Here is a 70,213-nt window from a genome sequence, read left to right as displayed (position 1 = left end):
AGAGAATCTTCACTTGTGAAAATGGAAAAATCCCTTTTAAATATCTAGGTTTACATATGTCCAATGTAAGATTGGGAAATAAATCTTAGAAAGGGGTCACAAAAAAATTGAAAAGAGGTGTGCATGTTAGCAGGGAAGATTACTGAACATGGCAGGGAGAGGGTGACCTTGGTGCAGGCTTGCCTGACAAACATCCCTCTCTTCATGATGTCTTTTTATCCTCTTCCAGTGGGAATTAGAAAAAAGCTGATTTTTATAGGGCTAGACTAGTTTGGCAAGAGAATGAAGACAAGAAAAAAATATCATCTGGTGAACTGGAAAACTTGTTGCTTACCAAAAGAGCAGGGGGGGCCTTGGGATTCTGAATCTTGAGATGATGAATAAACCTTTGTTAGCCAAATGGTTCTGGAAATTAGAAACTGAGAATGGGTGGGTTGACATTCTTCTTAATAAATATGTCAAGAACAAATGCCTATCTGGAATAGAGAAGAAACCTGGAGACTCTCAATTCTGGGGGAGTTTATTGGGTGTGAAGAAAATTTATTTACAACATATTAAGAAAAGATTGGGGGATGGCAAAAATACTAAGATTGGGGAAAATTGGTGGGTTGGATCTAAGCCTCTAAAAGAAGCATACACAAGGCTATATAACATTAGTTTTGATCATAACATTTCTATGGATGAGGCCATCAATAAAGGATGGAGAGGATTTAAATTCAAAAGAACCCTGCTAGGGGAACTGGGAGATCTGTGGGCCAGCCTAAAAGCTAGATGTGAAGAGCTTAGAATGTTTGGGGGTAAAGACCAACCTATGTGGATGCTTACTAAAGATAGAAAATTCTCTGTTAAATCTTTATATAATTTTCTAATTAAAACTGATATAGGGTTCCCACACAATTTTTTGTGGAAAATCAAAATTCCAGCTAAGATCAAGATGTTATTTTGGCTTCTTGCTAAAAAAGCATCTCGACAAAAGATAATCTGTTACGAAGAGGATGGAAAGGGGACAAGCTTTGTGTTTTTTGTGGAAATGAGGAAAATATTAATCATTTATTTTTCACTTGCTCAGCTGCTAGATTGATATGGAGCCTAGTTAAATGTTCTTTTGATCTCAAAAGTACTCCATAGAATCTGAATGATTGTTTAAATGTGTGGATCAAAACATTCCAGAAATCACAAAAACAACTTGTGTTGATTAGGATTTCTGCTCTGTTTTGGTCTGTTTGGAAATGCAGATATGATGCTGTGTTTAGATCAAAAACTCTCTATGATCCCGTGATGATTGTTAGGCTAGTCATAGTGGGAGTAACTTAGCTAGTAACATAGCGCACTTCGAGAAAATTCTGCTTATGTGGCAAGTAATTAATGAAAGGTGGTAACATAATATGTTACTGTAACATAACGCTTTTCAAGACAAGATGAGTCTACGAGCTAATAAATGAAGTCATCTACAATACTACTATTATGTTACTTTGCATTATGAAGGTAGTAACTTAGACTAGTGTCATATGCATGATACTAGTCTAAGTTACTCCCCACTATGACCAGCCTTAGGAGAATATGCAACTGGATTATTGACTGGGCTGTTTTGCAGAAAAAAAACCCAGAACAAAAAATGCTGATGGTGGGAGCAAAAATAATAGAGGGGATGGCAAGTGAAGTCTACAGGGCATCGCTGGGATAGTGACCAGGGATGAGAAGATTGGACGCTGCTACGACTTAGCCTGCTATGTTGTTTCCTTTGCTACTGTTTTAGCCTGATGTCGAATGCAGTAGATGATGTAGGCTTTATCGCTCTCTGTTTTAGCTTCCTTGGTTTCCTTTTCTGAACATTATTAGCATGGGAGATGATGCATGACTTGTTATTTTGCTTCAGGCTTGGTTTCTTTAATTAAATCGGAGGAAAACCCCCTCTTTTAATCAAAAGAAAAAGAAACACCATGCAAAGAACCTCACCAGACGAACCGGCCATAGAAAATCTGTCAGCACCGGATCCGGCTTGCCTGCTCCCTCCCCATGCTCCGATCCATGACTTGTTATTTTAAGGGGGTGAGACCGGACTTTATTTTGTTCCAATCAAATCATGCCACGTATGCGGGAGCACGGATGGGCGCACCCTGGGCGAGCAGCCAAGTCTCGTCCGTCAGCACCCAACCAGCTCAGCGACGCACTCACACACACGCAGCTAGCTGATGCCCCACCAACCATCCAGTAGTTCCACACTACATTAACGGCAGCAGCCCCACCTACCAAAGCGAAGCTGCAGGTAGCGTGAGCGTCGCCCGAAACAGCCACGCATAAACTTGGAAGAGATACCCGAGCCGTGTGCTTATGATAAAGAGGTAAAAGCACTAGGAGTCCTACAACTTGCTCTCAATGTGATAGTTTAGTCCTACAACTTGAAAAATGACCCTACCCAGTCCCTGAACTTGCTCAAGATGTGCAAAACTAGTCCTGGCGAATCAGAGAGCGCCATGTGGACTTGTGGGTGCGCACCCGGTCAGCCCATGTTGTTTTGCAAATAACCCCATGGAGTTGCTCTCAATCAACCCGCACTACCAGCACCAGAGCACCTGAATTTATTAACCGCATTTAATCTATCGAGGAGGGAACTCCTGTGGCCTATTGCAACTCATTCTTCTCCATCCTTGTCTCTGTCGGCGCTGGAGCGGCCGTTGCTGACGTCAGCAACAATGGCTGCCTCGCCGGAGCAGTTCTGCGGAGATGTGCCGCCTCCATCGGCTCATCTGGTCCGGCCGCCTGCAGTCATTCCTCCAGACTATGGTGAGCTCCTCCGAATTGCATCTTCTCTCTTTGTTCCGTTTCGTGATTGTGCCGGCGATAGTACGGCCTCGTACGGCGGATCCGTGCGCTTGGGGAAGCTGATTCAAGCTTGTTAGTTGCTTCGATCTAGCCAAGTGGCAATCCTATCAAGTGCGCTTGGGGTTATGAGCGATGCATTTAGTCTAGGGTTTACTCTTCGTCGTTATGGGTTTGGTGAAGAAGGTGTGGTTTTTGCATGAAGCTAGGGTTATCAGCTATGTTCTACTTCTTGTGTGAGATTGACATGTTGTGTTCTGTACTGTACATTGGGTTACCATGCTATGGTTTTGGTGAAGTAGATATAATAAATCTGAATGTGTAATTTATCTGAATTTGTTTTGCATGCAATACATGTTCAGTTAAGTATTACTGAATTTTTAACTGACTTTGTGCAGTTTATTTAAAGTTAACTGAATTTTGCACTGAATGTATCTACTTTTTGTATGCAGTACATGTTCAGTTAAGTTAACTATATTTTTAACTGAACTTGGGCAGTTCATGTTCAGTTAACCAAATTTTAACTGAATATCTCTCTTTTTGGTATGCAGTGTGTGACTCAGCAATGGGAAAGAGTGTTCACACTCCTTTCTTTACACTTGAGCTGGAACATGGTGGTCTTTTCTGTGGATCTATCACTGCCCCAGAGTATTATAACTCTTCTTTGGAGGTCCTTGACTATGTTGATGCTTGCACATTTTCATATGCAGTCTTAGAAGAACACCTAAAATGGTTGGGATATCCTGCCAATGAGCACATTATTTACTGGTGTTTACCTGAGAAAACACTTTCAGATGGCTTGGTGAGAATTAAGGGTGATGAGGATTTGCAGCATCTTATCACAGCTAGTGCTCAGCACAAAGTTCTTGCAATTATGGTTGACCATGCAGACTTCATCTGCAATTTCAGAGAAGATTTGATAATAAAGCTGCCATCTATTGTAAACCATGTCAGAATGGGCAACTCAATTGTTGGTGCAAGCAGTGCATCATGTGGTCAGAGCATTATTTCAGTGAATGTTGAAGATCCAATTTCAGAGGTTGCAGTTGATGGGACAGCAGAAGATGATGTTCTGACAGATTTGCTTAATTCTGTTGCTGACCCAAATTTGCTGACATACTGTGCAGAGCCTGACCTGTTTATAAGTGCAGAGCAAGACCTCCTTAATTGTGCACAGCCATACCAGGTTAATGTTGCAGAGACAAATGTGATCGTTGCTGCTGCAGATCCAATTTGCAACCTGAAAATGATGTGCTGTCAGATTCAGATTTCAGTGACAGTGATTATGAAATAGATGATGGAGATGATGATCTTTATGAAGAAAACATTGACTTTGATGTTGATGAAGAGGCTGAGCAAGAGGAGGTAGAGGTTGAGCCTAACTATGTCCTTGAAGATGAAGATCTCAACCTCTCCACACAAGCACAAGATCAATTGAAGTACAAATTCAGAGCTTTCAATTCCAAGGTGGACATGAAATCCCCTGTTTTTAAACTAGGTATGGTATTTGCTGATGTGGTTGAGTTGAGTAAAGCTCTCAAGGCCTATTCAATAAGGAACAGAGTGCAGATCAAGAAGCTTAAAAATGACAAGATCAGATTGGAGGCAGTTTGTCAGGGTGGTGGTTGCCCATGGGTGCTTAGGGCTGGAAATGACAACAGGACTGGAGGTTTTGTCATCAAGGCATATAATGGATTGCATAAGTGCCAGAAGAAGTGGAAGTTAAAGGATATGACAGCAAAATTCCTATGCAACTTTTTCATTGATGAGTTCAGAGATGACCAAAAGATGTCCATTGGAACATTTTCAAGGAAAATAACAAAGGAATTCAATGTTACTCCTAATAGATGGAAGCTTGCTAGGTGTCGGTGTCAAAACCGGCGGATCTCGGGTAGGGGGTCCCAAACTGTGCGTCAAGGCCGGATGGTAACAGGAGACAAGGGACAAGATGTTTTTTACCCAGGTTCGGGCCCTCTCGATGGAGGTAATACCCTACTCCTGCTTGATTAGTATTGATGATATGGGTAGTACAAGAGTAGATCTACCACAAGATCAAGGAGGCTAAACCCTAGAAGCTGGCCTATGGTATGATTGTTGTGTATGGAGTTGATTGCCTACGGACTACAACCCTCCGGTTTATATAGACACCGGATAGGGTTAGGGTTACATAGAGTCGGTTACAATGGTAGGAGATCTTGAATATCCGCATCGCCAAGCTTGCCTTCCACGCCAAGGAAAGTCCCATCCGAACACGGGATGAAGTCTTCAATCTTGTATCTTCATAGTCCAGGAGTCCGGCTGAAGGTATATTCTGGCTACCTGAACACCCCCTAATCCAGGACTCCCTCAGTAGCCCCCGAACCAGGCTTCAATGACGATGATGTTGGGGAACGTAGCAGAAATTCAAAATTTTCCTACGTGTCACCAAGATCTATCTATGGAGAGACCAGCAATGAGGGAAGGAGAGTGCATCTACATACCCTTGTAGATCGCTAAGCGGAAGCGTTCAAGAGAACGGGGTTGATGGAGTCGTACTCGTCGTGATCCAAATCACCGATGACCAAGTGCCGAACGGACGGCACCTCCGCGTTCAACACACGTACAGCCCGGTGACGTCTCCCATGCCTTGATCCAGCAAGGAGAGAGGGAGAGGTTGAGGAAGACTCCATCCAGCAGCAGCACAACGGCATGGTGGTGGTGGAGGAGCATGGCTATCCTGCAGGGCTTCGCCAAGCACCATAGAAGAGGAGGAAGAAGAGATGCAGGGCTGCACCAACGAGAGATTGAATCGCGTGTTATGGGCCGCCCTAGTCCTCACTATATATAGGGGAGAGGGAGGAGGGTGCGCCCCCTCTAGGGTTCCCACCCCTAGGGGGGCAGCAGCCCTAGATGGGAAACAAGGGGCGGCCAAGAGGGGAGAGAGGGAGGCGCCCCCTAGGGTGGGCCTTAGGCCCATCTAAGCCTAGGGTTTCCTCCTTTTTTCCTCCTAGCTGCCCCTTGGGCCTTGTGGGAGGCGCACCAGCCCACTCAGGGGCTGGTCCCTCACCACTCTTGGCCCATGCAAGCCTCCGGGGTGTTGGGGAACGTAGCAGAAATTCAAAATTTTCCTACGTATCACCAAGATCTATCTATGGAGAGACTAGCAACGAGGGGAAGGAGATGCATCTACATACCCTTGTAGATCGCTAAGCGGAAGCGTTCAAGTGAACGGGGTTGATGGAGTCGTACTCGTCGTGATTCAAATCACCGATGACCAAGTGCAGAACGGACGGCACCTCGGCGTTCAACACACATACAGCCCGAAGACGTCTCCCACGCCTTGATCCAGCAAGGAGAGAGGGAGAGGTTGAGGAAGACTCCATCCAACAGCAGCACAACGGCATGGTGGTGGTGGAGGAGCGTGGCAATCCTGCAGGGCTTCGCCAAGCACCACGGGAGAGGAGAAGGACTTGGGAGAGAGGGAGGGCTGCACCAAAGGCAAAAGTGTGTCCAAGAGGCCCTCCTAACCCCACTATATATAGGGAGCCCAAGGGGGGGGTGCGCCATCCCTAGGAGATCCAATCTCCTAGGGGGCGGCGGCCAGGGGAGGTTTCCCTCCCCCCCAAGGCACCTAGGAGGTGCCTTGCCTCCTTGGGACTCTTCCTTAGGGTTCCCCCTTCACCCTAGGCGCATGGGCCCTAGGGGAAGTGGCGCCCCAGCCCACTTTGGGCTGGATCCCTTCTCACTTCAGCCCATGGGACCCTCCGGGATAGGTGGCCCCACCCGGTGGGCCCCCGGGACCCTTCCGGTGGTCCCGGTACAATACCGATGACCCCGAAACTTGTCCCGATGGCCGAAATAGGACTTCCTATATATTAATCTTTACCTCCGGACCATTCCGGAACTCCTCGTGACGTCTGGGATCTCATCCGGGACTCCGAACAACATTCAGTAACCACATACAAACTTCCTTTATAACCCTAGCGTCATCGAACCTTAAGTGTGTAGACCCTACGGGTTCGGGAGACATGCAGACATGACCGAGACGTTCTCCGGTCAATAACCAACAGCGGGATCTGGATACCCATGTTGGCTCCCACATGTTCCATGATGATCTCATCGGATGAACAACGATGTCAAGGACTTAATCAATCCCGTATACAATTCCCTTTGTCTAGCGGTATTGTACTTGCCCGAGATTCGATCGTCGGTATCCCTATACCTTGTTCAATCTCGTTACCAGCAAGTCTCTTTACTCGTTCCGTAACACATCATCCCGTGATCAACTCCTTGGTCACATTGCGCATATGATGATGTCCTACCGAGTGGGCCCAGAGATACCTCTCCGCTTACACGGAGTGACAAATCCCAGTCTTGATTCGTGCCAACCCAACAGACACTTTCGGAGATACCTGTAATGCACCTTTATAGTCACCCAGTTACGTTGTGACGTTTGATACACCCAAAGCACTCCTACGGTATCCGGGAGTTGCACAATCTCATGGTCTAAGGAAATGATACTTGACATTAGAAAAGCTTTAGCATACGAACTACACGATCTAGTGCTATGCTTAGGATTGGGTCTTGTCCATCACATCATTCTCCTAATGATGTGATCCCGTTATCAACGACATCCAATGTCCATGGTCAGGAAACGTAACCATCTATTGATCAACGAGCTAGTCAACTAGAGGCTCACTAGGGACATGGTATTGTCTATGTATCCACACATGTATGTGAGTTTCCTATCAATACAATTATAGCATGGATAATAAACGATTATCATGAACAAGGAAATATATAATAATAACCAATTTATTATTGCCTCTAGGGCATATTTCCAACAGTCTCCCACTTGCACTAGAGTCAATAATCTAGTTCACATCGCCGTGTGATTAACATTCACAGGTCACATCACCATGTGACTAACACCCAAGAGTTTACTAGAGTCAGTAGTCTAGCTCACATCACTATGTGATTAACACTCAATGAGTTCTAGGTTTTATCATGTTGCTTGTGAGAGAGGTTTTAATCAACGGGTCTGAACCTTTCAGATCCGTGTGTGCTTTACAAATCTCTATGTCATCTCCTAGATGCAGCTACCATGCTCTATTTGGAGCTATTCCAAATAACTGTTCTACTATACGAATCCAGTTTACTACTCAGAATAATCTGGATTAGTGTCAAAGTTTGCATCGGCGTAACCCTTTACGACGAACTCTTTTACCACCTCCATAATCGAGAAAATCCCTTAGTCCACTAGTTACTAAGGATAACTTTGACCGCTGTCCTGTGATCCATTCATGGATCACTCTGGTACCCCTTGACTGACTCATGGCAAGGCACACTTCAGGTGCGGTACACAGCATAGCATACTGTAGAGCCTATGTCTTAAGCATAGGGGACGACCTTCGTCCTTTCTCTCTATTCTGCCGCGGTCGAGCTTTAAGTCTTAACTTCATACCTTACAACTCAGGCAAGAACTCCTTCTTTGACTGATCCATCTTGAACACCTTCAAGATCATGTCAAGGTATGTGCTCATTTGAAAGTACCATTAAGCGTTTTGATCTATCCTTATAGATCTTGATGCTCAATGCTCAAGTAGCTTAATCCAGGCTTTTCCATTGAAAAACACTTTTCAAATAACCCTATATGCTTTCCAGAAATTCTACGTCATTTCTGATCCATAATATGTCAACAACATATACTCATCAGAAATTCTATAGTGCTCCCACTCACTTCTTTGGAAATACAAGTTTCTCATAAACTTTGTATAAACCCAAAATCTTTGATCATCATCAAAGCATACATTCCAATTCCGATATGCTTACTCCAGTCCTTAGAAGGATTGCTGCAGCTTTGCATACTTATTAGCATCTTTCAGGATTGACAAAACCTTCCGGTTGTATCACATACAACCTTTCCTAAATAAAATCGTCAAGGAAACAATGTTTTGACATCCTATCTGCAAGATTTCATAAATAATGCAGTATTCGCTAATATAATTCCAACAGACTCTTAGCATCGCTACGAGTGAGAAAGTCTCATCGTAGTCAACTCCTTGAACTTGTCGGAAAACATCTTAACGACAAGTCGAGCTTTCTTAATGGTGACATTTACCATCATTGTCCGTCTTCCTTTTAAAATCCATCTGTACTCAACAGCCTTACGACCATCGAGCCATTCTGCCAAAGTCTACACTTTGTTTTCATACATGGATCCTCTCTCGGATTTTATGGCCTCGAGCCATTTATCGGAATCCAGGCCCACCATCGCTTCTCCATAGCTCGTAGGTTCATTGTTTTCTAGCAACATGACTTCCAAGATAGGACTACGTACCACTCTGAAGTAGTACGCATCCTTGTCATCCTACGAGGTTTGGTAGTGACTTGATCTGAAGTTTCATGATCACTACCATTAGCTTCCACTTCAATTGGTGTAGGTGCCACAGGAACAACTCTTTGTGCCCTGCTATACACTAGTTGAAGTAACGGTTCAATAACCTCATCAAGTCTCCACCATCCTCCCACTCAATTCTTTCGAGAGAAACTTTTCCTCGAGAAAGGACCTGATTCTAGAAACAATCCCTTATTGCTTTCGAATCTGAGACGGGAGGTATACCCAACTGTTTTTGGGTGTCCTATGAAGATGCATTTATCCGCTTTGGGTTCGAGCTTATCGGCCTGAAACTTTTTCACATAAGCGTCACAGCCCCAAACTTTTAAGAAATGACAGCTTAGGTTTCTCTCAACCATAGTTCATACGGTGTCGTCTCAACGGAATTACGTGGTGCCCTATTTAAAGTGAATGTGGTTGTCTCTAATGCCTAACCCATAAACTACTGTGGTAATTTGATAAGAGACATCATGGTATGCATCATATCCAATAGGGTGCAGTTATGATGTTCGGACACACCATCACACTATGGTGTTCCAGGCTGTATCAGTTGTGAAACAATTTCCACAATTTTTTGCCAAACTCGTAATTCAGATATTCATCTCTATGATCATATCATAGATCTTTTATCCTCTTGTCACGATGATCTTTTAACTTCACCCTGAAATTACTTGAACCTTTCAATAATTCAGACTCGTGATTCATCAAGTAAATATACTCAACATCTACTCAAATCATCTGTGAAGTAAGAACATAACGATATCCACTACATGCCTCAGCATTCATTGGACTGCACACATCAAAATGTATTACTTCCAACAAGTTGCTTTACAGTTCCATTTTACTGAAACCGGGGCTTTCAGTCATCTTGCCCATGTGGTATGATTTGCATGTCTCAAGTGATTCAAAATCAAGTGAGTGCAAACGGTCCATTTGCATGGAGTTTATTCATGCATATACACCAATAGACATGGTTCGCATGTCTCAAACTTTTCAAAAACGAGTGAGCCCAAAGATCCATCAACATGGAGCTTCTTCATGCGTTTTTTCCCGATATGACTTACATGGCAATGCCACAAGTAGGTGGTACTATCATTACTATCTTTTGGCATGAACATGTGTATCACTACGATCGAGATTCAATAAACCATTCATTTTAGGCGTAAGACCATTGAAGGTATTATTCAAATAAACAGAGTAACCATTATTCTCCTTAAATGAATAACCGTATTGCGATAGACATAATCCAATCATGTCTATGCTCAACGCAAACACCAATCTCGATGGTAGAGGGAGCATGCGATGCTTGATCATATCAACATTGGAAACACTTCCAACACATATCGTCAGCTCACCTTTAGCTAGTCTCCGTTTGTTCCGTAGCTTTTATTTCGAGTTACTAACACTTAGCAACCGAACCGGTATCTAATACCCTGGTGCTACTAGGAGTACTAGTAAAGTACACATCAACACAATGTATATCCAATATACTTCTATCGACCTTGCTAGCCTTCTCATCTACCAAGTATCTAGGGTGATTCTACTCCAGTGGCTGTTCCCCTTATTACAGAAGCACTTAGTCTCGGGTTTGGGTTCAACCTTGGGTTTCTTCACTAGAGCAGCAGCTGAATTGCCGTTTCATGAAGTATCCCTTTGTTCCCTTGCCCTTCTTGAAACTAGTGGTTTCACCAACCATCAACAATTGATGCTCCTTCTTGATTTCTACTTTCGCGGTGTCAAACATCGCGAATATCTCAAGGATCATCATATATGTCCCTGATATGTCATAGTTCATCACGAAGCTCTAGCAGCTTGGTGGTAATGACTTTGGAGAACCATCACTATTTCATCTGGAAGATCAACTCCCACTCGATTCAAATGATTGTTGTATTCAGACAATCTGAGCACAAGCTCAACAATTGAGCTTTTCTCCTTAGTTTGCAGGCTAAGAAAATCGTCGGAGGTCTTATACCTCTTGACGTGGGCACGAGCCTGAAATCCCAATTTCAGCCCTCAAAACATCTCATATGTTTCGCGATGTTTCAAAAAACATCTTTGGTGCCTCAACTCTAAACCGTTTAACTGAACTATCACGTAGTTATCAAAATGTGTATGTCAGATGTTCGCAACATCCACAGACAACGTTCGAGGTTTAGCACACTGAGCGGTGCATTAAGGACATAAGCCTTCTATGAAGCAATGAGGACAATCCTCAGTTTACGGACCTAGTCCCGCATAATTGCTACTATCAACTTTCAACTAATTTTTCTCTAGGAACATAACTAAACAGTAGAACTAAAGCGCGAGCTACGACATAATTTGCAAAATCCTTTTGACTATGTTCAAGATAATTAAGTTCATCTTATGAACTCCCACTTAGATAGACATCCCTCTAGTCATCTAAGTGATTACATGATCCGATTCAACTAGGCCGTGTCCGATCTGTGCGTGAGACGGACTAGTCAACGTCGGTGAACATCTTCATGCTGATTGTATCTTCTATACGACTCATGCTCGACCTTTCGGTCTTCTGTGTTCCGAGGCCATGTCTGTACATGCTAGGCTCGTCAAGTTAACCCTAAGTGTTTTTGCATGTGTAAAACTGTCTTACACCCATTGTATGTGAACGTAAGGATCCATCACACCCGATTAACACGTGGTGCTTAGAAACGACGAACTGTAGCAATGGTGCACAGTTAGGGGAGAACACTTCTTGAAATTTTAATGAGGGATCATCTTATTTACTACCGTCGTTCTAAGCAAATAAGATGTATAAACATGATAAACATCACATGCAATCAAATAATAGTGACATGATATGGCCAATATCATATAGCTCCTTTGATCTCCATCTTGGGGCTCCATGATCATCTTGTCACCGGCATGACACCATGATCTCCATCATCATGATCTCCATCATCGTGTCTTCTTGAAGTTGTCTCGTCATCGACATGCAAGTCGTGATTCCCTTGACAAGAACATGATCAATCTCATACATCACATATATCATTCATCACATCCTTTTGGCCATATCACATCACATAGCATACCCTGCAAAAACAAGTTAGACGTCCTCTAATTGTTGTTTGCATGTTTTACGTGGCTGCTATGGGTTTCTAGCAAGAACGTTTCTTACCTACGCAAAAACCACAACGTGATATGCCAATTGCTATTTACCCTTCATAAGGACCCTTTTCATCGAATCCGATCCGACTAAAGTGGGAGAGACAGACACCCGCCAGCCACCTTATGCAACTAGTGCATGTCAGTCGGTAGAACCGGTCTCACGTAAGAGTACGTGTAAGGTCAGTCCGGGCCGCTTCATCCCACAATGCCGACGAATCAAGATTGGACTAGTAATGGTAAGCATATTGAACAAAATCAACGCCCACAACTACTTTGTGTTCTACTCGTGCATAGAAACTACGCATAAACCTAGCTCATGATGCCACTGTTGGGGAACGTAGCAGAAATTCAAAATTTTCCTACGTGTCACTAAGATCTATCTATGGAGAGACCAGCAACGAGGGAAGGAGAGTGCATCTACATACCCTTGTAGATCGCTAAGCGGAAGTGTTCAAGAGAACGGGGTTGATGGAGTCATACTCGTCGTGATCCAAATCACCGATGACCAAGTGCCGAACGGACGGCACCTCCGCGTTCAACACACGTACAGCCCGGTGACGTCTCCCATGCCTTGATCCAGCAAGGAGAGAGGGAGAGGTTGAGGAAGACTCCATCCAGCAGCAGCACAACGTCGTGGTGGTGGTGGAGGAGCGTGGCTATCCTGCAGGGCTTCGCCAAGCACCATAGAAGAGGAGGAAGAAGAGATGCAGGGCTGCACCAACGAGAGATCGAATCGCGTGTTATGGGCAGCCCTAGGCCTCACTATATATAGGGGAGAGGGAGGAGGGTGCGCCCCCTCTAGGGTTCCCACCCCTAGGGGGGCGGCAGCCCTAGATGGGAAACAAGGGGTGGCCAAGAGGGGAGAGAGGGAGGCGCCCCCTAGGGTGGGCCTTAGGCCCATCTAAGCCTAGGGTTTCCTCCTTTTTTCCTCCTAGCTGCCCCTTGGGCCTTGTGGGAGGCGCACCAGCCCACTCAGGGGTTGGTCCCTCACCACTCTTGGCCCATGCAAGCCTCCGGGGTTGGTGGCCCCACTTGGTGGACCCCCGGGACCCTCCCGGTGGTCCCGGTACATTACCGATAAACCCCGAAACTCTTCCGGTGACCAAAACAGGACTTCCCATATATAAATCTTTACCTCCGGACCATTCCGGAACTCCTCGTGACGTCCGGGATCTCATCCGGAACTCCGAAAAACATTCGGTAACCACATACAAACTTCCTTTACAACCCTAGCATCATCGAACCTTAAGTGTGTAGACCCTACGGGTTCGGGAGACATGCAGACATGACCGAGACGTTCTCCGGTCAATAACCAACAGCGGGATCTAGATACCCATGTTGGCTCCCACATGTTCTATGATGATCTCATCGGATGAACCATGATGTCAAGGACTTAATCAATCCCGTATACAATTCCCTTTGTCTAGTGGTATTGTACTTGCCCAAGATTCGATCGTCGGTATACCGATACCTTGTTCAATCTCGTTACCGGCAAGTCTCTTTACTCGTTCCGTAACACATCATCCCGTGATCAACTCCTTGATCACATTGTGCACATTATGATGATGTCCTACTGAGTGGGCCCATAGATACCTCTCCGTCACACAGAGTGACAAATCCCAGTCTCGATTCGTGCCAACCCAACAGACACTTTTGGAGATACCTGTAGTGCACCTTTATAGTCACCCAGTTACATTGTGACATTTGGTACACCCAAAGCATTCCTACGATATCTGGGAGTTGCACAATCTCATGATCTAAGGAAATGATACTTGACATTAGAAAATCTTTAGCATACGAACTACACGATCTTTGTGCTAGGCTTAGGATTGGGTCTTGTCCATCACATCATTCTCCTAATGATGTGATCCCGTTATCAATGACATCCAATGTCCATGGTCAGGAAACTGTAACCATCTATTGATCAACGAGCTAGTCAACTAGAGGCTTACTAGGGACATGGTGTTGTCTATGTATCCACACATGTATCTGAGTTTCCTATCAATACAATTCTAGCATGGATAATAAACGATTATCATGAACAAGGAAATATAATAATAACTTATTTATTATTGCCTCTAGGGCATATTTCCAACAGATGAGTCCGGCGCGCAGATTGTTCGGCATTGCAAGGCGGGTTCCTCTCCAAATCTTGTGTACCTGTAGGAATAATGTATGATTTTTGTAATGTAGTGCTCCTCGGCTTCCACGCCCAATAATGGCCGTCTTCCACGTGTTCAAACGAATGCGAAAAGCCGGGGTGTTTTTACATCCACACCCCTAGCCGTATAAACGAGCCGCCTATTTAACGGGATGGGGATTTAGGTCCAAACCACATCTTCTCCTTTCCGCGAGTTATCATCAGAGCGCTTCCAGCAAAGGTCCATTCCAACATGACCAGCCGTCACAGCTCCTCCCCTCGCCCCTCCGGTCCCAAACCCGGGGACTGGGAGAGTTGCACCATCACGCATAGCGAGTTAGCGTCACTTCAGGCCAAGGCATTTCTCCCTCAGGCATACATGGTCCCGGTCCGAGCCGGTCTCGCCACCTATAATGGCGGAAAACAAGCGGAGAGCACCCCCAATCCTTCTAAAGGAGAGCGGGTGTGCCTCGTCCCCTATCTAATAAGGGGACTGGGATTCCCAATTCACCCATTTCTCCGCGGGCTTCTAGAGTTCTACGGCCTCCAGCTGCACAACCTCACGCCCGCCTCCGTATTGCATATTGAGGGTTTTGTCGCCCTTTGCGAGCTATTTTTAGGCGTTGAGGCTCATTTCACGCTGTGGAAGAGGTTATTCTGCCTGGTGCCCCGTTCTAAAGAGGGGTCTATATACCAAGTGGGCGGAGCCGAAGTATGGCGCATCGCCGGGACCGGATACCTATCCGGAACCCCGAAGAAGGCGTCCGAGGACTGGCCTTCGGAATGGTTTTATATAGATGACGTCCCGCTACCGGACCCTATCCGGGTCAGTCTCCCTGAGTTCAACAGTGCTCCATTGAAGAAACGCTTGAGCTGGCGTCCGCGGAGCTCTCAGAGAGAAAGCGACAGAGACATTGTTTACCTGATGGGCCGGATAAGACTGTTGGCTCATTCCGGACTAACCATGATTGGAGTCATGGCCGCATGCATTATGCGGGGGGTGCAGCCACTTCAATATAGAGGCCACCCCATGTGGGATTTCAACGGGGAGGATGACGCCACCCGTTACGGTCGTAAGGGGCCGGCTTCAGCTGCCGCCCTAGTAAAGATCTTATCCTCTTTGTACAAGGGAGAAAAGGAGGAATTCCTCCGCGTCAACCCGCAGGCCGGATTTACTATGTACGATCCTCCAAGTTGGGTAAGTGAACAACTGCGCTTGCCCGTTTGTTTTGTACTCCCACGGTTAGATATGTAGTCTAATGACTTCAATGCAGAAACTGCGACAGGTGGTAAAGGATATAAACAGCCGCCCTCCACAACCCAAGGACCCAGAAAGGTCCCTCGATCCGGACTCCGAAGAGGATCCGGACATATCGGTGGAGCTTATCGACGGGGTGTTCCATCAGCTAAGCAAGGACAATACCTTGGTAGCCATCACGGCTGATTACCCAGGGTTAATCCCGGCCTCCCAGGTGACAGAAACCGGAGTCTCATTCCCTTGAGAGAGATTCCACTCTCACGTATTCCAGTGTTTCTGACGACAACCGTGTTTTGCAGGGGAGATTTTTGAGGCAGGAGGCCGAACCTGCGGCGGCTAGCCAACGAGGGGCCGCAGGGCCCTGTGGGGCAAAAAGGAATGTAGTCCGGACTGAGATGCCGGCACAAAGGTATAGCGCACCCTCTACTTCCCTGGTGTTATTCTGTCCGGGCATATTAACGTTCGTGCTATCTTCAGAATGAAGAGACCTCGCCGGACTATATCCGGAGAGGTTGCCAATCGCGCCTCCACCAGCCAGGCTCCAACGTCTGGCCAGGAAGCGGAGGCGAGCACAAGGCGCGCACCGGACGCTCCTCCGACAGAGGATGCGGACAGGCTGTCTGCCACAAATTCTGAAGTGGAGTGCCATGAACCACAGGCGTCGCCGGATAGTTCTACGCGACGCTTGTTTCTCCCAAGAGGCTTTAGATGCCTTTAATTCGGGAGATGCGTACCTCCGTGCCGCTCAAAATGGTTTAGCCAGAGCCACGGAGCAGTATGTAAAAGACATACGGGTAAGAAAATTTTGGTCAAATATATATATACCCGTAGCCCCCGAGACTTGAAACAGTTAGAGCAACTGATTTAAGGATCATTTAATATTCAGGTTCTTACAGAGAAGAATATTGTACTGTCCCAGGAGCTGGAAAAGTGCAAGGTCCAACTAGAGGCCGCACTAGCCGCAGCAGGGGAGTCCAAAGAGACCCCCTCAGGTAAGATACACTTTGAAAGATTAGTATTGTGCGGTGTGGGTGCAAATCTGACAAATCATGTTGCAGATGGCGCCGGACTCGATCCGGAAAAGCAACAACTCTTACGCCGGCTAAAGGCCGGTGAGAGTACGTTGACAAAGGTGAGGCGAGAGAAGAATGATCTTCAGGATGCCAACACCAGGCTGGACATCGAACTTAAAGATGTTCGTGGCCAGCTGTCGGACTCCACGAAGGAGAATCAGCGGCTTCGACGCGGCATATTTAGTAAGTGCTTGAACGAACTTTGAAAAAAGAGTTCGGCGAGGAAGTCGACTAACAGAGTAATGTCTGTAGGTATGCTCACAGGTCGTCCTGCAGAGGAGATGCCCGGTTCTACGGGTGACCTTCTTCCCGAACTCATGCAACTGCACGAGCGAATTCGGCAGGCGATGCGAGGTGTTGCCCAAGCCTTATGGCCTGCCCACTCCATGCCCGAGGGCCTTGGAGAGCTTGCGGAGAAGCTGAAGGGAGCTCGGCGGTGGTTCCGGTTGTGGAAGATATTGGCCTGCCGACAAGGCGCTAGGGAAGCCTGGGCCATGGTCAAGACCCGTTTTATGAAGTCTGACCCAAACCACATGGCCGAGGTCGGACCAGTGGGGCCTGACGGGAAGGAGATCCCTGTGAGCTTAGTATACGGCCAAGTAGAGTTGGCCGCGAAGTATTCCCAGCAGGACTGTAAATTAGACAGCCTGTTAGATGGTATAGAAGAGGAATACAATCAGTCAGAATGACTATGTAATTTTGAATTGACATGTGTAATGCCTTCTAGCCAGATTGTAGATCGTTTGTCGTTGCCGACCTTTTCGCTTCAACCTCGGGACCTGACGGTCCGGAGTGTGTCCGAATACCATAGCGGTTATATAAGAACCGTGGTGTGCGTGGAGACCAGGCGTAGGGGTCATTAGTGCTTTATCAGACAAGTGCCCAACTAGTTATGTTATATTACATGGTTAGTAAGAAACATCTTCCAGAGAGAATAGTTCCGTTAGGGGTTCCTTTCGCTGGGAGGCATGCCCTAAAGTGCATGTCCGGACTGCGTAAAAAGACGCAGAAAAAAGCATCTGGGGGCGCATAGAATGAGTAAAAAGATCATCTTTTATCTCACCGACCGAATATTCCCTTAAGAACGCTAGCTTTCGGCTTCACCCAGTCTGAGGTACACATCCGGCTGACCCAGCAGTAACAATCGCAGAGGTGCTCCCTTTACCGCCTAGCCGAACAATCGGGAACGTAGGGGTAAGCACAGGAGCCAGGCAACCCAGCTTGGCCAAAACTTGAGTCATATCGATGCATATAATGGTGAAAAAAAGGGGTACATGCAGAAGTTTGACGCATGTGTTGGGCGTGAAGCCCGTATAAATAAGCTTCTGTTAAAGAAGCCCCCAGGTTTAATGAGCGCGAGTGGCGCATCACTAGATGAGTCTTTAAGGGCTATAAAAGAAAAGAGGGGAAGGAGAGAAATGTAAGACAGAAAAATGCAAAAAATGGACAGAGGAAGGAGACGAACACAGAGTCCGGCGCTAGGCATAGAATCTTCGGAGACGGGTGGCGTTCCACAGGTTCGGCTCGAGTCGGTTATCCGACGCATCTTGCAGGCGGTACACCCCGCCAGTCAGGACTTGGTCGATTATGAATGGACCTTCCCACTTGGGCTCGAGTTTGTCCTTTTTCTTATCCGGCAGGCGTAGAACTAGTTCGCCAACATTGTAATTTTTGGCCCGTACTTCTCTGCTTTGATATCTTCGGGCCTGCTGTTGATAAAATGCGGAACGGGCTTTTGCCACGTCACGCTCCTCCTCCAGGGCGTCCAAGTTATCCTGCCGATCGAGCTCGGCTTCTCTTTCTTCGTACATGCGCACTCTAGGTGAGTCGTGAATTATGTCGCAGGGCAGAACTGCCTCTGCGCCGTACACCATAAAAATGGTGTGTATCCGGTGGTGCGATTTTGCGTGGTCCGCAGCCCCCATAGCACGGAGTCGAGCTCCTCTACCCAGTGCGTGTTAGATTCCTTGAGGGACCGCACCAGTCTGAGTTTAATGCCGCTCATGATAAGACCATTTGCACGTTCGACCTGGCCGTTGGTTTGTGGGTGATAGACGGAAGCATAATCGAGCTTGATGCCCATGTTTTTGCACCAGAGTTTTACCTCGTCGGCGGTAAAGTTTGTACCGTTATCGGTTATGATGCTGTGGGGGACGCCATAACGGTGTACAACCCCGGATATGAAGTCTATCACAGGTCCGGATTCGGCCATTTTAACAGGCTTCGCTTCTATCCATTTGGTGAATTTATCCACCATGACCGGTAAGTATTTTTTCCTATTGGTCCCACCTTTAAGGGGTCCGACCATGTCAAGCCCCCAGACCGCAAAAGGCCAGGTGATGGGTATAGTTTGGAGTGCAGTGGGTGGCATATGGCTTTGGTTGGCAAAAAGTTGGCAACCAGCGCATCGTTGGACTAGGTCCTGAGCGTCTGCCTGGGCCGTCGGCCAATAAAAGCTTGTACGGAAAGCCTTGCTAACAAGGGACCGAGCAGCGGCATGGTGACCACCGAGTCCGGCATGAATTTCAGCCAGAAGGTTCCGCCCTTCCTCTTCGGAGATGCACCTTTGAAGGACTCCGGTAGTGCTTTTCTTATAAAGCTCTCCCTCATGGACTCTATAGGCTTTAGATCGCCGCACTATGCAACGGGCCTCGTTTTGGTCCTCCGGGAGTTCCTGCCTAGTAAGGTAGGCTAGGAATGGTTCTGTCCACGGGGCGATGACCGCCATTATTACGTGGGCTGAAGGTGTAATTTCATTGGCAGAGCCTCCAATTGTGTCAGATTGTTCGGCGTCGAGTGGTGCGGCTGGGTCCGGGCTGTTATTTGCGGGTTCCCCCTCCCATGCTACGGATGGCTTGAACAATCTTTCCAAAAAGATGTTGGGGGGGGCTGCATCGCGTCTTGCTCCGATGCGTGCCAGGACGTCCGCTGCTTGATTGTTTTCTCGAGCTATATGGTGAAACTCCAGCCCTTCGAACCGAGCTGACATTTTTAGGACGGCGTTGCGGTAAGCTGCCATTTTTGGGTCCTTGGCGTCGAAGTCTCCATTTATTTGGGATATCGCGAGGTTTGAATCCCCGCGTACCTCTAGGCGCTGGATACCCATGGATACTGCTATCCGGAGGCCATGTAGGAGGGCCTCATATTCGGCTGCATTGTTGGAATCCATGTACATGATCTGGAGCACATATTGGACTGTGTCTCCTGTGGGGGACGTCAGGACGACGCCAGCCCCAAGTCCGGCCAACATTTTGGAGCCGTCGAAATGCATAATCCAGTTTGAATATGTGTCGTACTCTTTAGGGAGCTCGGCCTCCGTCCATTCTGCGATGAAGTCGGCCAAAACTTGCGATTTAATAGCTCGCCATGGCTTATAGGTTATATCGAACGGGAGAAGCTCGATGGCCCATTTTGCAATCCGGCCCGTTGCGTCGCGGTTGTTGATAATATCGTTGAGTGGTACTTCCGAGGCTACTGTTATGGAACACTCTTGAAAGTAGTGTCGTAGCTTCCGGGATGCCATGAATACCGCGTATGCAATCTTTTGATAATGTGGGTACCGTGATTTGCATGGAGTGAGGACGGTGGATACGTAGTAGACCGGCCTTTGAAGGGGGAATTTGTGTCCATCCGTTTCCCGCTCGACAACGAGTACTGCGCTGACAACTTGATGTGTTGCTGCAATGTACAATAACATTGGTTCACCGGTGTTCGGCACGGCCAGGACTGGGTTTGTTGCCAATATGGCTTTTATTTCATCAAGTCCGGCCGTGGCGGCCTCCGTCCACTCGAAGTGTTTGGTGTGCCGAAGGAGGCGATAGAGGGGTAGTGCCTTTTCTCCCAAGCGGGATGAAGCGGCTTAAAGCCGCCACGCATCCGGTTAATTTTTGTATTTGTTTGAGGTCCTTTGGGATATCCAATTGTGACAAAGCTCGGATCTTGGCTGGATTTGCTTCAATTCCTCTACCGGATACAATGAAGCCCAAGAGCTTTCTGGCTGGAACGCCGAAGACGCATTTTTCCGGGTTGAGCTTGATGTCATATTTTCGGAGGTTATCGAATGTAAGCCTCAAGTCGTCTACTAGAGATTCGACATGTCTTGATTTGACGACCACATCGTCCACATACGCCTCCACTGTTTTGCCGATCTGATTTGCCAGACATGTCTAGATCATGCGCTGATATGTTGCGCCGGCGTTTTTTAGCCTGAAGGGCATTGTGTTGAAGCAGAATGGGCCGTATGGTGTGATGAATGCTGTTGCAGCTTGGTCTGATTCTGCCATCTTGGTTTGATGGTAACCGGAGTATGCGTCAAGGAAACACAACAAATCGTGTCCTGCGGTGGCATCGATAATTTGGTCGATGCGGGGGAGGGGGAAGGGATCCTTTGGGCAAGCCTTGTTAAGGTCTTTAAAGTCGACACACAGGCGCCAGGATTTGTCCTTCTTTGGTACCATCACCAGGTTTGCTAGCCAGTCCGGATGTTTTATGTCTCTCATGAATCCGGCCTCCAATAGCTTGGCTAGCTCCTCTCCCATAGCCTATCTCTTGGGTTCGGAAAAACGCCGAAGGGCTTGTTTGACAGGTTTAAATCCTTTTAGGATATTTAAGCTGTGTTCGGCCAGCCTGCGTGGGATCCCTGGCATGTCTGAAGGGTGCCAGGCGAAGATGTCCCAGTTCTCTCGTAGGAACTCTCGTAGTGCGGCATCTGCATCAGGGTTCAGTCGTGCCCCGATTGAAGCTGTTTTATTGGGGTCCGTTAGATGGACCTGGAATTTGACTATTTCGTCGGCTGGCTTGAAGGATGTGGATTTGGATCTCTTATCGAGTATCACATCATCCCTGTTAACCGTGGAGCGCAGCGCAGTCAGTTCCTCGGCCACTAAGGCTTCGGATAGCGCCTCAAGGGCTAATGCGGTCGTCTTGTTTTCGGCGCGGAGTGCTATGTCCGGATCACTAGCTAGAGTGATAATTCCATTCGGCCCGGGCATCTTAAGCTTCATGTGCCCGTAATGGGGTATTGCTTGGAAGATTGTGAATGCTTCTCGCCCTAGTAAAGCGTTATATCCGCTCTTAAACGGGGCCACCTGAAACGTGACTTCTTCGGACCTGTAATTATCCGGCGTGCCGAACACCACATCTAGTGTGATTTTTCCTGTGCAGCGCGCTTCCCGACTGGGGATTATTCCTCTAAAGGTTGTGCTGCTTCGCTCGATGCGGTTCCATTCTATTTCCATTTTTTGAAGGGTTTCCTCATAAATGAGGTTCAGTCCGCTGCCTCCATCCATGAGCACCTTGGTGAGGCGAAAGCCGTCCACTATGGGACTGAGGACCAATGCGGCTGGTGCTCGGGCTGTTCGGAATCTAGGTTCATCACTTGCGTTGAAGGTAATAGCAGTGTCGCTCCATGGATTTATTGTTGCAACTTGATAGACTTCGGCGAGGCTGCGGAGTGTTCTTTTTCGCATATTGTTTGATGCGAAAGTCTCGAAGACTGTGAGAACAGTACTGGTGTCCTCTGGCTGGCTTTCTGCGGCCTCCAGAATTAAGAGGTCCTCGCCAATTTTGGCCACCTGCCGGAGTATCCAACATGCTCTAAGGCTGTGAGTTGGTGTGGCGTCCTCTGTACTATGAATTCTACAGGGTCCATCAAGCCACCTTCCCAGTACGGTTCCATGCCCTGTAGAGGGTTTTGGTTTTTTGGTGTTTATCCCGGGTGTCCTATGATGATGCACCCTCTTAGTTCGGACGGGATTACTATTCAAGGCCGGATTATCCCAAAACTTTATTTCGGTTTTCCAGGCGCTTTCCATCGCACAGTATTTTTGTACTATGGACGCCAAGTCAGCGAAGCGTGTAATATCACGACGACTTACGGCGTTAAGGATTCCCTCGTCCGTGCAATTACTGCAGAAAATTGAGTTTGCGTCTCCCTCGCGGCAATCCTTTATCCTGTTCATAACCAGGAGGAATCTGGCCCAGTAATGATGTACTGTTTCCTCGGGCCTCTGCCTGATTTGGGAGAGATCGCTTATGTTCGGGTGGGCGGGTGTCGTTGAAACTGAAACCTCACCCAATCCAAGATTCGGAGGCCGAAGAGTTTCCGAACTCTGAAGTTCGGATTCTTGGATGTTGTCCAACGAATCTAGCCCGTTGCCTGATCCTAAGCTCAGGTCTTGAGTTACATCCTCCTCTCCGTGGGTATCCGGCTTGGAGGAGTCGGGAATTCGGACGTAGCTAGTCCTTAAAATAGATGAAGGGTCGCCGCACTGCGCCTCTACCACGGCAACGTGGTGAGTGACTTGGGGAGAGTTAATTTCTCTTAGATCGGGTTTAAGCCCAACCTGGTCGTAATCCATAGCGACCCCCAGGGCGGCAATGCGATCCAAGAGCTCGTTTACGGAAGAGAGCTCCATTGGATCTAGCTGCTCGACGAGCTCCGAGCTGACGTGTAGGTTGCTTTTGATGACCCGAGAGGTCACCGTCGGCGCAACAGTCGAACAGGCGGTCATGAGGAAACCACCTAGCCGGAGGGTTTGGCCGACAGCCAAGGCTCCCTTAGCAACGGCGCCGTCTTTAAAGACGGGAGGAGGCATCCTTCCTGATTGTGACGGCACAGAGGAACTCTCAATGAAAGCACCAATGTCGGTGTCAAAACCGGCGGATCTCGGGTAGGGGGTCCCGAACTGTGCGTCAAGGCCGGATGGTAACAGGAGACAAGGGACAAGATGTTTTTTACCCAGGTTCGGGCCCTCTCGATGGAGGTAATACCCTACTCCTGCTTGATTAGTATTGATGATATGGGTAGTACAAGAGTAGATCTACCACGAGATCAAGGAGGCTAAACCCTAGAAGCTAGCCTATGGTATGATTGTTGTGTATGGAGTTGATTGCCTACGGACTACAACCCTCCGGTTTATATAGACACCGGATAGGGTTAGGGTTACATAGAGTCGGTTACAATGGTAGGAGATCTTGAATATCCGCATCGCCAAGCTTGCCTTCCACGCTAAGGAAAGTCCCATCCGGACACGGGACGAAGTCTTCAATCTTGTATCTTCATACTCCAGGAGTCCGGCTGAAGGTATAGTCCGGCTACCCGAACACCCCCTAATCCAGGACTCCCTCACTAGGGCTAGGAAGCAAGCACTTAAGGAGATACATGGTGATGAGGAAGAGCAGTTCAACAGGCTATGGGATTATGGGCATGAGCTAAGGAGCAAAAACCCTGGGTCTACATTTCTGCTAACAACTACACTTGTCAAAGATACAAAATTTCCAATGGGCAGAAAATGTTTGAAAACATTATATTGGTCATATGATGCTTGTAAGAGAGGATGGCTAAAGGGCTGCAGGCCTATTCTCTTTATCTACATGAATTCTGTATCCAGATGAATAAGCTTTCATGTGATGCAATGTAATAAATCCTAGTTCCTCCTTCTATGATATGTGATGCAGTGTATGGAATGTATGAAGTAACTTAATGAAATCCTGCATCTACCATTCTGTGATCCAAAATACCAGTGTATGCAACTTTCAGATAACTAAACAAATAACAGTTAACTGAACCATATTCAGTTAACATTGTATAGCAAACTTCAGTTAACTGCAAAAACAATCTTATACAAAAAAATTGATAAAATTTCATTGTATATATATATATATATAACCCTGTTCAAGAAATCATCCGATTAACCAGTTAACTTGCCGATTAATCCCTACTCGTAGGGTCACTGAGTAGCCGATTACCCGATTAATCACCCGAGTAATTGATTAAATGGCCGATTAACTTGCCGATTAGCCTATTAATCCCCTACTCGCCAGCCAACCGAGCAGCTACCAGTTAACGATTTCCTCAACAATGTAAAAAACACTGAACTGACATAACAAATCAGTAAACTGACATAACAAATCAGTAAACTGAAACAATGTTCAGTTAACCAAAGAAATACTCACTTCACTGAATCTACATTCAGATAACTGAATAATAGTTAAGTTTAACAGAAAAGCAATTCAGTTAACTGGCAGAGCATTGATAATCCAAATTCACTTAACCAAATTCAGATAACATAGTGCATGCTTGTTGATTGCAGCAAATAGTACAGTGCATCTGGATACAGGGCATCAAAGATAACCCAAATTAACTAAACAAGTCCACTGATAATTATTAACTAAACAAGTCCAGATGATCACTCAAATTCATCTAGCAGCTCCCTAACCTTCCTTATCTTGCACTTGGTGTCCTCTTTATGCTTGAACAGGTCACCAATCATATACTCTAGCTTCTTAATCTCTTTCTTCAACACATCCCTTTCTTCCTTCAATTTGTCCCTCTCTTGCTTCATCTCATCCCTCTCTTTCTCTGCCTTAGCCCTGACCACCTGATGAATGTTGGTCACTGATTTGTCAGCCATTCTCTTCTTCTCAAGTTCTAGCTTTAGGTCAGACAGAGCTAGCCTTGTGTTTCCCAATTCAGTAATTGCCTGCTCTTTGTCAGACACCATCTTAGCAAAATCAAGTTTAAAAAACCTCAGGTCTTTTTCCATGGCTTCCTTCTCTTTCACAACCCTAACATTTTCTTCAGCCTGAACAACAGCTTGCCTAATCCTGGATGTGACCTCATCTTCATACATGCCCCAGATCCTAGCTAGACTGGTCCTTAATTGTGGAGGCCACTCTGGGTCAACCCAATGCACATAGGGGCATTTAGGCCCATCCTAAAATTGGTGAGGAAATGCATAATTCAGTTAACTAAAGAAAACACTGAATCAAAATGCAGTTAACTGGACAAAACTAAGTTAACTGAATCAAAATTCAGTTAACTCACTGAATCAAGTTTCAGTAAAACATGTTTGTTTGCACAAAAATACATATTTGAACAACTAAAATAAACTAAATGGCACAAAATGGCACAACAGATCAAGTTCAGTATCAAATGAACTAGTACTACAGCACTACCATCTCAATCTACAACTACCAACATGTACTAACCTTTTGTGCACAACCCAGAAATCTTCTTCCACTGTCAACAGACTCAAATGCAACAAACTTCTCACACACTGCTTGGTGCTCACACCTATTAGGTAGATCTGCAGCAAGGCCTGCCCAATCGGTGCTCTCAATGGTGCGAGGACCCTAAAACAAAATCTGGTAAGAAATCACATTTTTCAGAAACCCTAGATGCTCATTTGAACCTGGACAGGATCTCACCCGACTGGTGACTTCGTCGCCACTTGACGCGTACGAGCTCGATCCGGAATCACTCCATGAAACCATGGCCGCTAGCTTGCTTGGCGGCTGCGGCGGGCTAGACGGCGGCGAAGAGCTGCGGCGTCGAGCAGAGGAGCAAAGCAAGAAAACAGAGAGGGGAGTGAGCTGCGGGTTGTCTGGATCGGGGGGGCCAGACCGTGGTCTCCTTTAATTAATTCAGGTGAAATGGTGGTAGTGCGGGTTGATTCCAAGCAACGGCAGGGGGGTCTTTGCAAAATGCGACGCGCTGACCGGGTGCGCACCCACGAGTCCACATGGCAAGCTCGGATTCGTCAAGACTTGATTTGCACATCTTGAGCAAGTTCAGGGACTGGGTAGGGTCATTTTTTAAGTTGTAGGACCAAACCATCACACTGAGAACAAGTTCTAGGACCCAGTGCTTTTAACTCTATAATAAACCTTATAAATTGAGAAATTCCTCTTCCCGCATCCCCGCCGCTGCCAACGGACGAAGAAGCCCAGCCCAGAAACGACCTAGTCATGGTAACCGTACCATCCCTCCTGCTCCTCCTCCTCCTCCTCCTCCCCTGCTGCCTCCTGCACCGCGCGGCCGCCCATGAGGGGCAGCTTCTCATCCGGATCAAGGGCGTGTGGGGCAACCCGCCCGTGCTGGCGGCATGGAACAGATCCAGCGACCACTGCACCTGGCCCTACGTGACCTGCGACGCTTCCTCCGGGCGGGTCACGAGCCTCTCCCTCGCCAACGCCGGCGTCGCCGGCCCGTTCCGGACGCCATCGGCGGCCTCTCCAGCCTCACCAGCCTCAACCTCTCCAACAACCACATCACCGGCGCCTTCCCGACCAGCGTCTACCGGTGCACTTCGCTCCGGCACCTCGATTTGTCACTTACCTGCCTCCACGGCGAGCTCCCCGCCGACATCGGCAACGGCGTGCCGCTGCTGCAGACGATGAACTTGTCAGGTAACCAGCTCTCTGGCGAGATCCCGAGGAGCGTAGCCAAGCTCCGCTTGCTGACGCACTTGGACCTGAGCAAGAATCAGCTCGCCGGCGAGATACCGGCTGAATTGGGCGCCATGCGGGTGCTCAACGCGCTTGACCTGTCGTCAAACAAGCTATCCGGCGACATACCGCCACCGCTTGCCAAGCTAAAGCTCAGCTCGCTCAACCTGTCATCCAACCAGCTCGACGGCCAAGTACCGGCAGGACTCGCCATCGCCACTTACGACCGCAGCTTCCTCGACAACCCCGGCCTCTGCCATGCCGGTTTGGGGCCAGGCTATCTCACCGGCGTGCCCTCCTGTGCTGCGGGAACACAAGCCGCCTCCTCCTCCGGGGGCGTCTCGCCGGCGTTCCGCACTGGCCTCCTGGTCGCTGCCGGCGCGCTCCTTGTGCTCATCGTTGCCTTAGTCTTCTTCCTCCACGACATCAGGAAAAGGAAGCGCGCGGCACAGGACGGTGGCTGGAAGATGACGTCTTTCCAGACCAATCTGGGCTTCGGGGAGGCAGACATACTCCGGGCGATTACCCGTGAGAATTTCGTCGGCAGCGGCGGGTCGGGACGCGTGTACCGCGTCGCGTTACCCGCGTACAACGGCAAGGACAGCGTCGTTGCCGTGAAAAGAATACGGAGCGCCGGGAAGGTGGAAGAGAGGCTGGAGCGCGAGTTCGAGTCGGAGGTCGGCATCCTCGGCGGCATCCGGCACAAGAACATCGTCAGGCTCCTGTGCTGCCTCTCGCACGCCGACTCCGCCGACAAGCTCCTCGTGTACGACTACATGGACAACGGCAGCCTCGACGGGTGGCTCCACAGGCGCGCTCTCCCCCACGGCGCCGGGCACTCCGCGTCGTCCGACGAGGGTTATTTGGACTGGCCCACGAGGATCAGAGTCGCCGTGGGCGCCGCGCAGGGGCTCTGCTACATGCACCACGAGTGCTCCCCGCCCATCGTTCACTGGAACGTCAAGACCAGCAACATCTTGCTGGACTCCGAGTTCCGAACCAAGGTCGCAGACTTCGGGGTGGCCACGATGCTGATGCAGGCCGGCACGCCCGACACCATGTCCGCCTTTGCCAGGTCGTTTGGCTACATAGCTCCAGGTAAGGAACCAAACCATCCCTGGTCGTCACTCGTCAGTAGCTAAATTTTCACACCTTCATATGCTGGCGTGCAGAGTGCGGTAACACGACGGGTGTGACGGAGAAGGTGGACGTGTACAGCTTCGGCGTGGTGCTTCTGGAGCTCACCACCGGGCGGGCGGCCCACGACGGCGGCGAGGACGGGTCCCTGGCGGAGTGGGCGCGGCACCGGCACGAGTCAGGAGGAAGCATCGACGGAGCCACAGATAGTCGCATCAGAAACGCGGGGTTCTCGGAGGAGATCGAATTCGTGTTCAGGCTAGGCGTGATGTGCACCAGCGCGTCTCCGTCGTCGCGGCCGACCATGAAGTACGTGCTGCAGAAGCTGCTCAGGTGCTCCGAGCAGACGCACAAGAAGGGCAAGGTGACTCCGCTCTTGCAGACGCTCCGGGAGTACACGAGTGACTTCGACAGCACTGTCTGAATCAAGGAGAGGAGAGCGTTGCAAGTCCAAACCTAGCTCCACATTCTTTTGATTGATTAGCCAGGTTACAAAAAATCACCAGGAAAAAAACAGGTTAAAAAAAAGGATTCTTTGATTTACATTACCCACATTCCATGGTAGCTGCTCATGGTGGGTGTGTTCGAAAAAAAAACTGCTCATGGTAGAGGAGCCATTTTCAGTTTAGAAAAACTGAACATGTTATTGCATATATATAGTATGTGGATCACGAAACAGAAGAAATCATAAATGTTTCGATTATGTGATCATATATATACCACCCTCCTTATTCTGAATTATAGAAGATCAGATGCAGGCAGGTCTCCTCTGTTTGGTTCGCGACATGGCATCGCAACAGAAACTTGCAGGTTTAGGGAAAAAGAATTGGCAGGAACGGAGCGGCGTCATTCTAACCTCCGACTCCGTTTCCGCCTTCTCGCGGTTGCAAACGGAACTCATTGGCATAAGACTAGCTATCAGTGGAGAGAAATGGCAAAATAAGTGATCCAGGCGAAAGCAAGAAGCCGCGCCAGGAGCTCACTCCCTCTCCTTGGGACTACTCGACGACATTGTACTGGGAGTGTGAGGCCGCAAGAAGCGCGGCCCCGATGCCGGAGCCGTCGTTGGCCATCTTGACGACGACCGACGAGGCGGCCGCCTCCCCAAGCAGCTCCGCGAGCGTCGCCTCGACGCGGGAGCTGAACTTCTTGTAGTGCTCGTAGAGGCCGCCATCTATGGCGACGACGGTCCTTTGCTTCGGACTGCCGTCACTCGGCGCTCTGTCCCTGCCCAGCTTCTTCAGGATGCCGTATATGCCGGCGGCAGCCAGGCGCGCGCCTCTCTCCGCGACCTTGTCGCAGACGTGGAGGGTTATGTATCTTGCTTCCAGCGAAGTATCGGCAACCTAGATGTAAATTCAAGCATGTGACAAGTAGTCATTGGTTGTTGAAGGTCAGGTTTAGCAATATCCTCTTTTGAGTACGTGCATCATCATATTCATACATACCCCCAGGATATCCTTCAGCTTAGCACCAAGGTGTTTGAGATCATGTGAGGTGTCATGATGCATGGCTGACATATCCGGCGTCCTGCAATACCACAATTGAAAGTTACCACTTGCTTAATAAAGTTTCTACAGGTTAAGCACATTAGCTTCCTTCATTAACTGTGATTGATTGGAAAGAAGCACCAGCAATGAACACAAGCAGTTGCCTCTAAATTTTATGTTCATTAATAACAGTGCACACAAACTATGGAGACCAGACCTACCAACCAAATACTGCCAAATCCCGAACTGTTAACCTATTGATTCATTAGTTTCATATGTACAATACAACCAAGAGTACAAAAATATACAGATAGAACCATAATAAATAACATAATTTAGAGTAAGCGTGTCGCACAATATAGATTATATTAAATTATATTATTATTATTTTCTATTAATAAAGCTAAAGATTCAATGGGTGGGACATGGAAGCGCACCTCAGTACAAAGAGTTTCTCCAATTTTGATGGAACAACATCACCAAATAAGGAAGCATCATGAGCCAGCCTAAGCAAGATCCTTCGCACAACCTCTCCAAGATACATGCCCGAAATCATTTTCTCATACATCTGAGGCAAAGAGCTAGACAAGATGACACACCCACACATAGCCAGGAATAACCAGAATAGACAAACCATACCTGCTCGCCGGGGTTCAAACTTTCAAAATCCAAGGCAATATCATAGTCAGAACGGGGAAGCTTGTCTGACTTGAAGTTTCCCCATTCCATGTTGATGACCTGCAGCATACCAAAGATCAAAATCCAATTGTTGAATTATCAACTGATGTGAATATCATACAACACAAAAGTTGCAGTGGATATTTATACGACTGGACAAGGTGCAAAAGACCTTCAGTATTCCAAGCATACAAAGGAAGTCAGACACTAACCATGTTTCCTGATCTAGGTAGTGGTCCCTTCCATTTTGGAATTGCATCTACATGCTCAACATACGCTGCATTTGTCCCAGTGCCCAATATTACAGCAGCGACGACATCATTATCAACATATATCCCGCCAGCCAATGTGCCTACAGTATCATTAACCTGAGCAAAAAAGTCGTCAGATCTCATGACGTAGAAATTATCTAGTAATAAGTGGATAACATTTGTGTTCCATCAACATAGATAACCTAAAAGATCAATGCCATCATCAGAATGCATAAACGGCTAAAAGACAGGCATTGAAATGTTCAAGATGCTACATAACTGAAGGAACAAATGAGCTTACGTACCAAAGCTGTAACTTTCATATCAAGCCCCTGCCTCTCCATAGCACTGCTCAATTCAGCCACCACATCTTCCCCAACCTGAGCTCACAGAAATCAAATCATAGAGAACATCACTGGAGTCGTCCATTATCTATTACTAGTATCTTACTAAAAACAAGGTTAAAAGAAGCTTCCATGTCCATCCTAAGATGCTACTCCCTCCGTTTCTAAATATAATCCCTTTTAGAAATTCCAATACCGACTACATACAAAGCAAAATGAGTGAATCTACACTCTAAAATATGTCTATATAAATCCGAATGTAGTCCATATCGAAATCTCTAAAAGGGCTTATATTTAGAAACGGAGGGAGTAGAACTTGCTGCAATAATGAGATAAGAAAGAGAAAGATCAATACCACTTTAGTGAGTCGAGATTATAACGATACGGATTAATCAGAAATAGTTGGGAAGTGTTACAACCGATAAGAATTCAATTGCATACAGAAACCACTCTATTTCGATCATTTATGTATGTCTTTTTAGTAGTAGCTATGCAGTTATGCGAGCATTTCGGCTAATTATATTACAAAAACAAGGTTAAAAGCCACCTCTAGGTTCACCAAGAGGATATAAATACCCAAATTAATCAGATAAAAAGGAAAGAACAGAATGGTTTCTACTGTGTATTCGATGAGGCCAGATTATAAAAGTGCAGTTATGCAGATAAACATAAGAACTACTATAGTCATATGGAATACAATGCTGGTTTCACGGATACATGAATACTACTCCCTCCATTCCACAATGTAGTGCTTCCTCTATCTACGTGCTTCAACTTTGACCGTAAATTTAACTACCAAGACCGATTGCGGCGGGAGCAAAAATTATATCAGTGAATTCGTATTCGAAAGAAGTTTTCAATTATATAATTTTTTCTTCCGCCACAGTTGGTCTTGTTGGTTAAATTTACGGTCAAAGTTGGACCTCGGGAAGCGCGGGCGCACTATATTTTGGAATGGAGGGAGTACATTTTAGTACCTAACAGCACAACAGTGACAGCAATTTTGGTAGATATATAGTTAAAAGTCAGGGAGAGCCCTAGTGCTATAAGATAATTTCTGCCCAATTAATAAGTCCATTCAGAGGAACAAAATCTAACAAGTTTAATTGTCATATTAAGATGAACAGGGAAGTTTCATAGCGAAAATCATGTGTTGGATGAGAATTTTTGCTTTTGAGCAAGCATTGCTTGTCAAAGATAACAGCAATAGTTATTAGTTTATCATTCTGTCAGCCAAGTATTTTACCGTGCCATTGATGCAAAATCCCTTTGTCCACTTAACGAGTGTGCCTGACGATATCGAAGTTTGGTGTACTGGGAAAGAAAAGGTGAAACCCAGTTCCCTATGTCTGCCCTCAGGCAAGTGGAAATCGTCTCCTTCAGTCTCAACAAATCTTTCCAGCTCAGCCGCAATGAAATCAAACAGTTCCTGTATTCGTGCTTTTGAAAGTAAGTAAACCATGTAAAAATAAATAAGAAATCTAATACAAGGGACTTGGCAGAGCAATCAAATGCACTTACGGTGGAAGTCCCAACCATCAGATGAGGTGGAATGGGAACCTCTTCATATTGTTGGACAGCACGTTTCTCCTTTCCTCCAAGCTGAACCCGTAGAACACGAAAGTTGGTCCCACCAAGATCCAGTGCATAAAACAGCCCATGCTCATCCCTGAAGTAGTAGGACAAGTCATTAAAGCAGAGGAAAGATAAGCAGAAGATTTCAGAAAGAGATAATTCAAGATCTTTCACTTTTGGACACATATTTATGAGACTTTTAGTTACATCTAAGTTCCACATATTTAGTTCTCTAAGTTGTTCATGAGATTTTCATAGACGATTGTTATCAAATACTTCCCGCTCTAGATTTTTCAGTCTCAAACATATTGTAGAAACAAAAGTATAACACAATCAAAGTAATTCTTTCTAAGAAGGCAACATCATTTTTATGGACAATATTTGAGATGTCGGTAGTATAAAATAGTAAATTAGACATATAATTTTTTTTCCATGCCGACTAAAAAAAAGAACACGCGCGCAAACACTCATTGCCTGGATCCTGCCTTGGAAGAAGGAAAAACCCATACCTTAATGGTTTGAGCCTTGATAGTAATAAGCCCGACAAGTAGGTAGGAAATACAAATGGTCCATTCATTAAGAGAACTAGAGAAGGCATGTGGGTACACATGTCTCTACTCATCCTCCAAACACTAGAAACCGAACAGTATGTGACGTTTTTATTTAAATCCTTGTGTTCTGAGCCATATCATAATTCTTCATGCAGGCATATTATATGATCAAAACTGATAATTGAGCGTCATGTCGGAAGATATTCACAAATTGCTGAAGGCGCACATAGAACAAACAACCCGGTGAGGAAAAAACAAAAACGGATCCTTCTTCCAGAACCAATATGTATCATAACAAGTTTGTTAAAAAAAATCGAACCTTATTTCGACAATTCCCTTTTTCTTTTCTTTTTTCAAGTCATGCTCCAAACCGCCTGAAGACTACAGAACTCCAAACCACCTCCACACTACGCAATTTCCAGCCAAGACTGACACAAAAACGGACGTGCCGTCCGTGCCACTCAGCGATGAGAGCAAAAACGAAGAAGCAGAGGATGGTGTTACCCGGTGGGCAGATTGTCGACGTAGCTGATGAGCATCTTGAGCGGGGCGTGGGGGTCGGCGCGCAGCCCGCGCTCCATCTCCTCCACCATGGCGTCCGCGATGCCGCGCAGCAGCGGCGTCGGCGTCGCCAACGTCTGCTCCAGCTCCTCGATCACGTCGGCCACCTTCTTCCGCCTGCCCGCCTCCGCGTCCCGCGTCCTCCTCCTCCTCCGCGACACCACCACCGCCACCCCGACCGCCGCCGCAGCCGCGGCCGCGGCGCACACCACCGCCGTCGTCCCCACGACCGCCCCCTTCGCCATCGCACAACCTCAACAGACCCCCGGCCAGGTCGGCTTCCGAACCGGGGGCTGCGACACTGCAGCCTCTGCCTCCCTCCCGCTCTGTCCTGCTCTCCCCCGTTCCGCTTGCGCGAGCGTGGGAGCGAGAGTGGGACGAGGGCCACGAATCGGGCGTTTTTTACAGGCGAATAGATCCCCTCGCCTTTGGAAGCGTTTTACGGATGTACCCCTGCTCGTGAACGCACGCGATTTCCCGAAGGTGCGCCCGGACGGCCAGGATCGCCCCAGCGGGATAAGGGGGTGGTGCTCGTGCATGCCTTTTCCGGGCTTTTGTGGGCGCGCGGGGTGTAATCTCACAGCTTTTACGAGGTTATTATGTGTGTGAAAAGATGCAATAGGAGAGAGAGATAGGAGAGAGAGAATAAGGGTGCTGTCGTAAATTGCAACTCGGCGAGTAATCATTTACGTTGTCACAGAATTGGGAATGAGGCCCACAGCTCAGCAGAAAGGAAGTTGATTAGTTAAGCGGAAGCGAGCAGGAGAAAGCGGCTGCAAGATACGGGGTCACGTGCGGATCGGGCCCACTGTTCGGGGCGGCTGACGCGACCATGACGGCGCGGGTTAGACGTGTCGAGGCAGCGCCGGGTGGAGGATGCGTCGCGCTCCGCCGTGGGGTCAAGAGCGGCGGCGAGCGAAAGAAAGCGCCAAACAAGCCATTGCCTCCGCTCCTCACCCTCTCCGCTACGAAACGGAATAGCGCCTCGGTGATCGCACCCTATCGCCGGCGGCAGCGTCGCGTGGCCAAGACGCGGAACGGCGACGGCGGCGACCCGCGCACCAGCATGGGGCACGGGGGTGGCCGACGGACCGATTGGTGGGTGCGCCGCTGTAAACCACCAAGAGGGCAGGGCAAACCCACGTTGCGTCTCGCCGCTTTTCGTTTCTGTAACGTGCTATACAGTCTTGCAATTCAATACGTGCTATACAGTCTTGCAATTCAATGATAGAAGATGCTACCAGACCAATTCGGAAGAAGAAAAGGAAGATGCTACCTAGGCACCTTAGCCACGCCTTTTCCAACTGATGAGGAGCGGGCGGAGATCCGGGGAGCCGACGCCCCTGCGCCCGACGGATGTGAGGGCCTGCGGGGAGTAAATTGCACACTTCGTCCCTGTACTCGTTGGCTTGTAACAAAACCATCCTGGTACTCGCGAAGTGCTTCTGTACGGTCCTCAGACTTGCAATTGTGTAACAGAGACGGTCCTGTATACGCAGCGGCATACGTCTGGCCCTTTTCCCCTGCCACGTCAGCGCCTAGAGCTGGTCCAGCCGAACCGACTGGCTTGAGTCGGACTTAGACGACGAGACGACCCCCTGTGTAATCGAGGTTTTCAGTTGCCGCCTCTGTTCGTTTGTGTTCTCTTCCCCGAGCACGACGCAGCCAACAGCGGAGGAGGGTTTGATCGAGGGCAGAGATCGCGGCCGTGGGGAGCACCCGGAGTGGGAAGGCCTCAGAGGGAGGCGGCGACACTGTCGTCTTCCGCTGTGAGTGCCGCTGATGGCGCCCATACAACGCCAGGATAAGGGGCCCGTCCCGACGTACGGTATGTTGATCGCCGGAATAATCCAAGTCGATTGTTGTTTCATATGCTCATTTTCCACCATTTGCATACCTATTACCCATTCCACCGTGAAATTTATAATTTGTATGCACTAATTTCGTTAGGGTTCAGACTTGTACCTGTTGCTCGTAGGAGATAGATTTCTTTTTCTGTTTGAACTCAGCTGATCCTTTTGAATTGATCACCCCCCTATTTATCAGTTTCATTTTTGAATAAAATTGAGGTTTGTCGCTCATTAAGTCAACGGCATAATTTGGTTAGGATTTAGACACAGTTGTTTCATCTTTCCATCTGAAACTTTTTTTGTGTAATTATAACAGAGGAAGGCAGTGATCTATTTACTGTGGAGTTCATATTTGGAGGATTTTTCCTTGGCGGTGGAAGCAGCAGGGCATATCTGAATGGCCGCAAGGTGTGCTATGATTTTTGTGATGCTACTCAAGCTTCTATGCCGATGTTGTATGAATTAGTAGAGCACTTGGGGTATGAGACGGCTGGAAGAATTGCTATTTACTTGTTGCTGCCAGGTATGCAATTGAATGAAGGCGGGTTGAAGTTGTTGTCGAGGAACAATGACACAAACATTATTAGGAAAGTGGTCAGGGAGGGGTACAAATATCTCATGTTTTACCTGGATCATGAGGACAACTATGGTGGAGGAGGATGGGACGATGCGGTTTCAAACCCTCTTACTCGTCAGAGAGAGGAAAATATCGTTGAGCCTAGCTTTGTTGTCCCAGAGGAGAATAGAAGTGAGGTAATGTATACAGGTGATAGCACTTGTGAAGGAACAAGTGGTGGCAGTAGAAGAAGCAGAAGAGCAGTCGCAGAGGAGGAAGATGACGAAGGCTCTTGGTCAGATAGTGACGACTCTGATTATAATCCGGAAGAGCTTGTGGACAGTGACTATGACCTGCAGGATGGGGATGAGGATTTGGTGATGGATGAGTCACATGTTGCTGATGATGAGAAGAAGGGTAAAAGGAAAGGGAAGCAGGTAGCTGAAGATGACAATTCTGAAGATGAAAAGCTTGAAATGCCAGAGTCAGATGACGAGGAAATGAAGTTCAAGTTCAATCATTTCACAGAAGAAGATTTGCATGAGCCGAAGTTTCATGTTGGGCAGGTATTCTCGTCAATAGAATTGATTAGGAAGGCAATTAGGGAGTATAGTTGCAAGGAGAGACTTGGCATAACATTTCCAAAAAATGATAAAACAAGGATTGGAGCAAGGTGTACCAATGGCTGTCCATGGTATTTGTATGCATCGCATGACAATAGAACAAAGGGGATTATGGTAAAGACATTCAAAGATGAGCACACATGCAGCAAGAAGTGGCAAGTGAGAGCCTTTACGGCGAGATACATAGCAGATAAATATGTTGAAAAGATTAGAGTTGATGAGAAGATGTCAATTAAGGGTTTAGGAGGATTGATACAACAAGAGTGGAATATGAGAATTCATAGGCAGAAGCTTTGGAGAGCAAAGAAAATTGCATTGAACACAATATATGGGGATGAAATAGCACAGTACAGGAAGTTGTGGGACTATGCAGCAGAGTTAAGGAGATCCAATCCAGGGAGTGCATTTTTCATTGAAGTTGCTAATGATGGAATTTTCCAGAAGTGTTACTTCTCATTCGATGCTTGTAAGAGGGGATTTTTGTCGGCTTGTAGGCCAGTAATATTTGTCGATGGTTGTCATTTGAAAACTCAGTTTGGAGGCATTCTGTTGACTGCTATTGGGATGGATCCGAATGATTGCATATATCCTGTGGCTTTTGCAGTGGTGCAAATTGAGAACACAGAGTCATGGAGGTGGTTCTTGAGTTCTTTGAAAGAAGACTTGGGCATTGTGAACAGTTCTCCTTGGACAGTAATGTCTGACAAGCAGAAAGTAAGTGTTAATGAAAATATGTTCTTTACATAGAAAATGCTTCACTTTATGTTCTTTACATACATATGCTTCTAACTATATGTCTTTTTTATCATATTTGTTCATTACCAGGGATTAATTAAGGCTGTTAGAGAATTATTTCCTGATTCAGAGCATAGATATTGTGTGAGACATATCTGGCAAAATTTCAATAGAATTTTTAAAGGAGATATATTGAAAAACCAATTATGGAGATGTGCTAGAAGTACTACACATGGTCAGTGGAGGGAGAACATGAATAGAATGTTAGTTCTAAACAAACACGCTCATGATTGGTTGGAAGAGTTAGACCCAAAAACATGGGTGAGGGCATTTCAGACTGAATTCCCTAAGTGTGATGTGTTGTTGAACAATAATTGTGAAGTATTCAATAAGTATATCTTAGATGCAAGAGAACTGCCTTTGTTAAGCATGATTCAAAGGATCAAAGGGCAGTGCATGGGGAGAATATGTGGCAAGCAGGAGGAGTCCCAAAAGTGGACTGGTCATATATGTCCGAAAATCAGAAAAAGACTGAATAGGCATATTGATGCTGCAAATACTTGCATTGCAGATCCAGCTGGAATGGGCATATTTCAAGTGGATGATAGAGGTGTCCAGTTCAGTGTTGACATAAACCTGAAGAAATGCAGTTGCAGGAGATGGGATTTAACAGGGATTCCTTGTTGTCATGGTGTTTCAGCTTGCAGATATGACAACATTGCCCCAGAATCAATGGTTCACCAATGCTACTCCATTGAGACCTACCGCAAGGCATATGAGCACATAATTATGCCTTGCAATGATATTAGTGAGTGGCAAAACATGTATGGCAAGGAAATCATTCCTCCAAAAGTAAAAACAAAGAAAGGGAGGAAACAAAAGAACAGAAGGAAACAACCTGAAGAGAAAGAGGGGAGGGCAGGCAAGAAAGTTGGAAGGGGTGGGGCTGTTATTCATTGCAGCTATTGTGGATCTGCAGGACATAACATTGGTGGATGCAAAGATTTCAAACTAGGCCTGAAACCAAAGAAAAAGGGACAAAAGAAGAGAGTTAGAGCAGAGCCAGAGGTTTCGTCATCTGATGAAGAAGCTCCTGTCATTACACAAGTATAATAATCATTGAATTATATCTATCATTTTAATATGATATAACGTGCAAACTATAGTAAGTAATTATTTGTTTTCTCAATTCAGGAGCAAAACTTGCAAACTAGGGAGTTGGCACAACATGATCCACTTAATAATGAGGATAGTGTCATTTCTTCATTGATCGAAGAGGTATAGTATATTCTTCATTTATAATCATGCTTGTCTACTTATCTTTAGTTGAGATTTTTCTGCTTATTTACTTGCAGCATCAAGCAAGCCAGAACATGGAGCAACCTGAACCAGGACCTCTGCCAGGATCTTCTTTTATTGCAAATCATGTCCAAAGCCAACCCCCTGTGCAACCAACTACCATAACAAAAGAGGGGAATGTTATTAGAAAGAGGGAAGTTCTAGCATTATCTAAACTAAGGGCAGCAGCTGAGAAGAGAGAAATTGCAGACCAGGCAAAATTTGATGCAGCAATGGCAAAACTTAGAGAAGAAGAGTTGAAGATTTTGCAAGCTGAGCAGAAGAGGAAAGAGGAAGCGGTGGCAATAAAGCTGGAGAAAGAGGAGAAACGGAAAGCTTTGTTGCAACAAAAACAATTGGATGCTGAAGAAAAAAGAAAAGCAGTCGAGGAAAGAAAGCAAAAGGCACAACAGGAAAAAGAAGCAAAAAAAGCCCTGGCAGATGCCAAAAAGCAAGCTATACAAGCTAAAAAGAAACAGGCCGAGGAAGAAAAAAATAAGAGAGTTGCAGAGAGGAAAAGAATTGCAGAGCAGAAGAGAAAACATGTTGAAGATGCGCATAGATATGAAGAAGCGCAATTTCTGATAATGCAAGAAGAGGAGCATGAAAGGATACAACGTATGAGAGATTATCATCGGCGGGAGGAGGAAGCAAGGCAGCAAGCCTGGGAGGGGCAGGTTGCGTCGCAGAGGTCTTCAGAGATGCAAGATTGGGAAGAGAAAAATAAAGAAGCAGAAGAAATGAGGATGGGAAGTTTGAAGGAAAGGCAAGGAAATGAGAACATTACGGGCCAGCGAAATAATGCCAAAAGAGGAAATTCAAGTCAGCCCATGGTTGGTTTTAACATGCCAAGAAGGACAAGCATGTTCGATATATTTAGGGACTGAGAGATCATTGCATATGAACTACTGGGAGATGTTCTTCGCGAACCTGCTGGACTATGCTATGTAGGTTTTATTTTAGTTCATGCACATGTTAATTACATGGTATGTTCATGAATAGTGAATTTGTTTATCTGATTTATAAATTCCCTTTGAACTGTTCTATGTTGTCATATATGAGCTTATTTCTTTGCCCCTGTAATGTTCTTTGTTGTTTTCTGTCGTGTTGTGTTCATGTATGGGTTTTTTTATTTCCAGTCAGTTTCCTGTATATATATTACTGGATCTGTTCATCTCATTTAACATTTTTTTTTGCTGGAGTTGTTCTGAAATTGGCATGGTATTTATTGTTCCTCTTTATTTTGCTGAAGTCGTTCATATGCACAGATCAGTTCAAATGATAGCAAAAAGCACAGCTCAATTCATTTCCTTCCAGTGCGCAGCACAATGCATCTCATTCATGCCAATTTCCATAAAAGCACACACCACAGCACTGTTCAAATATCATACAAGAAAAGCACAGGAAATTAACATATCACTTAATATGTCATCACATAATAGAGCTTTGCATCAGTTCAAAACCAAAAGCTACATCGACCATAACATCTTACATAGCTACAGCTATATCAGTTCACATACCTACAGCCATCAGCTGATCCTAATACGTCAGTTAAGAACCAAATAGGTGCTACAGCCATCAGTGCATCACGGCATCAGTACAACGAATCAGCTTGCATCACATAACACCTAGGAGTAGCTTACACAGCCGCATCAAATTAACTAGAACAGGGGCATTGGTAAGAAACAGGGCACTTCGACAACCAGCGGCCCATCCGTCTCCGGTGCCGTCAACCCTGCCACTGTAAATCTTGAAGTGATGGGTGCGGGTGAGGTCAGCGCCTTCAGCTGGTAGCCACGCATCAGGCAAATGTTCCGCGAGGAGAGGGGTGCAGTCAAGCATTGCAGACCTTCTGCACGAGCATTGTAGTACGCGTCAGCTCACAGCTCTTGCCGCCAACGACCGACACCACCAGCACCACCCCGCGGTAGTGCTTGCCCAGAGCGTCTACCGCCGGTGTGCGCGCGAGGAGCAGCCGACCAGTCTCCGGCCGGAGATACGGCTCGCCGCAGCGCCACACTCACTGGGAAAACGAGCTGGCAAGCAGCCTTGCGGCTGAACCGACGCGGCGCCCGACGGGCGCCTCACGGGGAACCCGCGCTGCCGCACACGCTGCCGCCGGCGCGGGGCATCGAGCTCTCGGCCAAGCTCTTGTCGCTCATCGCAAGACAGAAGAGGATAGGGTTAGGGATTTGAGTAGAGGGGAGACAATTTGGGGATTTTTGGATTTGGACGCGCGCATATGTCGTCTAAGTCCGACTCAAGCCAGTCGGTTCGGCTGGACCAGCTCTAGGCGCTGACGTGGCAGGGGAAAAGGGCCAGACGTATGCCGCTGCGTATACAGGACCGTCTCTGTTACACAATTGCAAGTCTGAGGACCGTACAGAAGCACTTCGCGAGTACCAGGATGGTTTTGTTACAAGCCAACGAGTACAGGGACGAAGTGTGCAATTTACTCGCCTGCGGGTGCGGCTCGAGCAGCTAGGTGCAAGTTGGGCGTGGCTAGCTGGGTTCGGTTGGAGCATCTAAACACCGGAGTAAACAAGAAAAACCAAGAGGCAAAATAAAACCACACGTGTGGCATGCACGGTCAGCATCAAATTTGAGGGGAATACTAAACGCGGTAAAATGTGTCACACACACTTGCCTAAATTGAGAAATTTCACACAAACGCGAATTTTGGAGGTAAAAAAGGAATTCACTCTTGAATTAAATGGCTAAATAGTGCCACAAGTTTCTACTAGTATATTCCTATGCTCCACTTACCTTATTTTAAATGCCTTCTCCACTTCTCCTATGACGAAAATAATAAATAAAAAAACAGCAGAAGAAGGCCCATTTATCGGAGCGCACTTTCAACGCAAGGCGGCATTGGCGCACTTTATCTAGACCGTGTCATGCATGCTTCGAGATGGATACAATGTGTCAGGATCAGAGCTCTGATCTAAGCAATTTAACTCACACTCAAGGAAATTTAGCCGAGAATTCAGAGAGCGATTAGCTAGGGTTCTTGTTGAAATTGGGGAAAGTTGGTACAGCACGCCACAGGCGGCTAGGGTTTACACCCAAATCACAAAGTCATGCCCTCACACGCACATGGTAGTTGGCTTTATAGCCATTACAAGAAGGGAAAACAAAAGAAAGCCGGAACAGAGCACATGCTCTTGTCGGAGCAGCTACAGCTATGTCTTAAACATCGCCCGCCCTTGGATCGCAGATCGACGGAGGAGAGCTGCCCGCTTGATCGAACCGTTATCTTCGATTCAGAGCCACACGATGACAGATCTACGGCTACAGTGACTTCCGGCACGCTGGAACAGGGGAATGATATGAACTGGGCCTGACAATACCCCCCAATTGAGACGGAGCTTGTCCTCAAGCTCTAAAAGAAGGAAAAACTTTCTGGATAAATGCAGAATCTTCCCAAGTAGCTTCCTCCACGGGCATGTTGGTCCATTTGACTAACCACCTGACCACAGGAATACTGATGCTTCCTTGCTTCCTTGGGACCAGAGTTCTTTCCAGCACAGCTTCAGGTTCCACTTTGATAATTCCATCAGGACCAACTAATGGTAGCATAGGGGAAGGAATGACTGCTGGACCAATGTGCTTCTTTAGTCTGACATGAAATGTGTCATGCAACTGACAACCCTCTGGCAGCAACAATTTATATGCATGATTTCCAATTCTTTCCATTATCCTGAAGGGGCCATAAAATTTAGAGTGCAGCTTCATGTGCCTATGCAGGCTGAGAGAAGTATGTCTATAGGGTTGCAACTTCAAATAGACCATGTCCCCCACTACAAATTCTCTCTCTGTCCTCTTCTTATCTGCAAAAAAACTTCATTCTAGATTGGGCTTTTAGCAGATTATGCTTGATCACTTCCAGTGCCACTTCTCTGTATGCAAGAGATCTTCATTGTCCTCACAAATTGCATCAGGTAAGGCAGATTCAGCAATCATAGGGGGAGGAAAACCATACAGAGCTTGAAAGGGTGTCATTTTTAGTGATGTGTGGAAGAAAGTGTTGTACCACCACTCAGCTAGTGACAACCACCCATGCCACTTCCTTGGTTGTTGGAAACACATACACCTCAAGTAATTCTCCAAACACTGGTTAACCCTTTCAGTTTGGCCATCGGTCTGAGGGTGGTAGCTGGTGCTCAAATGCAACTTGATCTTCAAGGACTTGAACAGTTGCTGCCATAAATGACTAGTAAAAGTTCTGTCTCTGTCAGTGACAATCACCAAGGGCATCCCATGCAACCTGAACACATCATCAGCAAATGCTCTTGCAACAGACTGCACTGTAATAGGATGTCTCATAGCAATGAAGTGAGAGTACTTGGTAAATCTGTCAACCACTACCAAAATCAAGTTCTTGTGTTCAGACTTAGGCAGCCCCTCCACAAAATCCATGCTCACATGTGCCCAAGCAAAATCAGGCACAGGAAGTGGTTCCAATAATCCAGGGTAAGGAGTGTGCTCAGCTTTGTTTAACTGACAAACAGGACATTGCTTGACAAATTGCACTACATCTTGTTTTAAACCCTGCCAGTGAAAAATTAATTTCACTCTCTGGTATGTAGCCCTCTCACCAGAATGGCCTCCTAACTCTAAATTATGGAATGTTTGGAGAATTTCCTGTCTCAGGTTAGAAGCAGATCCCACTACAATCTTATTGTGAAATCTCAATATGCCATTTTTGAAGGAGTAAGGAGAGGTATCAGATTTGCCCACAGCACATTCAGCAATGAGCTCCTTGATTTTACTATCCTGATTGTAGCTAGTTGTGACCTGTTTGACCCAAGTAGGAGAAGTGGCAGTTGCAGTTAAAGCATGAATCACATGTTTTACTCTAGATAATGCATCAGCCACCTTGTTCTCCTTGCCTTTCTTGTACTCAATTGTGAAATTATATCCTAGCAACTTCAGTAACAGTTTATGTTGAATTCCTTCAGTAATCTTCTGTTCCTGAATATATTTCAGACTTTCCTGATCAATTCTGATTACTAAGGATGTTGCTAAGAAATAATGCTTCCATTTCTTAACAGCTTCAATTATGGCCAAGGCTTCCTTGTCATAAGTGCTCATTGCAGCTGCCTTGGGGCCAATGCTCTTGCTGAAGTAAGAAATAGGCTTTCCCTCTTGCATCAACACAGCTCCCAATCCATACCCACAAGCATCAGTTTCCAAAGTGAAAGGTTTGGAGAAATCAGGCAGTGCTAATTGGTAAGCTTGTTTTTCAGAGTTACAAATGCTTCTTGTTGCTCTTCTTTCCAGGAAAAACCCTCCTTCTTTAAGCAGTCAAATAGTGGTCTACATATTACTCCATATCCCTGGATGAACCTTCTATAATATCCACTTAGCCCCAAAAAACTTCTCAGTTCAGTTACAGTAGTGGGAGTTGGCTAATCTCTAATGGACTGTATTTTAGATGGGTCAGTAGAAACTCCCTCAGAGTTAATCACATGACCCAAATACTCAATCTCTTGCTGACCAAAGGAGCATTTTTCCATTTTTGCATATAACTTGTTTGCTTGCAATATATCAACACCTGCTTTAAATGGTCCTTGTGTTCTTTCAAGGAAAAGCTGAACACCAAGATATCATCAAAGAAGACCACTACAAATTTGAGATGGCCAAACAGTAAGTTCATTAATGCCTGGAAGGAGGGAGGGCCATTAGTTAGTCCAAAGGACATAACTAAAAACTCAAACAGTCCCATGTGAGTAGTAAATGCAGTTTTTGGAATATCCTCCTCTGCCATTCTGATTTGGTGATATCCATTTCTGAGGTCAATTTTGGAAAAGATCTTAGCTCCTTTTAGTTGATCCAGAAGGTCCTCAATTACAGGAATGGGATATTTGTTCTTGATAGTTATAGCATTCAATTTTCTGTAATCAGTGCATAACCTCCAAGACCCATCTTTTTTCTTGACCAGTAGCACAGGAGAGGAAAATGGGCTTGTGCTAGGTTTGATTATCCCATTTTTCAGTAGCTCTTTAATGATTTTCTCCAAAATTTCTTTCTGATGGTGAGGAATTCTATAAGGCCTTTGGTTAACCACTTTGGCTCCTTCCACTAATGGAATTCTGTGATCACAAGGCCTGCTAGGAGGCAATTCAGTTGGCTCTTGAAACAACTTTTGATACTGGTCCAACAGTGGTTGCAATTCATTAGGAATTTATGTACTAGCAACTGCAAATTCAGTACCAGAGGTCGTGAACAAGAAAAACCCACAAACAGCTTGTTCTAACAGTTTTTCAATGTTGTCCTTAGCTTCAGCTACAGGGGCCAAGGGAACAGTCTCATCCACAAATGTAATAAACTGCCCACAACTGTCAGAAATTTTCATTTCCATTTTAACAAAGTCCATTTGTATTGGACTATATTTTCTGAGCCAATCAACTCCCAAAATCATGTCATATCCTTTCAGTTTTAATACTCTGAAGCTGTCAGTAAACAGATGGCCTTGAATTTCATAAGGGTAGTCCTTTGCTTGAAATTCAGTCCAGAGCACACCCCCACTAGCAACCACTACCTTTATCTTGGGTGTAGGGCTTGTACTGACAGGTAATTTACTTGCCATCTTAGGAGAAATGAAGGTCGAAGTACTACCACTGTCCACCAGTGCTGTGGCCACTGTATTGCCCATCTTTACAGACAATATAAAAGTATTTTTGGTTGCTCCTATTCCCATAGCAGCATGCATTGACACTTTCAATACTGCTTCACCTGATGGTTGTTCCAGTGTTTCCAAATCAGGGTCATCAAAATCTGTAACATAGATTGTCTCAGGATTTTCAACTTCCTCAGCTTGCAGTGCTTGGATCTGAGCTCTCTGGCTCATTTTACAGACCTGCCTATGACCAGGCACCCATGGCTCTCTGCACTTATAACACACTTGGTTTTGCTTTGCCTGCTGAATAATAGTGTTTCTGTTTGGTGTGACAGTAGTTACAGGGGCTTTGGGCTGATCAAAAATTACTTGCCTTCTAGGTTGAGGGACATAAGGTTTAGTTTGCACTACAGTAGTTGGTACCTGTGATTTCTCCATCCTCCTAGCATACCACACTGCAGATTGCATATCCTTAGGCCTGAAGCACTCCACATGACTTTTAATATCTGGGTTAAGTCCTGCCACAAAGCTAGAAACATAATAATCATCAGGGATTCCAGGGTTTTCTCTTCTCATTATGTTCATTAGCTGCTCAAACTGCTCCACATATGCAGTAACTGTAGTAGTTTGTTGAGCTGCATGGAAGGAGCTGACAATGTCACAGACAGAATCCACAGAAAATCTGTCAGAGATGTAAGAGCAAAACTTGTGCCAAGGAACATTGCTAGGAGCAAATCCTGTTCCTCTCCACCATTGCACAGCAAGCCCTTTAAGGTAAGAAACTGCCAATTCAGTTCTGTGCTCAATAGGAGTTCTGGCTGCAGCAAAGTACTGCTCCAAATTCTGAATCCAAGACTCTGGGTCCTGACCCTCAAATTCAGAGATGTTTAACTTAGCTGGCTTTACTGTTAGCACATTTCTTCTTGCTTCAACAGGGAAATTGGGGCCTCTTTTGTACTGCTGATCCATAACTTCCTCCTCTTGCCTTTCTTCCAGTTGGACTACATTGTTTGGTGATGTTTCCTTACCCTGACCAAAATTTGGGTGTCTGTAAGGGGCTTTCAGAGTCCCATCCAAGTTGAGTTCTTTTCCAGTTTGATCTCGCAGAGTTGCATTTCCCACTGGCACAGGAGGCATTGTTACTGATGGAGGAGTTGGAGCTTGGAGTTGCTTGGGTCGTCCAGGAGCTATTTGAGGAGACTGGTTGTTATTGTCCTTGATTTGGACACTTCCCTGACCTTCCTCTCTTTCTTCTCCCGCAACTGGCTTGGGATCCAACAGCAAACGCCTGAAATTGTCTTGGATCTTGTCAAAAAAAATCTGCATTGTGGCGAAGTTTCTGTTCACTGTCGCTTGGAATTGCTGAAACTCTTTGCGATCTTCTTCTCTGTCACGCTGCAGCGTCTTGATGTCCAACTCCAGTGACTCAAGCTGTAATTCAGCCGTCATGACCGAATCAACCTAACCCGTCATCTTGACAGCTTCAGCACGTCGCCTCAGTGGTAGGGAGGGAGGGAATTCTCTTCGCCGCCGCCTACGCCGCCGCCTGCGCCCGCCTCCGCTGATACACGGTCAGATCGCAGGAGCTGGGGTTTTACTACCAGAGAAATTCTCCCCGGCAACCAGACTGCAATTCCGACTGTATCCGAATTCTGCCACTCCGGCCGCCTCCAATTTACTCCGCCGCCCGATTCAAGCGTGAAGAGGGATTTTACGGCCACAACCAACCCCAACACTGCTCAAATCCAACACGCCTCCGAGGAAAGACTGGCCTCTGATACCAATTGTCAGGATCAGAGCTCTAATCTAAGCAATTTAACTCACACTCAAGGAAATTTAGCCGAGAATTCAGAGAGCGATTAGCTAGGGTTCTTGTTGAAATTGGGGAAAGTTGGTACAGCACGCCACAGGCGGCTAGGGTTTACACCCAAATCACAAAGTCATGCCCTCACACGCACATGGTAGTTGGCTTTATAGCCATTACAAGAAGGGAAAACAAAAGAAAGCCGGAACAAAGCACATGCTCTTGTCGGAGCAGCTACAGCTGTGTCTTAAGCATCACCTGCCCTTGGATCGCAGATCGACGGAGGAGAGCTGCCCGCTTGATTGAACCGTTATCTTCGATTCAGAGCCACACGATGACAGATCTACGGCTACAATGACTTCCGGCACGCTGGAACAGGGGAATGATATGAACTGGGCCTGACACAATGAGTGCCAGCGTGTAATATGAGTGATATACCAGTTCCCAACTGTAGCGCTATATACACAAGGTACGGTCTGGGATCGCAATAAAGTGCAGCCATATTGCCGCTCCTATTTGTGCCATCGTGTTGGGATCCGATGCCAAACTCGGCACAGGTCCAAGTTTCTATGCACTGAGCTCGTACTACACAACATGTGCATGCGTCAATGGATGCATCCTCATGCATGCTTGGCCCCGCTCATTTCAGGTGAACAGTGCATGAGATCTACACATATTTAATGAATTTTGGCCACACATAGTACATGAACGGCTCGTCCCTAATTTTGGCCCGGGCATTTTGTATTTGTCATGACCTACATGAATTTTGGCCTCGCATAAGTTTTGACCCCGGTATTTAGTGTCTTTAAATGAAGGACCTGCCCGAGTTGTCGTACATCTCTGTGTGCATGACCAGTGTTGTTGGCCATGACAACTAGGGGTCTGTGGGAGAACTCTAACCTGGCGATTGATTAATCGAACTGTTAATTTGAAATTCGCCGAATGTGGTGCTTTGTGTGGGATAAGTCCAGTGTTTCCACCGTTAAAAATTGTACAACGATGTTGTATAAACTGTGCAGGGTTGCGTGTGCTGTTGTAAACGTCTTGGGCAGTTTAGGATTGATCTCATAGCTCTATCTGTCAGTATCATGTAGGAGTATCTGTTAGCAACTTAGCGTGAGATCAATCCTAAATAGCCGGGGGTAAGTCGAGAAGGGCCATCTGGTCTGATCAAAACAGATGGTTACAGTGCTACGTACCGGACGAGTGTCGGGGCAATTAGTACGTCTGATGGTTAGTAATGGAAATAATTAAGTTTCATAAACAAAAAATTACTTGTGTAAACCCGGTTAAAACTGCATGCATGTAGCTGTGTTGCTCATATAACACTGCACGCCGTCTGTGATTAGTCCCATGTGATTAGCTAAAGTGCCGCAAGTGAATACCAACTAATAGTTGCATAAACATCTATGAAAAAACTTCTACATGGTCAACTTATATGTGCAGAAGAATTATTTTGCTCAACCACAACCAGACAAATAATCCAGCCGAGCGAGTTGGCAAACTTTTCTGTGCCCTGACCCGTGCCTGAAGTTGGTACAAGATGCAACATGTTCTAAAATGCGGGATACTATGGTGCTTGCTCGTGGGACATAAGTTGCGCATGCAGGAGGAATCCAGGACCAAACCTGTTGGATTACGGGGCCAATACAGCCTGGTGAATAACAAACACAACGCTTCTATACATTGTTCCATAAATGCTAGATGATGATCCACACGAAACCGAATAGTGAGGATATACATACCACTAGACGCCGTGCACCAAAGAAGCTTTTCAGCCCATTTATCTCCTTTAAGCGGCTCTGCGCAGCCAGTCTAAGGGTGAGAGTTACTGAGGCTTCACAATGCGGTTGGGCAACAAGTGCTTGGTCTGCGATAGGGTGTTGCTCGAGGCAAATCTGTGCCACTCAAGGTTTTAGGCTGGCGTCGACAAAAGGTGACAACCTCGGATGTCAATGCTAGGGTTTAGTTCTTTGGCCGGAGCCGACAATGGTGACAACCTCATATGTTGTTATCTTGTTGGAGGCGTCAACTACTTGCTGGGAGTCAAAGTTGGTGAAGCAAGTGTGATGAGGATGGCATTGCGAACGGCATCAACTGGTAGGGTTTGCAACAACATATGTTGAGTTTGGACTTGCTTGTGTTGTCATGACTCAGTGTATTAACGGTGATCTTTGCCTAGTTTTAGCTAGGTACTGTGCCCGTTGTGCTTGTTTCCTTAATTAAATTTGTATAGAATGGCAAAGTTCCTGCCCGTGCTTCAAAAAAAATGAATCAAAAAAGTCCTCAAAGAGTTTAGCAATTTAGATCTAGGAAGAGTCTTAAAGGCAAGTACAGTAGTCTCCCCATTGCTTCTTTGGTACTTGCAGGGAAATGTGGGTTTCAGAATCAAGCATAATGACGCTGCACTACTGGTGGCTGCTAATGAGTAAATATTGCCACGCGCGGAGGAAACCTCTCGAACATGCTCTCGCCTTCCCCCGCTCCGGGGCTGGCGACCACCAACACGGCGACGTCCACTCCGGGCTCGCCGACCACCCTCTCGCCCTCCAACCCTCGCCATCGCTGGTGCCTGCCTGGCTCGGTCGACACGGCGGCAGCCCACATCCGGGGTCTGCTCACCGCGGCCGCCACGGCTCGGCTCGAGGGATCCGCCGGATCTGCTAGTTCCTTCGGTTCCTCGCGGGCCATGCGCCGCTTTGAAGTAGGTGAATCGAGCCGGCAGGCCTCGCTCAGGTCTGTGCCGGTTGCGCCGCATTCATTGCCTGCGCCGGCCTCCCCTCCGCCCCTACGGGCTACCACCTGCACCCCTCCCGGCCACCTGGCCTCTGTGCCGGCCTATAGCGGCCGCCTTAAATCCATCGTCTGCGCGCCCTCAGCTCTCGCCATTAACTCGCGGTCTCTGCGCTCCACCCCCTCCGCCTCCCCTTGCGCCTCGCCCCGCCAGCCGGGTTTTGGGGACGACTCGGTCCACTCTTCCCCCAAATGGCAGCAGGTGGTTTCGAGGCGACGTCGGCGTGCGCCGCCCGTACCATCTCCGGGCGGCCGTGGTTATGGCCGCCGCGGCTCCCCCGAGGCCCTGCGCTTGGCACACCAGCGGCGTGCGGCCTTCTTAAGGAGGTTCCGGGGCTGCTGCCTTCGCTGCCTCGCCCCTCGCCACCGTGCCATTGATTGTCGTGACCCAGTGAGGTGCGCGGACTGCTGGTGTTTTGGCCACCGCGCCCGCTCCAAGCTCTGCTCCTTTGGCCGCCCTAGCAAGGTCACCGCGCCTCTCGCCACCCCACCACCGCCGCCTCTGCCTCGCTGCCTGCCGCCTCTGCCACCATCCCCTCGCCGTCAGCCCGCGTCGGCGGCCACCCACCGCTCCCTTCCACCGCCACCCCCAGGGCCCCCACCCCCTGCTGCCATGGCGTATCGCCCTGGCGAGGGCTCGCAGCGGCCTGGCGCTGGCACCACCTTCTCCATCTGCACCCCTGCCATGGAGGAGGCCGCTCGCCACCTTCGCGCCTCGGCGGTTCTGGTGACCATGTCCGAGCCGCGGCGCGACATCAACCCCCAGCTCATCGCCAAGGCCCTGGAGCGCGACCTCAACATCCCGTGGGAGAAAATGCACGTCTCCAAGCATTTCCCCGAGGACTTCCTGGTGCGCTTTGCCCACGCCCGTCACCGGGACGTTGCCATCAACGCCGGTGTGGCGTCCAGCCGTGGGGTGGCGCTCACTCCCGCGCCTTGGTCGCCAGGCGCGCGCGGGCACCAGCGCGCGTGGCGCTTCTACTGCCGGCTGGCTGTGGAGGGGATCCCGGTTCAGGCCTGGACCAGGGATGCCGTGCAGGATGCCATCGGCCGCTCCTGCTGGGTCGAGCGTCTCGAGTGTCAGTCCACGTCCCTCTCCAACACCTCCTGCGTTTTCGCGTGGGTCTGGGCGTGGTCACCTGACGACATTCCGACGACGAACGGCTACTCCATCATCGACCGCCCGGTTGACGGGCGCGGCAGGCCGGCTCTGCCAGAGGGCTGCCCAAGGGAAGAGGAGGGGCTCCGGGGGCCGCAGTTCCCGGTGCTGATTCATCTGGACCGCACCCGGGACTTCTCGCCGCTCGAAGACCGCCCCCATGGCGCTCCCCAAGACTGGCCCCTCGACGATCAGTTCCGCTGGGCCAAGGGCATGGAAGACGGCAAGGCTGGCACGGGCACTCGCCGCTCGGCACCGGCGGCCGCTGTGCAGCCCAGGCCCAGGCCCCGGGACGATGAAGATGAAGACGGTGCTGGCAGGCGTGGCCGCCACCGCCACACGCGCTCGCGCTCTGCCTGGTCGGGCGGCATGCTGGGCTGCCGCTCCGCTGACGTCGCGCCAGGCGGCCAACGTCGTCATCGCGACGGCGGACGGGGCCGTCACGGTCGTCGCCACGACGCGTCCATCGAGGATGCGCTGTCGGGGCGCTGCCGCAGCCTGAGCCCGCTCACTGACGCGGTCAGTCGCAGCCGCTCCCACTCCCGTGACCAGAGCCGGTCCCCGCGCTTGGCAGCTTCCAAGCTGGGTGGTGACAGCGCGCTTGGTTCCCCGCACGGCTGCCTGCCCCCAAGTGGCGCGCTGCCCCAAGCCGGGCTGCTGCAGGTGCTCCAGGGCGCGCTGGCCTTGCCTGCCACCGCCCCTGACGGTGCCCTCCCTGGCATCCCTGTCGCCTTCCCTGCCGAGCTCGAGATGGCGCCTTTCCGCGAGGAGGTGGACCTGCTCTGGAGCGAGCTCACGCGTTCTGACCCGCAGCTCCTAGAGCTCGACGCCATTTCGTCCTGGCTGCCGGGCGGGCAGGCCATGCAGCTGGGCGACGCTGCTGCCGCCTGGCAGCTCGGGCACCAGACCCATCCACTTGCCGCCTCGTCATGGGCGGAGCTCTCGGAGATCGAGCTAGGCCAGGCTGCCGGGGAGGCCGAGCTGGGGCCGGTGGTCCACGACGCTACCGGCCTGGCAGGGGAGCTGCGGCTCAAGCCGTGGCCCTCTCTGGGCTACCTTGTCCCGGCGCCTTCTGAGCCCCTCTGCCTGGAGCCCGTTTAGGAGCTCACCTGGCCTGTGGGCCCTGTGGTCCACAGGGCGAAACGGCTCTTGTCCGCTGACCAGCTTGCAGTCCAGCTCCAGGGCCTGGAGGTGGACGCTGCTACCACCTTCCTCAACAAGGTTTTCGGTCTGCTCCCCCCTTCCATCATGGGGGCGCCGCCTTGCCTGGCGCCTGCAGTCGTGCCACCAGAGAAGGAGGCTGCGCCGATGATGATCCAGATGCCAACCGCCCCAAGGCGCTCAAGCGCCAAGACTGCTGGCAAGGCGATGGCCGGCCTCACGCAACAGCAGAAGGCTGAAGCTAGGCTCGCCAAGAAGCTTGAGTTCATCAACGATGCTGCTGAATTCAACCCCAAGATCTGTCAGCGCTACACCGATCGCTTCAAGGCCCCGCTTGGCAACCTCACCGCGCGCCTGGCCAAGGCTGCCGGGGTGCGGTCTGCGGCGGCCATCAACTTGCCGGAGGAAGATCTGCTGGAGCTGGCTGGAGAAGCCACTTGATCCACAGTAGCGTCTATCTGGGGCCCTGTAGTTTCTTATGTTAGTTCAGTTTCAGTTTCAGTCCATGTGTTGTGGTGGCTACCGCGCCGTCTTCGGACCGCGCCGTAGGCCAGTCTGTAGGATGTTGCGACCTCGCCAGGCGCCCGTGTTGTCTCACCGGCCGTATCTGTTTGTTCCTGTTGGCTGCTCTGCTCCTCGTTTGAGCATGCGAATGAAAAAGGGCCCCTGTTGTGTTCCCCATGAGTAGTCTCTCGCTTTTAAGCTGGAATGCGCGTGGTCTCAACGACCGTGCGCGACGCTGGGGGGTGCGATCACTCGTGGAGCAAACTAGATGCTCCTTCCTCTGCGTTCAGGAGACTAAAAGGGAGGAACTGTCCCCCGCTTTGCTTCAGGAAATCACCGGCCCAGGTCTTGATGGTTCGATTGTGCTGCCGGTGATCGGTACAAGGGGGGGTGCTCTGCTTGCTTGGGATGCTTCGCGCTTCCAAGCTACATCACTCGATGTCTCGGCTTTCGCAATCACTGCCCTGATCCGGCCTCTGTCTGGGGATGCCTCATGGACCTTGACTACAGTGTATGGGCAGTCAGATGATCAAGTCAAGCCTCTCTTCCTCGCTGATCTTGCCCACATCCGCGGCCTTGTCTCAGGGCCATGGCTCATTATCAGTGATTTCAACCTGATCTATGAGGCGCGGGATAAAAGCAACGCCAACCTCAATCTGCGGTTGATGGCAAGCTTCCGGGCAGCGCTTAACAACAGTGACCTCAAGGAGATTAAGTTGGGAGGGGGGCGCCGCTTCACATGGTCAAATGAGCAGGACAACCCCACCCTTGTGCGCCTTGACAGGGCTTTCTGCACCGCGGACTGGGACCTGCAGTTTGGCGCTGCCTCTCTGCAGCCGCTGGCCACGGCCATGTCTGATCATTGCCCGCTTCTTCTGTCGTGCGAATCCTCGTTGCCAAAGCGTGGCCGGTTCCGCTTCGAAGCTTTTTGGCCGCACATCTCGGGGTTCAAGGATGTTGACGCTGCTGCCTGGAATGCGTCGGGAGGCCAGGGCAGCGCCCTCGTCAGGCCAAGGCCTTGAGAATTTGGCAAAAACATCACATTGGCAATACCAAGCTGCAGTTGCTAATGGCACAAGACACGGTGCTGTTGCTCGACACCGCGCAAGAAGATCGCCAGTTGGAGCCAGATGAGGTCGCGCTTCGCAAAGATCTTAAATCGCGGATTCTTGGTCTTACGGTCATTGAGAGAATCAAAGCTCGCCAGCGTGCCAGGGTCAATACAGTGAGGGCTGGAGATGCGAACACCAAGTTCTTTCACATCAAGGCCAATGCTAGGAGGCGCAAAAACTTCATTGCTTCTCTCTCCTCAGATGCCGGCTTGGCAACGGAGCACAGGCACAAAGCGCAGATCGCCAAATCCTTCTTCGATGGCCTAATCGGTAACCCGGGCACTGTTGGCTCGGTTTTCAACTGGGAGGCGCTAGGGCTGCCTACGGTCGATCTCTCCGAGTTGGAAGCGCCATTCACCCGTGACGAGATCAAAGCGGCCATCGCCGACCTGCCTGCGGACCGTGCCCCCGGTCCAGACGGCTTCTCGGGCTCGTTTTACAAGGCGGCGATGGATATCATCCTGGACGACCTGCTGCTCGCCTTCCAGCAGCTCCACGGTCTGAACCGCGCCGGGCTTCACCTGCTAAACGGGGCACACATCGTGTTGCTGGCCAAGAGGGACGGGGCCGCTTCCATGTCGGATTTCAGGCCAATCAGCCTCCTTCACAGCGTGGCAAAGCTTTTCATGAAAGTGCTCGCGATGAGGTTGGCCAAGAGGATTGACGCGCTCATCTCCCCGGCACAAAGTGCGTTCATTAAGGGGCGGTGCATTCAGGACAACTTCCTGTTCGTCCAAGGAATGGCGAGGCACTTCCATCGAACAAAACGCGCCTCCATCCTCCTTAAGCTGGATATTGCTAAGGCCTTCGACACGGTTTCTTGGCCCTACCTGCTGGACATGATGAGGGCTCGAGGATTCAGGCGCCGCTGGTGCAACTGGATCTCCATGATACTATCCTCCAGTTCTTCCCGGGTGCTTGTCGGCGGAATACCAGGGCAAACGATCCGCCACCATCGCGGGTTGCGGCAAGGGGATCCGGCCTCTCCGTTCCTGTTCATCCTTGCCATGGAGCCATTGCAGAAGTTGCTCGACTTGACAGTACAGGATGGCCTACTCTCGCGGCTTGGGGGACGGATTCCCAGTCTGCGCGCCTCTCTCTACGCGGACGACGTCGCGCTCTTCGTCAACCCGGTACGCCAGGAGCTGCATGCAACGCGTCTGATCTTGCGCGCGTTTGGGCAGGCCACGGGTCTCGAGGTTAATTTTGCCAAGAGTACTGCCATCCCTATCAGGCCGGAGCTCTTCGCGGTGGATCATGTTATTGAGCCGCTGGGTGCGAACCGCGCGGGCTTGCCATGCCGCTTCCTTGGGCTGCCGTTATCCCTCCGCAAGCTCAGAAAGGTGGAATTGCAGCCGCTTCTGGACAAAATCCTAGCGAGACTAGCCTTATGGAAGTTCAAATTATTCACCATGGCCGGTCGGTTATGAAGGAAATATGCCCTAGAGGCAATAATAAAGTTATTATTTATTTCCTTAAATCATGATAAGTGTTTATTATTCATGCTAGAATTGTATTAACCGGAAACATAATACATGTGTGAATACATAGACAAACAGAGTGTCACTAGTATGCCTCTACTAGACTAGCTCGTTAATCAAAGATGGTTATGTTTCCTAACCATGAACAAAGAGTTGTTATTTGATTAACGAGGTCACATCATTAGTTGAATGATCTGATTGACATGACCCATTATATTAGCTTAGCACCCGATCGTTTAGTATGTTGCTATTGCTTTATCCATGAATTATACATGTTCCTATGACTATGAGATTATGTAACTCCCGTTTGCCGGAGGAACACTTTGGGTACTACCAAACGTCACAACGTAATTGGGTGATTATAAAGGAGTACTACAGGTGGCTCCAAAGGTAGATGTTGGGTTGGCGTATTTCGAGATTAGGATTTGTCACTCCGATTGTCGGAGAGGTATCTCTGGGCCCTCTCGGTAATGCACATCACTTAAAGCCTTGCAAGCATTGCAACTAATGAGTTAGTTGCAGGATGATGTATTACGGAACGAGTAAAGAGACTTGCTGGTAACGAGATTGAACTAGGTATTGGATACCGACGATCGAACCTCGGGCAAGTAACATACCGATGACAAAGGGAACAACGTATGTTGTTATGCGGTCTGACCGATAAAGATCTTCGTAGAATATGTGGGAGCCAATATGGGCATCCAGGTCCCGCTATTGGTTATTGACCGGAGATGTGTCTCGGTCATGTCTACATTGTTCTCGAACCGTAGGGTCCGCACGCTTAACGTTACGATGACAGTTATTATGAGTTTATGCATTTTGATGTACCGAAGGTTGTTCAGAGTCCCGGATGTGATCACGGACATGACGAGGAGTCTCGAAATGGTCGAGACGTAAAGATTGATATATTGGAAGCCTATGTTTGGACATCGGAAGTGTTCCGGGTGAAATCGGGATTTTACCGGATTACCGGGAGGGTTACCGGAACCCCCCGGGAGCCAAATGGGCTAACATGGGCCTTAGTGGAAAGGTGAGAAGGCAGCCCACATAGGGCTGCGCCTCCCCCCTCTCCCTAGTCCTATTAGGACTAGGAGAGGGGCCGGCCACCTCTCTCTCCCTCTCCCCTTTAAGGAATCCTATTAGGAATAGGATTGAGGGGGGGAGTCCTACTCCCGGTAGGAGTAGGACTCCTCCTGTGCCTCCCTCCTTGGCCGGCCAGCCTCCCCCCCTTCATCCTTTATATACGGGGGCAGGGGACACCCCAAGACACACAAGTTGATCCTTGAGATCGTTCCTTAGCCGTGTGCGATGCCCCCTGCCACCAAATCCCACCTCGATCATACCGTTACAGTGCTTAGGCGAAGCCCTGCGTCGGTAGTACATCAAGATCGTCACCACGCCGTCGTGCTGACGGAACTCTTCCTCGACGCTTTGCTAGATCGGAGCCCGAGGATCGTCATCGAGCTGAACGTGTGCTAAGAACTCGGAGGTGCCGGAGTAACGGTGCTTGGATCGGTCGGATCGGGAAGAAGACGTACGACTACTTCCTCTACCTTGTGTCAACGCTTCCATTGCGATCTACAAGGGTACGTAGATCATACTCTCCCCTCGTTGCTATGCATCACCATGATCTTGCGTGTGCGTAGGAAAATTTTGAAATTACTACGTTCCCCAACAGTGGTATCAGAGCCTGGTTTTATGGTTTGATGTTATTTGCACGAGTAGAACACAAGTGAGTTGTGGGCGATACAAGTCATACTGCCTACCAGCATGTCATACTTTGGTTCGGCGGTATTGTTGGACGAGACGATCCGGACCAACCTTACGCATACTCTTATGCGAGACCGGTTCCCTCGACGTGCTTTGCACATAGATGGCTTGCGGAAGACTGTCTCTCCAACTTTAGTTGAACCGAGTGTGACTACGCCCGGTCCTTGATAAGGTTAAAACGGAGTCTATTTGACAAACTATCGTTGTGGTTTTGATGCGTAGGTGAGATGAGTTCTTACTTAAGCCCGTAGCAGCCACGTAAAACTTGCAACAACAAAGTAGAGGACGTCTGACTTGTTTTTGCAGGGCATGTTGTGATGTGATATGGTCAAGGCATGATGCTAAATTTTATTATATGAGATGATCATGTTTTGTAACCGAGTTATCGGCAACTGGCAGGAGCCATATGGTTGTCGCTTTATTGTATGCAATGCAATCGCGATGTAATGCTTTACTTTATTACTAAGCGGTAGTGATAGTCGTGGAAGCATAAGATTGGCGAGACGACAACGATGCTACGATGGAGATCAAGGTGTCGTGCCGGTGACGATGGTGATCATGACGGTGCTTCAGAGATGGAGATCACAAGCACAAGATGATGATGGCCATATCATATCACTTATATTGATTGCATGTGATGTTTATCCTTTTATGCATCTTATCTTGCTTTGATTGACGGTAGCATTATAAGATGATCTCTCACTAAATTATCAAGAAGTGTTCTCCCTGAGTATGCACCGTTGCAAAAGTTCTTCGTGCTGAGACACCACGTGATGATCGGGTGTGATAGGCTCTACGTTCAAATACAACGGGTGCAAAACAGTTGCACACGCGGAATACTCAGGTTATACTTGACGAGCCAAGCATATGCAGATATGGCCTCGGAACACAGAGACCGAAAGGTCGAGCGTGAATCATATAGTAGATATGATCAACATAACGATGTTCACCATTGAAAACTACTCCATATCACGTGATGATCGGGTATGGTTTAGTTGATTTGGATCACGTGATCACTTAGAGGATTAGAGGGATGTCTATCTAAGTGGGAGTTCTTAATTAATTTGATTAACTGAACATAAAACTTATCATGAACTTAGTACCTGATAGTATCTTGCTTGTTTATGTTGATTGTAGATAGATGGCTCGTGCTGTTGTTCCGTTGAATTTTAATGCATTCCTTGAGAAAGCAAAGTTGAAAGATGATGGTAGCAATTACACGGACTGGGTCCGTAACTTGAGAATTATCCTCATTGCTGCACAGAAGAATTACGTCCTGGAAGCACCGCTGGGTGCCAGGCCTGCTGCAGGAGCAACGCCGGATGTTATGAACGTCTGGCAGAGCAAAGCTGATGACTACTCGATAGTTCAGTGTGCCATGCTTTACGGCTTAGAATCGGGACTTCAACGACGTTTTGAACGTCATGGAGCATATGAGATGTTCCAGGAGTTGAAGTTAATATTTCAAGCAAATGCCCGAATTGAGAGATATGAAGTCTCCAATAAGTTCTATAGCTGCAAGATGGAGGAGAATAGTTCTGTCAGTGAGCATATACTCAAAATGTCTGGGTATAATAACCACTTGATTCAATTGGGAGTTACTCTTCCAGATGATTGCGTCATTGACAGAATTCTCCAATCACTGCCACCAAGCTACAAGAGCTTCGTGATGAACTATAATATGCAAGGGATGAACAAGACTATTCCCGAGCTCTTCGCGATGCTTAAAGCTGCGGAGGTAGAAATCAAGAAGGAGCATCAAGTGTTGATGGTTAACAAAACCACTAGTTTCAAGAAAAAGGGCAAAGGGAAAAAGAAGAAGGGGAACTTCAAGAAGAACAGCAAGCAAGTTGCTGCTCAAGAGAAGAAACCCAAGTCTGGACCTAAGCCTGAAACTGAGTGCTTCTACTGCAAGCAGACTGGTCACTGGAAGCGCAACTGCCCCAAGTATTTGGCGGATAAGAAGGATGGCAAGGTGAACAAAGGTATATGTGATATACATGTTATTGATGTGTACCTTACTAATGCTCACAGTAGCACCTGGGTATTTGATACTGGTTCTGTTGCTAATATTTGCAACTCGAAACAGGGACTACAGAATAAGCGGACACTAGCAAAGGACGAGGTGACGATGCGCGTGGGAAACGGTTCCAAAGTCGATGTGATCGCGGTCGGCACGCTACCTCTACATCTACCTTCGGGATTAATATTAGACCTAAATAATTGTTATTTGGTGCCAGCGTTGAGCATGAACATTATATCTGGATCTTGTTTAATGCGAGACGGTTATTCATTTAAATCAGAGAATAATGGTTGTTCTATTTATATGAGTAATATCTTTTATGGTCATGCACCCTTGAAGAGTGGTCTATTTTTGATGAATCTCGATAGTAGTAGTACACATATTCATAATGTTGAAACCAAAAAATGCAGAGTTGATAATGAAAGTGCAACTTATTTGTGGCACTGCCGTTTAGGTCATATCGGTGTAAAGCGCATGAAGAAACTCCATGCTGATGGACTTTTGGAACCACTTGATTATGAATCACTTGGTACTTGCGAACCGTGTCTCATGGGCAAGATGACTAAAACACCGTTCTCCGGTACTATGGAGAGAGCAACAGATTTGTTGGAAATCATACATACCAATGTATGTGGACCGATGAATATTGAGGCTCATGGCGGATATCGTTATTTTCTCACCTTCACAGATGACTTAAGCAGATATGGGTATATCTACTTAATGAAACACAAGTCTGAAACATTTGAAAAGTTCAAAGAATTTCAGAGTGAAGTTGAAAATCATCGTAACAAGAAAAATAAAGTTTCTACGATCTGATCGTGGAGGAGAATATTTGAGTTACGAGTTTGGTGTACATTTGAAAAATTGTGGAATAGTTTCGCAACTCACGCCACCCGGAACACCACAGCGTAATGGTGTGTCCGAACGTCGTAATCGTACTTTACTAGATATGGTGCGATCTATGATGTCTCTTACTGATTTACCGCTATCGTTTTGGGGATACGCTCTAGAGACGGCCGCATTCACGTTAAATAGGGCACCATCAAAATCCGTTGAGACGACGCCTTATGAACTATGGTTTGGCAAGAAACCAAAGTTGTCGTTTCTTAAAGTTTGGGGCTGCGATGCTTATGTGAAAAAGCTTCAACCTGATAAGCTCGAACCCAAATCGGAGAAATGTGTCTTCATAGGATATCCAAAGGAAACTGTTGGATACACCTTCTATCACAGATCCGAAGGCAAGACTTTTGTTGCTAAGTTCGGAAACTTTCTAGAGAAGGAGTTTCTCTCGAAAGAAGTGAGTGGGAGGAAAGTAGAACTTGACGAGGTAACTGTACCTACTCCTTTATTGAGAAGTAGTACATCACAGAAAACTGTTTCTGCGACACCTACACCAATAAGTGAGGAAGCTAATGATGATGATCATGAAACTTTAGATCAAGATACTACAGAAACTCGTAGATCAACCAGAGTGAGATCCGCACCAGAGTGGTACGGTAATCCTGTTCTGGAGGTCGTGATATTAGATCATGATGAACCTACGAACTATGAAGAAGCGATGGTGAGCCCAGATTCCGCAAAGTGGCTTGAAGCCATGAAATCTGAGATGGGATCCATGTATGAGAACAAAGTATGGACTTTGGTTGACTTGCCCGATGATCGGCAAACAATTGAGAATAAATGGATCTTTAAGAAGAAGACTGACGCTGATGGTAATGTTACTGTCTACAAAGCTCGACTTGTCGCAAAAGGTTTTCGACAAGTTCAAGGGATTGACTACGATGAGACTTTCTCACCCGTAGCGATGCTTAAGTCTGTCCGAATCATGTTAGCAATTGCTGCATTTTATGATTATGAAATTTGGCAGATGGATGTCAAAGCTGCATTCCTGAATGGATTTCTGGAAGAAGAGTTGTATATGATGCAACCGGAAGGTTTTGTCGATCCAAAGGGAGCTAACAAAGTGTGCAAGCTCCAGCGATCCATTTATGGACTGGTGCAAGCCTCTCGGAGTTGGAATAAACGCTTTGATAGTGTGATCAAAGCATTTGGTTTTATACAGACTTTCGGAGAAGCCTGTATTTACAAGAAAGTGAGTGGGAGCTCTATAGCATTTCTGATATTATATGTGGATGACATATTACTGATTGGAAATGATATAGAATTTCTGGATAGCATAAAGGGATACTTGAATAAAAGTTTTTCAATGAAAGACCTCGGTGAAGCTGCTTACATATTAGGCATAAAGATCTATAGAGATAGATCAAGACGCTTAATTGGACTTTCACAAAGCACATACCTTGACAAGATTTTGAAGAAGTTCAAAATGGATCAAGCAAAGAAAGGGTTCTTGCCTGTGTTACAAGGTATGAGATTGAGTAAGACTCAAAGCCCGACCACTGCAGAAGATAGAGAGAAAATAAAAGATGTTCCCTATGCTTCAGCCATAGGCTCTATCATGTATCCAATGCTGTGTACCAGACCTGATGTGTGCCTTGCTATAAGTTTAGCAGGGAGGTACCAAAGTAATCCAGGAGTGGATCACTAGACAGCGGTCAAGAACATCCTGAAATACCTGAAAAGGACTAAGGATATGTTTCTCGTATATGGAGGTGACAAAGAGCTCACCGTAAGAGGTTACGTTGATGCAAGCTTTGACACTGATCCGGACGATTCTAAATCGCAAACCGGATACGTGTTTACATTAAACGGTGGAGCTGTCAGTTGGTGCAGTTCTAAACAAAGCGTCGTAGCGGGATCTACATGTGAAGCAGAATACATAGCTGCTTCGGAAGCAGCGAACGAAGGAGTCTGGATGAAGGAGTTCATATCCGATCTAGGTGTCATACCTAGTGCATCGGGTCCAATGAAAATCTTTTGTGACAATACTGGTGCTATTGCCTTGGCGAAGGAATCCAGATTTCACAAAAAGACCAAACACATCAAGAGACGCTTCAACTCCATCCGGGATTTAGTCCAGGTGGGAGACATAGAGATTTGCAAGATACATACGGATCTGAATGTTGCAGACCCGTTGACTAAGCCTCTTCCACGAGCAAAACATGATCAGCACCAAGACTCCATGGGTGTTAGAATCATTACGGTGTAATCTAGATTATTGACTCTAGTGCAAGTGGGAGACTGAAGGAAATATGCCCTAGAGGCAATAATAAAGTTATTATTTATTTCCTTAAATCATGATAAGTGTTTATTATTCATGCTAGAATTGTATTAACCGGAAACATAATACATGTGTGAATACATAGACAAACAGAGTGTCACTAGTATGCCTCTACTAGACTAGCTCGTTAATCAAAGATGGTTATGTTTCCTAACCATGAACAAAGAGTTGTTATTTGATTAATGAGGTCACATCATTAGTTGAATGATCTGATTGACATGACCCATTATATTAGCTTAGCACCCGATCGTTTAGTATGTTGCTATTGCTTTATCCATGAATTATACATGTTCCTATGACTATGAGATTATGTAACTCCCGTTTGCCGGAGGAACACTTTGGGTACTACCAAACGTCACAACGTAACTGGGTGATTATAAAGGAGTACTACAGGTGGCTCCAAAGGTAGATGTTGGGTTGGCGTATTTCGAGATTAGGATTTGTCACTCCGATTGTCGGAGAGGTATCTCTGGGCCCTCTCGGTAATGCACATCACTTAAAGCCTTGCAAGCATTGCAACTAATGAGTTAGTTGCAGGATGATGTATTACGGAACGAGTAAAGAGACTTGCTGGTAACGAGATTGAACTAGGTATTGGATACCGACGATCGAATCTCGGGCAAGTAACATACCGATGACAAAGGGAACAACGTATGTTGTTATGCGGTCTGACCGATAAAGATCTTCGTAGAATATGTGGGAGCCAATATGGGCATCCAGGTCCCGCTATTGGTTATTGACCGGAGATGTGTCTCGGTCATGTCTACATTGTTCTCGAACCGTAGGGTCCGCACGCTTAACGTTACGATGACAGTTATTATGAGTTTATGCATTTTGATGTACCGAAGGTTGTTCAGAGTCCCGGATGTGATCACGGACATGACGAGGAGTCTCGAAATGGTCGAGACGTAAAGATTGATATATTGGAAGCCTATGTTTGGACATCGGAAGTGTTCCGGGTGAAATCGGGATTTTACCGGATTACCGGGAGGGTTACCGGAACCCCCCGGGAGCCAAATGGGCTAACATGGGCCTTAGTGGAAAGGTGAGAAGGCAGCCCACATAGGGCTGCGCCTCCCCCCTCTCCCTAGTCCTATTAGGACTAGGAGAGGGGCCGGCCACCTCTCTCTCCCTCTCCCCTTTAAGGAATCCTATTAGGAATAGGATTGAGGGGGGGAGTCCTACTCCCGGTAGGAGTACGACTCCTCCTGCGCCTCCCTCCTTGGCCGGCCAGCCTCCCCCCCTTCATCCTTTATATACGGGGGCAGGGGACACCCCAAGACACACAAGTTGATCCTTGAGATCGTTCCTTAGCCGTGTGCGATGCCCCCTGCCACCAAATTCCACCTCGATCATACCGTTACAGTGCTTAGGCGAAGCCCTGCGTCGGTAGTACATCAAGATCGTCACCACGCCGTCGTGCTGACGGAACTCTTCCTCGACGCTTTGCTGGATCGGAGCCCGAGGATCGTCATCGAGCTGAACGTGTGCTAAGAACTCGGAGGTGCCGGAGTAACGGTGCTTGGATCGGTCGGATCGGGAAGAAGACGTACGACTACTTCCTCTACGTTGTGTCAACGCTTCCATTGCGATCTACAAGGGTACGTAGATCATACTCTCCCCTCGTTGCTATGCATCACCATGATCTTGCGTGTGCGTAGGAAAATTTTGAAATTACTACGTTCCCCAACAGGTTAGTGCTGCTCAATTCAGTCCTCTCGGCGTTGACCATCTACTGGATGACAGTGCACCACCTACCGGCCTGGGTGCGCCGCCATATTGACAAGCTTCGGCGGGCTTGGTTATGGCGTGGCCAGGAGTCGTGTCAGGGTGGCCACTACAAGGTGGCTTGGCCTCGGATATGCAGGCCTCGTGACCTCGGTGGGCTGGGCATTCTAGACCTTGATCGTTTAGGGGCTGCCTTGCGGCTGCGATGGCTGTGGTGGGAGCGCACGGCACCCAGCAAGCCCTAGATTGGGCTGCCTGTGCCCTGCAATCTGGACGAGAGGCTGCTCTTCGCCGCGGCCACTTCGGCCACTGTCAAGGATGGACGTTTGGCATCGTTTTGGATGGACAACTGGCTGCAAGGTGAGGCCCCCTTTCGAATCGCCCCTGAGCTGTTCCAACGAGCCAGGCGCAAGCACAGAACAGTCCGGGACGCACTACACAGGGGTAGATGGGTTGCCGATCTACAAGGTCGTGTCACAAGCGAGCTGCTCCAGGATTTTGTGGCACTGTGGGTTCGGATCAGCGGCGTCAATCTCCAAGATACTGGGCCAGATGAGTTCACCTGGAAGCTTGAGCCATCTGGCGTCTACTCCACCGTGTCTGCCTACCGCATGCAGTTCGTCGGTTCAACATACTCGCCAATCATGCAAGTCGTCTGGCGTGCATGGGCGCCCGCCAAGATCAAGCTATTCTCCTGGCTCCTCTCAATAAATCGCCTACTCACTGCGGACAGGCTGATGGCCAGGCAATGGCCCAACTCCTACTTCTGTCAGCTCTGCAGGAGAAACCTCGAGACTACCAAGCATCTCTTCTCAGAATGCCCCTGGTCGGGTCAACTCTGGGGGGAGGCTGCTGTTCGCTTCCACATCCCTGGGTTCCATCCTAGTGGCTGGCGGTGTGGTGCGTCCATGGTAGACTGGCTTACCGCGCTCAGCAATGGCAGCGCTTGCCCGAAGCGGGCGCGTTCGATTGCCCTACTGATCTCCTGGTTTATTTGGCTAGAGCGCAACGGACGCATCTTCAGGGAGGTGGATCTCCCCGTTAGGACGGTTCTTCAACTAGTCAGCGACGAGCTCGCCACCTGGGCGCTGGCTGGGGGTAGTCATCTGATGCGGCGAGAGTAGCGCCATGCGGCAACCCCCTTCAGTTTTTGTTTCTTCTTCTGTTCATGGCCTTTGCCACCTCCTGTACAGTTAGCGCTCTGCCGCTGTTCCTTCTCATAATGCAAACGCAGTTCTCAAAAAAAGAATCAAGCATACTTCCTAGCCTTGTTTTGATACCAAGATATTTGTTGAACTGGTTGGAAGGAAAGAAGTGGTAGAAAGAACCCCATCAATAATTGGAAAGATGGTTAGGTAATGGAAGACTACAAGAATAAAATGGTACCCATGAAGATATACATCCTACTGGCCTACTGGGGTATCCTAGCCTGGGAAAAAGTCCCACTGAAAAACAAAAGATAACGATATAAAATACTTGCCAAAATGCCACTCTTTTACACCACTGCAAAAGGAGTAGTTTTACGTTTTGATACTGTGGGGATCTTACAAGGTAGGGGTATCTACAGGCATGCATGAAAATCAGTTTCTCATTTGAAGCACAGAACCTCAATTTCCAAATAAAATACATTTTGTCTTGAGATCTTCACTATTTTTCTGTTAGTAGATCTAGAAGGAATAATGTCGAGGCATGTAGCAGGATAGAGCAGGATCATCATCCTACCTCTTCATGGCTGTCAAATTTGTCGGGTCACTTCTTTGCAATTTGCTCGAAGAAGTCATCACTTGGGGTAACAGGAACAATATAATTTCCAAACAGAGAATCAAAGCTTTTGAAGCTTCCCAGGCATCCCTCGTGCTGTGCTTGAAGGACAGCAAATCTCTTTGCCTCTCTAACTTTGTTGAGATCCACTCTTGCTAGCGGTGTACCTGAAACCTGGAAAAGTGGTGTTAACATCAAGAAAGGATGTTAGGATAAATCAAGAAATAGGAGAGAAGGTATCAGTTGCCAATCAACGTATCAGGAATTTGAGCATACCGATGAATTGGATGATGCCACCACTTTGTCCTTATCAATAGCAGTTTGAGAAGGAGGTCTGCTCCTGTGTTCCAAAGCACAACAAACAAATATTTACCATACTAGACAAGAAAGTAAAGTGATGACAAATTACAGTCAGCAGCAAGGCATGGCTGCTGTAGTCCACAGCAACAAAATCGCTGCTCTTAGTAACTAGTGAGTGCAAAGCAACAGTGAATTGCAATAAAGAATGGGTAAGGAGTAAGAGATCAAATGCACAATTTTCTGTATGGTACAAAATATTTTCATGGTGACTGTCAGGGCATCAAGTCATCAATTCGCACACGGTTGGTGTTATTCTCAATTCAGGCAACTTATGAGGTACTACCCTTCTAGTGCATTCAGGTTGATAATGTCATTGAACGAAACACTGACAACCAGATACAGGCACACAAGGTAAAGTACTAACTGAATAGCTAGTTTGGTGCAATGATTTAATGGCCGCAATGACTTGTAATAGCTATATACAAAGGATCTATAGAACGTGAGATTGACTGCACCACGGTTTCAATTATGGTGCATGCTTGGAGGAATAGAATGAACAAACCATGATTGAAAGAGTGATAGAACATCGTCCCAAAGAATTCACCACTGGGACATGAGAGCTACTCTTTCTGTCATCGAATTACCCACTTCCTCACTCAATTGTGGACGATACCAAACATTGCCTGAAAATTTATATGTCCAGGACAGAAATGCAAAAGGGCCCAATATTCGCCTCAATCAACAAGGACCCATGGGAATATCGAGACTTTTGCCGGAAAATAGATAAACAAGCACATTGCCACATTCCAAAGGCCCTTTCAAAGAACACCAAAACCTAACGTACAGCGATGCTCGTCGACAGGATCAGCTAGTCGGCAGGCCAGTCCCGAATCTTTACCTAAAAGAACACTACACCTGTAGCCACCCCACACCACTGGCACGCCCCACAACCAAGGTCGGAACCTTTGCGATTTCCTCCCAAAACTAAAGGACGGCGCAGCGCGATCGTGAGGGATTAGGCAAATTCCACCAGATTGGGTTGTTGGAAGCACGCGGCAATCACGCTGAGGATAATTGAAAGGGGCGCGAGGAGACGCGCGCTGGGTACCTCCGAGACGGTTCGATCTTCCGCCGCTTCGGTGCCGGCGGCTGCGCCGGCGCCGGGGAACCAAGCTCCGCTCCCTCCGCCGCCATGCCTCGACTTCCAGTCTACTTGGTGGTTCGCAGGCCTGAGCCCACAAATACTTGTTCGTCGGGCCGAAACATAAGGCCTACAAAATGAGTGTTGGGCCTTAGAAACCGCCTCTTTGATAAGTGGGGCCCAATAAATTCAGTAACACATGAGTTGCGAATGCAATGCGGCTCTCCGACAGAAAAAAGATCGAGAACATTTTTTTTTCACTCTAGATATATGTAAATTGCCTATTTTTAAAATTTGGGAAAATCAATTTCCTAACTGTTCAATCTTTTGATAAGACTAGCACAATGCCCGTGCATTACAACGGGAGAAAAAAAAACCTCAATCTTAATAAAAATGGTTCTAGTCCCCACACAGATACACACCCGACCTTTTCAACATGGCGGAGAATTACTAATAGTATAAACCGTGAATGTGAAATATTAATAAACCTTAATTTTCCAGTTCAAGTTTAATAGTGCCAAAAATAGTTACAAAGGCATGCATTGCTTTGTACATATATTGATAGCTGTAGAGTATGTATTGCTGGTGTGGATTTTCAAGCTTAGTGCGACATCGACCGCTTCTCATCGTCTCCCTTTTCTTCAAGACGAAGGAAATATGCTCTAGAGACAATAATAAAGTTGTTATTTATATTTCCTTATATCATGATAAATGTTTATTATTCATGCTAGAATTGTATTAATCGGAAACTTAGTACATGTGTGAATATATAGACAAACAGAGTGTCACTAGTATGCCTTGATAACCCATAAGTATAGGGGATCGCAACAGTTTTTGATAAGTAAGAGTGTCGAACCCAACGAGGAGCTAAAGGCAGAACAAATATTTCCTCAAGTTCTATCGACCACCGATATAACTCTACGCACGCTTGATGTTTGCTTACCTAGAACAAGTATGAAACTAGAAGTATTTTGTAGGTGTTTTTGGATAGGTTTGCAGGATAATAAAGATTGCGTAAATAAAAAGTAGGGGCTGTTTAGGTAAAGACACAACTAGGTTAGTTTTAGTAAAGAGCTTTTTGTTACGAGAAAGTAATTTGTCCCTAGGCAATCGATAACTAGACCGGTAATTATTATTGCAATTTTATTTGAGGGAGAGGCATAAGCTAACATACTTTCTCTACTTGGATCATATGCACTTATGATTGGAACTCTAGCAAGCATCTGCAACTACTAAAGATCATTAAGATAAAACTCAACCATAACATTAAAGTATCAAGTCCTCTTTATCCCATACGCAAACAATCTACTTACTCGGGTCTGTGCTTCTATCACTCACGCCACCCACCATAAGAAAATCATGAACATATTGCAAACCCTACAGCGGGAATCCCTCACGCTTGCTCGACACGGAGAGCACCATAGGACAGCACCAATAATAAAACATGCAACTCAAACCAATCACGATCATCAAATAACCCATAGGACAAAACGGATCTACTCAAACATCATAGGATAGCCATACATCATTGGGAAATAATATATAGCGTTGAGCACCATGTTTAAGTAGAGATTACAATGGGTAAAAGAGGGGTTACACCGCTGCATAGAGGGGGGAAGAGTTGGTGATGATGGTGATGAAGTTGTTGGTGAATATTTCGGTGATGATGATGGCCCCCGGTGGCACTCCGGTGCCACCGGAAGCGAGGGGGAGAGAGCCCCTGGAACACCCACGATGCAACTATATCTCCCACGTGTCGGAGCACGACTTAGAGGCATAACCGCATTGTAGGCATGTCACAAGAGGGGTAATCTTTACACATCCCATGTACTGAATAAGAAAGAGGTACAAAGTTGGCTTACAATCGCCACTTCACACAATACATGAATATAACATTACAACATCCAGAAAACAAACAAGGTCTGACTACGGAACCAAATAATAAAAGAAGACCACCCCTAATGCTAGATCCCCGACCGCCCCGACTGGGCTCCACTACCGATCAACTGAAAACGAAACAACACAATGAACACGGTCTTCATCGAACTCCCCCTTGAGCTCGGTTGCGTCACCTGCACGGGTATCATCGGCACCTGCAAGCTGGTTTTGGAAGTATCTGTGAGTCACGGAGACTCAACAATCTCACACCCTCGCGATCAAGACTATTTAAGCTTATGGGTAGGGAAAAGGGGGTAGTGAGGTGGAGCTGCAGCAAGCACTAGCATATATGGTGGCTAACATACGCAAATGAGAGCGAGAAGAGAAGGCAAAGCACGGTCGTGAACTAGAAGTGATCCTGAAACTACTTACGTTCAAGCATAACTCCAACACCGTGTTCACTTCCCGGACTCCACCGGAAAGAGACCATCGCGGCTACACACGTGGTTGATGCATTTTAATTAAGTTAAGTTTCAAGTTCTCTACAACCGGACATTAACAAATTCCCATCTGCCCATAACCGCGGGCACGGCTTTCGAAAGTTCAAAACCCTGCAGGGGTGTCCCAACTTAGCCCATCAAAAGCTCTCACGGTTAACGAAGGATATTCCTTCTCCCAGGACGACCCGATCAGACTCGGAATCCCAGTTACAAGACATCTCGACAATGGTAAAACTAAACTAGCAAAGCCAACCGATGTGCCGATAAATCCCGATAGGAGTCGCACGTACCTCGTTCTCAGGGAAACACCGGATGAGACTAGCTACGAGTAAAACCAACTCTCAAGTTTCCCCGAGGTGGCCCCGCGGGCAGCTCAGTTCGGACCAACACTCAGAGGAGCACTGGCCCCCGGGGGGGGTTAAAATAAAGATGACCCTCGGGCTCCGGAAACCCAAGGGAAAAAGGCTAGGTTGTTAGTGCAAATGGTAAAACCAAGGTTGGGCCTTGCTGGAGGAGTTTTATTCAAAGCGAACTGTCAAGGGGTTCCCATTATAACCCGACCGCGTAAGGAACGCAAAATCAA

General features: G+C 47.6%; 6 protein-coding genes and 1 pseudogene across 6 annotated transcripts; 3 read left to right on the top strand and 4 right to left on the bottom strand.

Moving 5' to 3' along the window:
- Positions 1-24,982: 24,982 nt before the first annotated feature.
- On the bottom strand, positions 24,983-26,079 carry LOC147980264 (uncharacterized). Its single transcript, XM_087547470.1, has 3 exons — positions 26,004-26,079; positions 25,785-25,928; positions 24,983-25,510 (listed from the first exon to the last, which is right to left on the bottom strand). Exons 1-3 carry the CDS (start codon positions 26,067-26,069, stop codon positions 24,983-24,985), a joined length of 738 nt encoding a protein of 245 aa, XP_087403596.1. The 5' UTR covers positions 26,070-26,079.
- Positions 26,080-26,102: 23 nt separating this feature from the next.
- Positions 26,103-28,700, top strand: LOC125544640 (receptor-like protein kinase HSL1; annotated as a pseudogene).
- Positions 28,701-28,838: 138 nt separating this feature from the next.
- LOC125544639 (hexokinase-6) lies at positions 28,839-33,993 on the bottom strand. The gene is made up of 9 exons (XM_048708383.2): positions 33,554-33,993; positions 32,445-32,592; positions 32,170-32,352; positions 30,885-30,959; positions 30,541-30,696; positions 30,290-30,388; positions 30,088-30,218; positions 29,609-29,690; positions 28,839-29,506 (listed from the first exon to the last, which is right to left on the bottom strand). The coding sequence occupies exons 1-9, from the start codon at positions 33,853-33,855 to the stop codon at positions 29,159-29,161; spliced, it is 1,524 nt and encodes a 507-aa protein (XP_048564340.1). The 5' UTR covers positions 33,856-33,993; the 3' UTR covers positions 28,839-29,158.
- A 133-nt stretch (positions 33,994-34,126) lies between these two features.
- Positions 34,127-39,675, top strand: LOC147980263 (uncharacterized). The gene is made up of 5 exons (XM_087547469.1): positions 34,127-35,438; positions 35,777-37,353; positions 37,465-38,481; positions 38,569-38,652; positions 38,730-39,675. The coding sequence occupies exons 1-5, from the start codon at positions 35,393-35,395 to the stop codon at positions 39,597-39,599; spliced, it is 3,594 nt and encodes a 1,197-aa protein (XP_087403595.1). The 5' UTR covers positions 34,127-35,392; the 3' UTR covers positions 39,600-39,675.
- Positions 39,676-44,899: 5,224 nt separating this feature from the next.
- Positions 44,900-46,783, bottom strand: LOC147980262 (uncharacterized). Its single transcript, XM_087515537.1, has one exon. It carries the CDS (start codon positions 46,781-46,783, stop codon positions 44,900-44,902), a length of 1,884 nt encoding a protein of 627 aa, XP_087371663.1.
- A 17,608-nt stretch (positions 46,784-64,391) lies between these two features.
- Positions 64,392-65,174, top strand: LOC147980261 (uncharacterized). Its single transcript, XM_087515536.1, has one exon. The coding sequence runs from the start codon at positions 64,392-64,394 to the stop codon at positions 65,172-65,174; it is 783 nt and encodes a 260-aa protein (XP_087371662.1).
- A 322-nt stretch (positions 65,175-65,496) lies between these two features.
- Positions 65,497-67,379, bottom strand: LOC125548565 (uncharacterized). Its single transcript, XM_048712134.2, has 3 exons — positions 67,220-67,379; positions 66,088-66,151; positions 65,497-65,985 (listed from the first exon to the last, which is right to left on the bottom strand). Exons 1-3 carry the CDS (start codon positions 67,303-67,305, stop codon positions 65,800-65,802), a joined length of 336 nt encoding a protein of 111 aa, XP_048568091.1. The 5' UTR covers positions 67,306-67,379; the 3' UTR covers positions 65,497-65,799.
- Between the last annotated feature and the right edge of the window lie 2,834 nt (positions 67,380-70,213).

Source organism: Triticum urartu, chromosome 3A, assembly GCF_056163025.1.
Source record: "Triticum urartu cultivar PI428250 chromosome 3A, HENAU_Tu73, whole genome shotgun sequence".
Lineage (NCBI taxonomy): Eukaryota > Viridiplantae > Streptophyta > Magnoliopsida > Poales > Poaceae > Triticum > Triticum urartu.
Note: the sequence above shows the minus strand (reverse complement) of the source record. Positions and strands in the feature narration are given on the sequence as shown.

What these genes read in the sequence shown, in the direction of transcription:
- LOC125548565 (XM_048712134.2), bottom strand. Translation starts at nt 67,305, where the DNA reads ATGGCGGCGGAGGGAGCGGAGCTTGGTTCCCCGGCGCCGGCGCAGCCG. An exon ending in AAGATCGAACCGTCTCGGAG is followed by an intron (nt 66,152 to 67,219) that starts GTACCCAGCGCG and finishes TTTGGAACACAG; the next exon opens with GAGCAGACCTCCTTCTCAAA. An exon ending in TGGCATCATCCAATTCATCG is followed by an intron (nt 65,986 to 66,087) that starts GTATGCTCAAAT and finishes CCACTTTTCCAG; the next exon opens with GTTTCAGGTACACCGCTAGC.
- LOC147980264 (XM_087547470.1), bottom strand. Translation starts at nt 26,069, where the DNA reads ATGGTTTCATGGAGTGATTCCGGATCGAGCTCGTACGCGTCAAGTGGC. An exon ending in GCGACGAAGTCACCAGTCGG is followed by an intron (nt 25,929 to 26,003) that starts GTGAGATCCTGT and finishes ATTTTGTTTTAG; the next exon opens with GGTCCTCGCACCATTGAGAG. An exon ending in TTCTGGGTTGTGCACAAAAG is followed by an intron (nt 25,511 to 25,784) that starts GTTAGTACATGT and finishes CACCAATTTTAG; the next exon opens with GATGGGCCTAAATGCCCCTA.
- LOC147980261 (XM_087515536.1), top strand. Translation starts at nt 64,392, where the DNA reads ATGGACAACTGGCTGCAAGGTGAGGCCCCCTTTCGAATCGCCCCTGAG.
- LOC147980262 (XM_087515537.1), bottom strand. Translation starts at nt 46,783, where the DNA reads ATGACGGCTGAATTACAGCTTGAGTCACTGGAGTTGGACATCAAGACG.
- LOC125544639 (XM_048708383.2), bottom strand. Translation starts at nt 33,855, where the DNA reads ATGGCGAAGGGGGCGGTCGTGGGGACGACGGCGGTGGTGTGCGCCGCG. An exon ending in TGATGGTTGGGACTTCCACC is followed by an intron (nt 32,353 to 32,444) that starts GTAAGTGCATTT and finishes GCACGAATACAG; the next exon opens with GAACTGTTTGATTTCATTGC. An exon ending in AGCTGAAGGATATCCTGGGG is followed by an intron (nt 29,507 to 29,608) that starts GTATGTATGAAT and finishes ATTTACATCTAG; the next exon opens with GTTGCCGATACTTCGCTGGA.
- LOC147980263 (XM_087547469.1), top strand. Translation starts at nt 35,393, where the DNA reads ATGGCGCCCATACAACGCCAGGATAAGGGGCCCGTCCCGACGTACG. An exon ending in GGGGCCCGTCCCGACGTACG is followed by an intron (nt 35,439 to 35,776) that starts GTATGTTGATCG and finishes TAATTATAACAG; the next exon opens with AGGAAGGCAGTGATCTATTT. An exon ending in TAATGTCTGACAAGCAGAAA is followed by an intron (nt 37,354 to 37,464) that starts GTAAGTGTTAAT and finishes GTTCATTACCAG; the next exon opens with GGATTAATTAAGGCTGTTAG.